The following is a 72,089-nucleotide window of genomic DNA, read 5'->3' on the forward strand; positions in this document are numbered from 1 at the left end:
AACTCATAAAATTCCGTAAGATATTCCTAAATTTAATGGAAATCCGGGTGAAGACCCGTCGAATCATGTGATGACCTTTCATCTGTGGTGTTCATCTAACACTCTAAATGATGATTCGATTAGGCTTCGCCTTTTTCAGCGAACGTTAACTGGTCCGGCAGCAAAATGGTATATCAAATTTCCTAGAGCTTCGTTTGATAACTTTAGTACCCTAGCCACAACCTTTTTAACCCATTTTCAGCCACCCATAAGGTACAAAACAGGAACAGAGCTTCTTACCAATTTCAAGCATAAGACGGCCACTCACATATCCGATCATATTCATGAGTGGTAACGTCGTTGTAGAATGGTAAAAACATATGTTCCTGATCATCTGTTGGCTGAGTGGTTTATTAAGTCATTGTTACCTTCTATTACAGAAGATGTGGCAAAGGGAGGAGTCATCACTGAAGAGAAAGTCATTGCTCGTGCGCAATATTTAGATTTGATCTATACTCAGTCTCGCACGCTCTACAATAAAATCCCTGATGCTCCTAGACCGGAATTTTCAGTTTCTCCCTCTCCTAAATCAAACAAAGACTCTCATGTCGTGGACGGCGTGATAGGAACGACCAGCACGAAAACCGTAAAGGCTAAGTCGGAGAAGGCCCGTATGGTTTCAGGTCAAAATGCAAATGAAGAACTTCTCGCCTCGGAAGTAAATGCCATATCGACTGACAAAGGCAAAGAAACCAAGCAACTAGGAGGCAAGAAGAAAAAGAAAGGGAAGAAGAAGAAACAGGAGGAGTCATCCCGTGAAAGGTCTTCTCTAAACCCTTCTAGAGATAGGAAACCAAATCGTCCATGCCTTATATGTGATGAAGATCATTGGACAAGAGAGTGTCCATATAAAGCTGAGCTTAGAAAATTCTTCAAGAATTCAAAAACCTAGGTGGTATTGACTGATCTGTTTCCAAATCCAGGAACAAATCTGGTTGCAAGTGACAATGCTTCCCCGCCCCAAGTGCTAATGTTGTCGGTTTCGAAGCAGCAAAATGATGCTTTGATATCGACAAGGAATAAAGATTATGGGAATCCACAGCTGTCGGACAACAAGGCCAATGATCAACCTAGTAGTTTGACAACAACTTCGACCGAAGTTGTACCACCCATCATTCCTGAACTAACGATAAAGCCACCAAAGGGAGTAGTGCACAAATTGACATTTAATCCTCGTGCCAGAGCAGCACAACATTATAATATAGTGGAAGATCTAGCCCAATCGCCATCCGCTATGTCGACACTTGAGGTACTGCGAAATTTCCCCTCCCAAAAGTAGGCTTTATTATCAACGATAGGTGGGATTGACCCACCGGATTCCAATCTTGTGTCCTTTAATCACAAAGGATATGACCCTCAGTTACCAGCTCAACTAGCTTTCCTTATTCAAGTGAAAGCCCTCAACAAAACTGTTCATTGAACAATTATTGATGAGGGGGCTTCTACATGTATTATGTCGATGAGTTGCTGGAAAACTTTAGGATCTCCACCCTTGTGATCGTCAACGAAATTAAAAGCATTTGATGGACGAACATACACCCCATACGGGATTTTGAGTAACTTGCAAGTCGAACTAGGGGGAAAAATAGTAGAAATTGATATTGAAGTTATCAATGGAAACCTCGATTACAAAATCCTACTGGGAAGGCCATGGATTTATGCCATGGCCGCTGTTGTGTCAACATACTTCAAAAATATTTCATTTCCTTTCCAAGGAGGAATTACAATTGTTGACCAACAAACCTTCCTCCCCAACAGTTCACAAGTTACGGGAAGCATTCCAATGATCCACAGAAGCCCTCATTCGCTTCAAAATATTGGATTAGGCCTACTAAAAGACCCTACATTGATGGGGACTTTTGCTCTACCGCCTCCAAACAATCTGGCAGAAGTGGCCATAATGGGAACCTGCAATATGATATCTTCTAGATTCAGAAGATTCCTGAACATTTCGTGAGCATGGATCATCACCATTTTAGAAATATTGTAGCAATCAATTTTCTTGGCCTGGGGGGAAAACCCAAATCAACGCTCATCAAGCGTTTGGATAGATAGGTCTAAAGAATATGGCACCCCTTCAAATCCTTGGTCGCAAGTGCATTCTACAGACGAAGGAATTGTTCAGTCAATGATGATTGACGGGGCACCATGAGAAGATTACCACCATCGTTCCCATCTTCCGGATTACCACGAATATTATTCCAGCAACCTTAATCATCCTTCAGTTTTTGATTTTCTATCAAATACTGTAAATATGGTGGATTCTGAGGACAGTTCCTATCTTGTGTCAACCTCATTAAAAAATGAAACAACTCCCTTTCCAAATCGAGTCTTTGATTACGATCTCATAAAATCCAAGTCGAGTATTTCAAATATCTCAAAGGTAAACCTTCATTCCAACCACCGGAATGAATGCAATGAAGTTTGGGGACCATGCGCCTCGGTTTGCGTTATTATGTTGGGGGCATGCAAACTTATCACGAGCAGTGTTACCACAGGGTTCAAGCTCATTAAAAAATAAACCCACCACGAGCAGTGTTACCGCAGGGTTCAAGCTTGTTAAAGAATAAACTCGCCACGAGTAGTTTTTATGTGAAGTTCAAGCTCGTTAAAAATTAAACCTAAGCAATGAGCAAATTTTTTCCCCAGAGTTTAAGATCATTAAAAAATGAACCAATTTCCGGTAAATAACCATTGTAAATGCATTATCATCAGCTTTTGAGCCTTGGTCGTGTTCTCATCATCACCTCCACTCTGTTTTAGCTGATCATTCGCCTCCATTTGATTGTTTACCCCTTTTGAGGAACAGTTGCGAAGAGTGATTCTATTAGCCATCCTTGTGACACTGCCATGATTGGAAAATTCCAAACCTTACCTGGAATCAGTTGCTACCTGAAATTATCACTCGTTCCTCAAAAAACAAGTCTCCTTTAAGCTCTTTTCGTATGACTCATAAAAATATGAAAATATTGCCGAGAAGTTGGCCTCTCCAGCTCGTTAAAGCTACCGGGAGTGCTATCCCTCCTCTATATTTTAATCTTTTTGGACCTGAGGGATTATTACACAAAGAGATCGAGCGCTTGTTTTGTTCGTCTCGTTAAAATTATCAAAAATTCATCCCTTTCGTATTATTTTATACTTTTTCGGACTTAAGGGATTATATGACGAAAAAGGATCATTGGAGTTTCTTTTACATCCCTTTCAGACTCTCTAAAATTGAAAAGGACCGAGTTATCTTTGTCGTTAAACTCGTTAAAACTAATAGCGACAAACTTGTCCATATAGACAAGAACAAGTTTCACTGTTGCTAGGCTCGTTAAAACATAGCGACTGGTTTGCCCGAAGGGAAAATTATAGAACAAGCATATGTTATCCTCCTCAAGCTTGACAAAAATAAAGAGGTATTGGCCAGCAATGACTAGGGAAAAATTGGGAAGAAAACTTGAAGAAACTTTATTGGTAGCAAGTCGCTCTTGAACATGACACTTTCACTCCATATCCGAGTCGGGTTGGGTTATTCCATTCACCGGTCATATCACCATTGGTCCATCGCACCATCCATATTTGGGGTTAACGCTACCAATCCATGTCAGTGTCACCGATATGTTCAAGAGAAGTCGCTTAGAGAATTCACTTGTGTCTCATCCGCTGCAATACATTCACGCTCCATTCTTTCATGACCACCACCCTGAACCCTATATCATCAGATCATTTTCACCTCCAAAATCATTTACTACATTATGTGTCATAGATGTGGGATTCATTAAGGCCCTCCTACGACGGGTCGTTTCTTGTCGACATCAGCTCATTATCCAAGAAGTCGACTTAGGAACAACCCTTTTAGTACTTTGAAGCTTGCATGCCTCAATGGCAAGTTTCTCACTTTTGGCGACAAGTTTACATCAATGGCCTTCGACCGAAATATTTTGCGTTGTGTTCGATGCCAAGTCCCTTTTCACATGACGTGAATTGTACTGTAGTACCTTGAGGGTCATCATCATTATCGGTGATTCCTCTCGCGCTTGTTAACAGCTTACATCATTGGCTGGTAATCAGGTGATGTCTTTCCATGTTCAACTCCAGAACATCGTTCACATGGATCGACTTGTACTCCAAGTGAAGATTGGATGAGTTCGAAGACCCTGGATCTAGTTTCATCCATTTGGGCTGTGATCTATTCAGGAAAATAAAGACATCAAATGTACATCATTGCTGCACAGAAGATCATCCGAATCAAAGGATGATGACTCTATCAGAATCATCAGTCTACCACACAGATGGTTTTCTGTCTTATGTACATGAAAATGAATTTATAAAGCTGAGCATGTGAATGCCCGCCTCAGCTAGATCATGAGAAATATTATGAAGATAATGTATTGTATTGTATCTTATTACAGGTCGCCTTCCAGCTCGAAAAAACTTCAGATCCTCATGATAAAGCATTTCACCCGACATCAAAAGATTAACGACCTCATGCTTTAGGGGGCAACTTTTATAGACATTTTTGGGCACTGCAACCCCAATCATACATGTCCATAAACCAAGGGCTCCTAAGTCCCTAACAGTGTTGCTTCAAACCCTAAAGGAACAAGGTCAGCTAATTATATCATCTCCCAGAAGTTCTTCACAGAAAACTGCTCAGAAATAGTCAAAGCTGGACCATACAGACTGCCCAATGCAAAGGGTGCGATGCATCTCACCTGCTCAGTGAAAAGGGTGCGATGCATGCTGGAAAGCCCTTCTATAGGGTGCGATGGGCAAGAGTAGACAAATGGCAGAGACAGTTTGCAAGGTGGATCGTCATGGAATCTTCCAAAAACTTCTCCTGTGACACTTGCCTCTCTGAATTCGCCCAGGGATGAGTAAGAGATCATCAATCTCCAAGTGGAATCAAGAACTACCAGAGAGAGGACACTAATCAAAATCCCAGAAGCTGACTCACCCCCCACAATCATCTATATATGGATCCCTCATCCCAGAGATCCAGAGGCTGGAATTTTGTATCTTGTAAGGAAGTGATGTTGGTTTCTTGGTGGAATATCATAGTGTTGGGTGATCTAAGCTTTTCATGAGGTGAAGAAGGGTTTTCATGCTGGGAGGATGACGCTGGGTCAACACAATTGGTTGTAATCCTCTTTACTATTCTTGATATTAATAAAGCTATTCAAGTTTTCCTCCACATTCTTGTATGTTTGATGATATATGCATTTGTGTGGTCAATATATATCCGGTCCTATATTGTTTATGATTGTAGATCTATGTTCTTCGATAGTATTATGCTGCTTTGATTCCACAGGTGCTCTTTGAAGCTGGGTAGATGAAGAAAAATTGGCGAAGATCCATCAGAAAGGAGAGGAACCAAGCAAGGAACCAAGCGCAAGACTGAGGTTGGTGTCCTTTGTTCCCCTCTTATCTACTTCTCATAAAGGAAAGCGTAAGTAGTTTTAGTTTGTTTGTTTCTAAGATAGCTACCAGTCTTAGTGGGACTAGCAACTCCGAGTGGACACTAGATTTCCCGATAACAAGTACACAAGCACAAAGCATCACATCATCAACTTGATAATATTATCTCCCAAACAAGCACATTTCACATCATGTAATCAAAGAAATCAAGTTAAGGATGCCACAAAAATCAAGCATTTCAAGCCAAGACGACATCAACATCATCAACACTTTTTGTATCACTTGCAGATAAACATTTTTTAACTGAATTGTATGGGTGAATTCTTGGTTGTAATAGACACCCTAATTTGACTTTTTAAGGTGAATACATTAATTCAAGTAAGTCTTCAACTGAGTCATCAAGATTGAACTTGTCAATTGTCTCTTCGGTGCATTTTTGACAGTGTTCGACACCCTTCCTTTTTTAAAATCAGCACATTCAGTGAGTACATTCATGAAAGCACAAAGTGTCAGTAATCAAACAAGAAAGTTCAAGAAAGCCATTTAGCATGAAATCATCATCAAACAAGTGTGAATTCTAGTATTCTATTCTTCAAGTGAGCATCAAATCAAGCCAGTGTTTAACGCAAGTGCAATAAGCAATAAATCAAGGGAGTGTGTCATTCAAACAACCAAGCAAGTGAGCATGTCAAAATCAAGTGTGAAAGTTCAAAGCACAAAATTTACAAAAAACGAGCCAATGTGAAGTTGATTGAAGCATTCCCAAAGTGTCAGTGAAGCATTCAAGAAAAGTGATCTTCATCAAGTGAGCGTGAAATCAAGAGTTCAAGAAACCAAGTTATAAAACTCTAGCAAGTAAAGCATCAGCAATAAGCAACAGTACAAGCGAGCCTGAATTCAAAGTGAGCAAGATAACATGGAAACACACATTCAACTGTCCCAAATTCTTAAAAATTTGATTTTATCATCAGCTGGCAACATGGTGAACATCAGCCAAACAACTCTTGCTGATATTCAATTGCATCTTCAACATGCACATGAAATGATTGAGTTTCTTCAACTGGAGTTGCAAATTCAAAGAGATGAGTTACAATATAAGAGTGATGTTTCCAAGTCTTTCATTCGTACAGATGCAGATAAATATGTTAATTCCAAGTCATTGATCCAACCAACTTCAAGTATCGAAGTGGTCCCTACTCCAGTTCAACTTTCTTCCAAACCAATCATTAAGCCATGGGAAGAACTTCAAAGTAAAAAAAATCGATGAGGATTAGGATATGACAAAGATGAAAACAACTTGCATATCCACAATTATTCTAAGCTGATCATGTTCATCAATGCAGGATTTCTTGATAAAATAACATCAACAAGCCATAAGAAAGTTGCAAACATACAGACATGTGCGCAAATTGAAGTTGCAGTCAAACCAAAATGCCTTCATTGTCAAACAACGGTCATATAGAAGATCAGTGTCTTGATCTCCATCCTTGTCACCATTGTGGCAAGTCAAATCATTCCTCAACACAATGCAGCAAACAACAACAATCACACAGATTGAAGATCGCTTATTCATGGATTGGTCCCTAGGAATGGTCATCCACAGTTAGAAGATTGTATAAGTTTTACAATGGCATTCACTCACACATATTGCAGCCAATAGTAAAAATTAAGATGGTACTCTCATGTAGTTGAATGGGGAGTACACCAGTGAAACTCTCCTACACCTAAAATGGGGGAGTTCAAAAATCAAGTGAAAATAATTGTCTCTCCTTTCATCTAACAAAGGGGGGGAAATGTCGAGACAGTGGTTATCAGACTGAAAGTCTGGACAACATCAGCGAAGCAGCCAGTGGGCATTTGCATCAGCGAGTGAGCATCAACAAAATTAGCCAATGGGTGATCGACAACAAATTTAGCAACGAGCAGTTTTTCAAACACAGCAAAAGCAACAATGAGTTGTTTTTCAACGTCATTAGCCAGTGGGCATTCTTTATATTTTGTAAATGGACAATAGATGCTGATTGAAATCAAAGGACAGATGGATCCTTTTGTAGCTAGGCATGTGATGGAGTTTTCAAGTGACATTCAGAGATGAATCAGACATGTAGCTGACTCATGGTCTCTTCATATTGTAGTTTCTTCAACATCTAGTTTGAGCGGTTTTTCAAGCAAATGTCTTTTTGAGGATCAACTTGAGAACTTGGAAGAGGTTCCTTGTTCTTATTTTTTATTTATCCTTGGGGGGGAATGTTAGCCTCACTTTTATAATAAAAAAACTATAAATCCAAATATCATAATTAAATAAATCAAATCTTGAGAATTAGGAGTTAGTTCCTCAAACTAGGGAGTCTAGTTAGGATGAGAGATTCTCTCCAACTAGTTCTCCTAGATTAGTGTTTTATTGAGAAAATATCTCAACCATAGTGTCCAAGATAGATGTACTATCTTGAGACCAACTTCCTCACGTATTTATTTGTACTATTATCATTCTTTGTACATTGGATTGATTAATAATGACAATGTGAGGAATGTTGTAAGGCTAAGGCCTTTTCCACCATGTCTGGTTTCTATATTTCTGAGTGTTTATTTTATTGAGTTTATTTTATGTGGGTTAGTTTCCTTCAAAATGTTGCTATAATTAAGGAAACTTATGAAACCAAATGGATGTCTATGTGGAATAGGTGGGTGGCCACCAATATCCACCTAGATGATTCCTCTCCCATTAGGAAGCAGTGGTCCCCATTGTGTGCAGATCCTCCATGAGGTGAGGAAATTTTTGTTGAACCTGGTCCCTAGTGAACCATTTGCCCTAGTGATGGAATTGACATGCTTTGACAACTCAATATAGCTAGATCCTATGATGGCAAGTGTTATTGATCTGTGTGTCCATGATCCTATCAGTTGTGGCCTATTCGATGTAGCTTGGGTTGAGATCTGTTGGTGTTAGCTACTCAGCAACGTCGGATGTATCCAAAAATGGGGGAAATTATGGTCACAGTCGGTCCACATTAAATATTAGGTGCAAGCCATGGAACAGTTGAATGCTAATATCAAAAGCATTGTCCCATAAAACCTTGGTGATGGTGCACATCCCATATTGGAGTGGGTGAAGCTTGCGGTGGGGCCCAGTGAGGTGCTCCTTCTACAAATGTAACCAAACTTTATCCCCTACCTGGAACTTGTGTGGCATCTGATGTTGATCATGAAATTGCTTATACTTAGCATTGGCTTTGTACATAATTTCATCGACCTGTTGGAATATGTATTGAATACACATAATGAATTTGTTAGCTCTTCTAGCCTCGAACTAGTCATGAGCCAAATCTACCTGAGAAGATGCAAATGGTATGACCACATCAATGGGACACAGTGGCTGGAATCCCAACCCCATCTAAAAGGAGTTGTGCCTAGTTGAGCAATGGAGAGCTTAGCTATGTTGGACATAGGGGAGGCTTTCATCCCATTTGCATAGATTCTTCAAGTCGTACATGTGAAAAATGTGCATGATCATCCTATTAACAACCTCTATTTTGCCATCAGTTTGGAGGTGGAAGATCATGGACTTAGTGAGCTTGGTATCTAGCATTGACCAGAGGCTTAACGAAAATGTACTCAAGAACCTACTGTCCTGGTCTAAGATAATGGACAGTGGGATCCCAAAGTGTACCCACACTCCTTCAAGGAAGAGCTTAGTAGTGGATTCTACTGTGTTATTCTTCTTGGAGGCCACTAGAACGACCATCATAGAGAATCTCTTGACGACCATGAAAACACAATCATTTCCATGCTTAGTAGAAGGAAGGCTCAACATGTAATCCATGGAGATGGATTCCCAAGGCTGACTAGGAGTAGGAAAAAGGAGTATATAGGCCTTTCTTCTTGATTGTCAGTTTGTAAATGGCATAGGCAGTGCCACATATGATGTACCTCCAAAAATCTTGTTGAAGGTTCAGCCAATAAAAAATAGTTTTGCAGCACTACCATTGTTTTCTCTACTCTAAAATGTCTAGTGACCCAGCTGTAGTGCACCTATCAAATCATCTTGGCACACTCACTTGAAGGAACACTAAGGTGTCCCATGTGGCACAAAAATGTTCCCTAGATGTGAAAATATAGAACTTTCTTACCTTCCAGGAGCATCTGGTATGTGTTTCTAAATTATGGATCGCTCTTGTAACGATGTGGTCATCCCAAAGTCTCGTGTCCACATGAGTCGAGCACAGTGATCAGTGCCATAACCGATGGTTAGCTGAGATAGTCTGCAACATTATTGGTGCTTCCCTTCTTGTACTTGATGTTCAAATGGAACTATTGCATATGTGTGGACCATTTCTAATGGCGATCATTTTGCAACATTCCTTATGTCTATATCAACTGCAAGGTTCAGTGGTCTATGTGGGTGACCGTTTCCTTCCCCATAATGTAATGATTCCATTTTCGGTAGTTCTGCACAATGGAATACATCTCCTTTTCATATAAGGGATACTTTCAGACTGTTTCTAAAAATGTCTAACTTTGGTATGCCCCTGCCGAGTAAGAATTTCCATGATAGCATAGTCAGAGGCATTTGTCTCAATCTCAAATGGTTGTTGCAAGTATGGCAATGTGAGCACTGGTGTACAATAGAGCTGATGCTTCAACTCAAAAAATGTCTTATGTTGGGATACAGACCAAAATAAATTTTCTTTCGCTCCACCCTTGGTGACATGACTCAAAGGCTAAGTGATATGAGAGAAACCCAACATGAACCTGCGGTAGAAATTGGCAAGACCCAAAAATTTGCGTAGCTCTGTTAGAGTGTTTGGGGCTGGCCAATATTGAATAACTAGTATCTTGTCTGGGTCCATGTGCACACCCCACTCATCAATTATGTACCCCGGATATTGAACCTAGGTCATACCAAAAGTTCATTTCTCTAAATTAGCACACAACTTGTGTTGTCACAGGTTTGGAGGACCTGTCAAGTATGGTGTAGGTGCTCTTCCCAACTCTGGATGAATATCAAGATCTTTTCCAAATACACTATCATGAATGAGTTGGTGAAGGGCCATAAGATGTCATCCATCAGCCTCATGAAGGTTGCGGAGGCATTCGTCAACCCGAAAGGCATGACCAGCCATTCAAAAAGGCCCTCCTTGGATTTGAAGGCATTTTTCGACACATCGGAGGGTTCGACTGGCAGTTAGTGATAACTAGACCTTAAATCAATCTCGATGACATATTTGGCCCCCCTTGAGTTGTTTTAGAAGGTCATCAATGCATGGGATTGGATATCTATTCTGGGCAGTGATGTTATTCAATGCTCAATAATTAATACAAAGTCTCTAGGTGTCGTCTTCCTTTTGGACCAACATGATCGTGCTCCCACAAGGTGATGGACTTAGTGTAATGCACCCTTTCTGTAACAACTCTTGAATTTTTCTCTTATTTTCATCGTTCTCCATAACAGAGCATCGCTATATTAGTCCATTGTGTAGCATCACAACTGGGTTTAGATCATTAGAGTGCTTGACCTGATAGTGTATGGGGGGCCCTGTGGGTGAGGCAAAGATGTCCTTGTACTCCTCCACAAACTTGTCCATCTATTTTTGTTGTGTGGAGGAACCCTGTCTGGAGGTTGTGGATGTGGCCACAATATTATTCTTTCCCTAAGGAAGAATCATAAGGAAGAAAAATTTTGCAGTCTGGGAAATGATCTTATTGCATTGTTTCGCATAAATTAGAGAGATGGTGTTAGATGGCGCTACCTCCATTATCTTGTGTAAATTATTTCCCAAAGAATTAATAAGAGTGTGAGGCCTAGAATCATACACAACATGATGCTTACACAAGTATGGTTGGCCTAATCATACATCCCAAACTTCAAGAGGAGAAACATCACACAATACCTCATCTTTGAAGGGCTTGATGATGTAGGGAAGGAGGCATTGCTAGTTGACATGGAGATAATTTGCTTCCCTTTGTAATTCCCCTTTTCAGTTTATGACCCAGAGTCGAAATATGCATCTAATTTATAAGCCTTTAGCTCAGTCATCAGTGACTTCTTGACTCAACACTCACTTGTGTTGTGAGTGGGGCCCTTGTGGAACTCACACCATTTTCATATGTCCTTATTTGTCTTTGTGGTCTTGTTCTTTTCTTGCGACTTTAGTGGGTTGTCCTAGGTTGCCCCGCCTTGGCTTTTTCCTTTGTTTTGCGGTTTGGGGGCGCCTTTCTGTTGCTTTGGATTCATAGATCCAAAGTCTCGCTTATTCTCTTTAAATTTTTTCTCGATCTTGATAGTGTATTCATAGGTGGCCCCAAGTGAGAAGATTTCTAGGAACTCCATATTGTCTTGGATGTGCTTGTGTAGAAAACAATGATACTTGAGTACCACATTCCGCTCAACATCATTGATACCCAAATTCATGCGAAGGGTATGAAAAATATTTGTGAACTTCAGCATGTCTTGGTCCCTTCTCTATTGTACCATGGTCCAATTTATGTATTTATCTTCATAGCTCCCAACAAGGTAATATAGTTCCTTGATGGCATCTTAGAAAGAATTCCAAGTGGGTGGGGATGAAAACAATGAGTGTTCCCTCTCATCCTTCTGTTCGCAGTAGGTTTCCCACCAATCCTTGACGTGGGGGTTAGCTTTGAGGAGTTCAAAAGTAATCTTTTCCTAATTGGAAAGGCCATGAACTGAAAAATATCCTTCCAACATATTTAACCATCTATCTATGGTGTTTACATCTATCTGGCCTTCAAATATGGGAACATTAAAGTTGACTTGTACCTTAAAGGGAGTAGCACCTCTAGAGTGTCTCCTGGATGAATATGCATCGTCTGTGTGTAGTCGTCGAAGGATCTATGAAAATTTATCCATCATCACGTTCCTCTATCACTCAACGGATTCCTCGAGAATATTTTGAAAGAATCTTTTGCTCCCTCATATTTCTTTTCTTCTGCCATGGGAGCTAGTATGGGTTTGTGAAGCTAGTCTTGCAAAGGTTCAACTAGTTTGAGCCCTAACTCCTTATACCATGACCTTGTTAGGGAAATGCAAATAAAAATATAGAAAGAGAAGACCACTATCATACCACTAATCCAAACTTGTGCAAGAACACAACAGAATATAGATATAAACACAAACACAGATATGCAACATAAATAAATCTTCATTTCATTAATATTATAGAACTGAAAAATGCTTACAATGATAATGGAAATAAACTAGCTACAGCGATGATAGGTTATCTCTGAGAAGAGATGTGGCACCTACATGCCTCTAAACTACATTACAATGAGGCTCAAGGGTATTTTTATTATTGAAAAACAAAGGGAACCCTAAACAACCAAAACCCTAGCCCCGAGAGATGGAACACCAAGAGTATGTGGGCCCCATTAGGGTTAGTTCATCAACCAAATTTCTTGAGGTTGTAACTTGGACATATGATCTCTGTTTGGCATGTACGATGCCCCGTTGGAAAGATATCTATGAATACTACTTTCTTCTTGCCTCTCAGACCTTCACTCTCCTTTTCTCTTGCTTCCTAGATAAATATACAACTTCTTCTTGTGTGATCAAACTTGTGGATGAGTGTGTCTAAAATGAGGTCAAACTTCTCCTTTATATAGCCTTTCCAAGGGGTCGAATTCCCTTCTTTAGGTTGACTTGAGGCTTTTAAGGCTAACTTGTACTTTTGGATTTTCCATGACTTTCTAGACTCAAAAATAATTATTTTTAGGGTGAATGCATGAAGATGGTTTACACATTTGGGCCAAATGTGGTGATGAAATTTCAAGTCCTTCATCTTTTATTGAATTAAAGCCCTCAAAATTCATATAAGCATCGTGAATTTTGATTCAGACTAAAAGGAAAAATTGTTTATAACTATGTTGTTGCCCTAATGATAATTTTTGCAGAAATATTTAGTGTCGTATAATATGTAAATTTCCATTAAATGAAATGTTTATCATTGCAATTTTTCACACATATTAAGAGGTAGGCATGCGATCAGGTAGAATAACTTAGTATAGAATCTGTAAGTTTAATGTATATGTATATGTATATGTGTGTGTGTGTGTGTGTATATATATATATATATATATAAGTATGATCTACATGGAGCGAGCTAAGTTTTTCATATCAAAATTTACTTTTTTATGCAACATATATTTTTTATTATTTGTCAAAGTTGGTGAAGTAATATTTCAATTGCATTTTTCCAACAATTGTGTTCATGTAAGGTTTATTTCAACTATTTAAATAAATTGACAAATCAAGAGTACCCATTTGAAGAGGACTCATAAATGAAGATAATGGTATTTTTTGAAATGTTTCCATTGTGTATATTTTATGATATTGATTTTTTTTTAACCTCTTTAAAACTGTATAAAAAAAAAAATTAAGCATTATGTTTAAAAGAAATTAGATGAAAAATATCATATGAATTCAGAAATGTCAAAACTCATATGCCACTAGATAAAGGATTCCTTCATGAATCCAACATGATCAACTCCACCACCTAAGGACATATTTTTATTTAAGTCTGCTAGGGTACAAAATGGTGTTGCAGATAAATATGCAGAAGACGAACTAATTCTATGTTTTTTAGGCCCCCAACAACTCAATCGAGTGCTAAAATGCTCGATAGAGTGTTTAAAAATCAAATTTGAAATAGCCCGATCAATGTTCTAAGAAAACCTCAATTGAGCCCTTAACGTGGTTAAATAGAGCTTGATTGAGCTATCATAATTATCTTGAAAAAACAGGAAAAAAAATGAAGTCTCTCAATACTTGTCTTTAAGCTAATTATAAAATTTATTTATTCAACAAAAATAAATTTTATAAATATTAAAATATATTCCAAACTCTAATTTTCTTTAATTGTAAATCCAAATTTTATTTTATTTTACCAAGAAAATAATTATAATAATATATAAATAGCTTTCTATAAAATATTTTAACTTTTCTTTTTCAATTTTGAAATTCTTGAAAATGATAATTTGTTTATTATTTTAATTTTAAATATAACAAATTTTTATACTTAATCTTTTTATAATTTTTTTATGTAGAAATTTTCAATAAAAATAAATCAAATTATAATAAGTAAATTAAAAAAAACAACAAACTAAATTAAAATAAAATTTTTTAATATTATTATTTTAAAAATAATTTTATAAGCACATCTAAATCTAAATTACTCAAATTCAAATTAGTCAAATAATGTTTTAAAATTTATAATTTCCTTGTGTTTTTATTATTTTAAAAATATACATTGCAAACCTAAGTAAGAAGTAAAAATTTCTAATTCACACTTGTGCAAATTGGAGATAAAATTGAGTGCAATCACATTTTACAGGTTGAGAGAAATTTATAACCGTAGATACCATTACATCCATTACAACTATATTAATTATAACTTACAACTATTACAACTATGTCAATTATTATTACACTCTTTTCTTATCCTGAACAAGTGGATATTACTGATATATATATATATATATATATATATATATATATATATATATATATATATATATATATATATATATATATATATATGATGATTATGACATAGGAAATCATATTTATTAACTATTTAGTGAATTCATAAAATATACATTTCCAGCAACGTCAAATTCACATTTTTTAGTCACACTTATTCATATAAAAAATTACAGTATTTATTAAAATCAAATTGAAAAATTTTCTTATGTCTAATCAATTATTTATTTAAATTATAACATTGAAAATTTAAATCTTATTAAAAACTAATTTTTAAGTTACCAAATTATAAATATAAGAATATCACAATTTCAATTGTGAGTGGGATAGAATCATTTTTCAAATTTGTACACCAGAATGCTAGAAATGTAATGAGAAAGTAATCCACACCATTGTTAATTACCTATTCAAATGTAATTATTAATTAAATTTGTTTTTTTTAACTATCAAATGCTTACAATTTTAAAGTTTGCACATCATTATTTATATTTACATAAATCTTAAAATTTCTAGCTTTAAGGCTCAATCGAGCTCCAAACCTAGGGTTACACAAGAGCTCAATCGAGAGTTAGTTTTAGTGCTCGATCGAGTTATGTTTTTAGCACTCGAGGAACTCAATCAAGTGCTTAAAATGCTCGATCTAAAGATCCTTTTTTCATCTAAATGCTTCCACTTCTGCCAAAAAGTGTAACCCAACTCCATTCTTTGACCCTTTACAATTATATTTTGTCTTGAAGGGTCTTATAAACACAATGTTGACTCCTTTGACTAATGACAATAAATCCTAATAACTAACAAACCTTAGAAGCATGAAGAACATGATTTTACCTAGAAGACCATCAAGAAGGAGCATGAAACCCATGCTTTAATAATAATAACTTTTTCATTTCTTCTCTTGTTTGTTACATATGATACATATTGAAATGAGTACAACAACAATTATGAAGAATGAAACTAGTTACATTTTCAGCGCCTCCTCTTAACTAGGGAGGTGTTCATAATTATATGATCAGTGCACCATCCATTAGAGAAATTTTGAGGTGTAAAATGGGTCTCCTAAAGAATATTATAAAATAATAGTGGAAATAATAAAATAATATTAGATTACATTGTTGAATTTTAGAAGGAAAAAAGAAAAAACCATTTTTTCAACTCATATTTTCAACTTATTTCCCTACGATTTACTCAAATTTCAAGATGGAGCACTTGTTGGATGAAAAATTTAATTCATCATCCAAGGAGTACTCATGTTGCATGCTTTCAATGGAACTTGCCATATGAAAAATTAGAAATACATGAAAAACATGATTGCAATCATGTTTTTTCATGTATTTGTCATTTTTCATGTAGAAATGTCCATCAAATGTATGGAACATGGTACCCCTTGGATGAGGAATTGAATTATTCATCCAACAAGTGCTCCGACTCGAAATTTGAGTAAAACCATATGGAGATAAGTTGAAAATATGAGTTGAAAAAGGTTTTATTTATTTATTTTAATCTTTTTACTATTTTACTCAAAAAATGGTGAATCATCCCCCATGGTTGAAATCATCATCTTGAATCTTATTAGTTATAAATTTATTTTTGGTTGTACATTTTTTTTTGGCCCATTTTAGACCTAAAAATTTCTCTAATGATTCTCAAACTAATGACTTGTCCTAAGAAGATTTGGATTGATAAGTGAAATGTAAGAATCTTCATCATGACCAACACAATCTCTTAGGCCTAACTAGACAAGCTCTAATTTAATCAAGAGAATTATGTTGGGAGGTTTTATGTGTGGTATTGCACTGCCTCTATAAGGCACATGCCCCATCAAGATGTCCACAAGGAATGTCCTTTTAGGACTATTCTTATCTTGGATCTCCAATCCTAAGTCCTCAAAGAATATAAATCCTCTTCGACCACTCTTCTTCTGGATACCTGTCGCATCCTCAAATAGTGTCCATGCGTTTCCTTTATTAGATTCTTTATCCTAAAGTAAACCTATGTTTATCTAATCCTCTACCATTCTCTCTCCATCACCTGAAGAAGAGAATGCACATTTGATTTCCAACATCACTCTCTCTCAACCATAAAGGATGTCTTATTCTCCTTTTGGCTAGATAATAGATCCTTGCTCCTATTCAAGGAGACTCCTTTACTTCCTCTAAAAAAAAGAAGGAGATTCTAGACTTCCTTCTAATAGTGGAAGCCAACAACACAATTCTTATGGCTTGTCTTCATGAGAGTATCAACTGCTTGATATTCATAGCTACATGGATCCCTCTTTGCATCTCTTACCTCCTTTTGAGGTATCATGGAGCCACGTTCTCTCTCTCTTCAATCTTGTGACAGGATCCAGGGTGTATTTCTTACTCATCAATTTTCATCATAGATGAAGCCTTTGTATTTTGAGCCTTTCCAAACTTCAAGTTGATCATAGCTTTCTCATGAAAGTGATATCCTTTGACCTTTAGGTTATCTTCTCACACTGCTACCTATCCATCCAATATGGACACATCTTGTCTTTTTAATTTCTAGGTACCATATGTTGAATTTTGCAACATTCTTCATACAATTCCATTCATACAGTTGAACTTTCCTTAATTGTCATCATGTATTTTTGCAACATTCTTCTCAGTAGAAAGATATGTCAACCAGATAACCAACAATAATTAAAATCAAACTTACGTAATCATGATGACCTTCTCGTTCCATCAACATCCTCATGGTCCATCTCCATATGAATCTTCCTTCATGCACTGGAGTGCCCAAGGATCGAACTTGATTACCAAGTTACAACTTTTTCTTCTAGAGAATACTAGATGTTAATCATTATTATACACATTCTAGATAAATTCTTAATCTTTTATACATCCTTAAGTAAGTTGAACTCTTCCTTTTAAACATCATACAATCATACTAAACATGTTACAATATTCTACATGAATCTTATCCAAGAGTCACTTTCAATGTGCATTCCTATGCTTCTTATTCCATCACCTAGCTATATGCCTCATGTTGGGATGGGGTCCCCTAGGGTCAATTTTGGGGAAAAAGCCCAAGTTTTGTTGTATAAAGATGTAAAGTCTCCACAATTTATGGTCATGGAGCACGTAGATAATTAAAGAGTCATAAATGGTTTTCCCTTCTTCTATGTAACTTGAGTCGGCTATTGAAGGTCTACCCATGGTCCATTAACCATGGGATTGTATAAATAGGGGTGTCTTAGGATGTCAAAGAAAAGTAATGAAGTTTGGTCTATGGGAGAGGTCTAAAGAGTTAGCGAAGAAGAGTAGGAATAAAGGCTTCGAAGCTGTGTGCACATAGGCCTAGAGTAGAGTCGGCAGCTGAGTGTGTGGACCCCTGCAATTGAGTGCATAGGGAAGTCTTGAGTCTGTTAGCTGAACTGAATATTAATAAAGAAGATTGTTGCAGAAATACTCATGTTTATCTCATTACCTCTATTTATATGAATGTGCCTTATGTTATAATGTGTTTATGAAATAATGATGTGTTGATTCGTGAATTTACACAATTTATATTGTTATATGAACGTAATTGATGTTAATTGTTTTCGCGAAGATTATCTTATTTTATGTTGAATTTATCGAACTCTTAGGTCGATCTGGATAATTGCTGGGATAAGTGTAATCTTTGATGCTCGTAAGTAGATGATTAGTCTGTTTAAGGTCCGCTAAATACCGTCGCAAACCTTCGCATAGGTTTAGAGGGTGATTAAAGGGAGTTATATCGATAAGCCATAAAGGCTTATCGATCTCCATGAAGGAAAATTTAGGGCATAAAATGACATCACACTCATGTCTGGGTGCGGAAACTTGGTTCCAACATCCCCCCATACTGCTTCGGGTGAGACTTCAATCCGCACTTCGCGAATTGATGCTGAAAGATCTAGTAGTGTAGGGATTTGTTTGGCGCAAATAACTCTGAACTTGGGTCACGACCCACTAAGCCAAAAAATGGTTCCATTGCCGGGACCGGGATATGCATAAAGAGATGTGTGATGTCGCATCACTGGAATCCGACCAAGAAATAAATTGAGGAGTGGTTAGATAGAAAGATCCACGAATTCGTGGTGCAAGAAAATAGAAATCTGCACTTGACGAAGGAATAGTGGTTGGACAGATATCTGTAAATAGAAATACACGAGATCTTCTTTTGTACTTTCCCAATCAAGCTATACGAGTGGGTTGCTAAATTAGCAGACAACCAAGGAAGGTGGAGGCTTGACGGTCCAATTGTGTGGACCTCAGAGCTAGTACATATTTTGGAAGCTTATGAAGATAAGCTCATGCGTGCGGTCAATCACTGGCTTGATTGAGTCATAGGAGGATTTGTGGCAGAATTCACAGTCGATACCTCAGTTAGTTATAGCGAAGTAGAGCGACGCTTTTTCAAGGGACCACGAGGTAAGTATTTGAGGTCTTTGAATACTTGGATTAAACTGCTCTTGTGTGAAAAGTGGGTTATGCCGCTGCCTTGATGTTTGGATCTACGTGAAGTGGATGATCCTTTAGAAAGCCAGAGAGAACAGGTCCCGAATACAGCCCATTGATAGAACCTCCTTTGAGCAACGACGAGGGAGCAGTACAGGCCTCATTGTGAAGCATTGTACAATTGATAAGATAGGGTTTTATGTGAAAACCTCATCCACCCACACCACCTCCACCTTCACCTCCACAACATACACCTTTTCCCACACCCTCACCACCTCCGCCATTGTTCAACATGTCGAATACGATAAATTTTCTCGTTTTCAAGGGCTTGGGAAATGAGGACCTGGACCAGTTTTGGTTCATTGTGAAGGTTGTGTGGATAGCGTAGAATATTATAAATGATCATATGAAGAAAGTACAGTTGGTTACTACTCTACAATATCACGCATTGACATGGTACATTAAGTATTGCACTGATAATCCGTTGTTATCATTAGCAGACACTCAAACTGCTTTGAATAAGGAATTTGGTAGGCCTGAGTCCGAAACACAATCGGTAGTGGGATTCAATGAAATCGCAATGAGAATTGGCAATACACCCTAGGATTTGGATAAGAGACTAAAGTGTTGAATCCGCGAAGCCAATATGAATCTCACAGAGAGTTAGCACCGCGATTGGTTTATAGTGCACTCCTTCCTCACTTAAGGATTGCTTTGTCACAATAAAAGATAAGGACTTAGGCGGAAGCACTGGAGATGGAAATGAGATTACTTGAGACACCTATCTAGGATGCAACATTGGGAGTTCAACAGATTCATGCAGAGTTTCAAAAGCTCTTCTTAGAGTTCCAAAGCTTGAAGAAGCAAAAAGTGGCTCGGCCAGAAGTGCGTGAAGAATTTTGGTGCTTCAAGTGTCAAATATAGGGGCATGATAACGATCACTTCCCTGTTTTTGCAAATTATATGGTAGGAGGAGGGCCAATGCCCCTAAGGTAGGAAGCTCAAGCTGGACCAAGTACAGGGCCTATGCTTTGGTACGCTATCTGTCAAGTAGTAGGAAAAACATGAAATAGACAATTGCCACTTGCTCCAAAATTTTGTGCAAACGCCATAACAACTATTTTGCAATTTCTATAACTCAGTGGGCCATGGTGAATGTAACTGTCATAGATATGAATTGATGATGGAAAGAACACATGCGTGTCGAAGGAAAGCAAAAACTAGACCTCTAGATCAAGGCGCTAGGGAAGTGTGTGAAGGTTATCAAGGATGCAGACGAGGATGAGGATGAGGAGGACTTGAATACTATAATTGTAGAGTGCCAAGACACTACGCGTGGGAGTGTACAAGCTAGACATGCCCATCATGGTGGTTGTTGTAGCATCCATTGTCATTTAAATTTCATTTTCAATTTTATCACAAAAAAAAAAAAAAAAATATTATGTTATAACAAAATTAAAATAGAATGTGAAAGTCCAAAAGTAGTGATTTGCTTTATATTATTGATGAATTTCGAATATGATATAATTTGGGGCCCTGACCCATATGTTAAATATCGGGCGATATCCCAAGATTTAAGAAAGTGTGGGTTTGAGAAGCAAGTAAAGTGCTCTGTCGAGGAGCAACGAGCACGAGTTATAACTCAGGCTCAAGCCCTACAATTGACCATGATGTCAAGGCGTTTGATTGAGTTCTACAGCCTTAGATTTCTATAGGGGGTTCAAGCCTGATGAACATCCCTTACGGTCCCTACCCCCGCAGTGAGCCACCCCATCGCTCCACTCCATCTCATCTCCTCCACGTCATCTGCCACCCTCATTCATTACCGTCCACCTCATTCATCGTACCTCATCACATTATTCTTTTGTTCAGTACTAAGTAACCTTGCAGCCAGTTCAGCAAATCTGAGTCAGCAACCGTCTCGGCAACTATCATCAACGACTGTCACTAGAAAACTATCACCTACAGTCACCATGGCCCAACAAAAAGGTAGAGATCAGGATTTCCCTTTTGAATGGATGGAGGGATTAGCCAGAAGTGAGCGCAATTGGTTCATAGGAGACAAAGGAATATTGAGAACTATCTTCTATAGTGGAGGACGCAGGCTTTTTCTCAACTTCCTAAAGGATTGTAAAGAGACAGTGAGGGCGAAAGAATGGTGGAGATAAGTCACATCGTTGAAAATGGAAGATAGACAGCGTAGAAAGAATTAAAATGGCAAAGAATGAGAACCCTCGAATCAACAAGATCAATGGATAATAACGATGGAAGAGGAATGGTGGAGGAAACATCATAGTCGCCTAATGGAAGAAGATCCATGGTGATTGCATCGAAACATGCAAGCAAGTTACCTCATCTAGTGGACCCGAGAAAATCATTTAAAGGAGTTAAGGTTTCGAAGGATCGGATGGTTCGTTGAATGGGTGATCGGACGCATATCGTGTGCTAACAAGCGTGGACATTAATTCAAAAAGCAAATGCGATAAGGTTTTATACAATGGGCTTAAAACCTTGTTGAGTTTTGACCATCGAGACCATTCATTGATTGAATGATCGGATAGTAATCACGCTCAAATGTGCATGTGGGTTAACATTTCTGGAGGACCCGATATGTTATGAACTGGGGTTTATTTCCTTTTGGGTTCCGGCCATAAACATTTAAGGAAGGACTGATAGTGATTGGTCAGGTTTCTTTGTGATTCCACTAATTAGAACGCTTCCGATATATACGTGGTCCCATAACCCACAAGTCCACGCACAAAATAATGGCTGATAGGGCAGACCAAAGATGCATCAACAGGACCACCTACTCAAGCCACAGATTTGAACAATGGACAACAATCACCAATCATACGTTGATTTTTGTGACTTCTTATTATCTTATTTTCTTGAGAAGAATGAGGTGTCTTTTACCCTCCAATGCGTTGGGTGTGGAGCCTGATTATCTTCTATATTCAAAGGTATCGCCACATTGGACCCAAAATGGGGGCGGCAACGCTACCCGTAAAATATTCGCTGCAGGGGGGGTGGCTGCGACCTTTGGGAGCCCCCCCCTGGCGGGGGGTTTCGAGGGCAGTGCCCCCGAAGCTAAAAACAGCTGTAAAATTGCCTTGTAAAAGTATATTAATTTCTATTCAATCTAGGTCGTTCATTAGGCGGATGATCTGAAGGTAGAACTTATGTTTAGTTTAGGGTTTTTTGCCCTAGAAGGAAACCCCTCTCTTTGTATGAGGGCATTGTATTTGAGGCTGTGTGATAGATGTGTATTCTGTGAGCGGGAAATAGAGAGGTGAGACTGTGAGAGAAAACAAAGGATATTACAGCGGATTTGCTATAGGTTGTGTCTCTTCATTTTGCTCGATAATAGAAAGGAAGGACTGGCTATTTAGGGTGGACGTAGCCCAAACTGGGTGAACCACGTATATCTGTGTCTCTCTTATTTTATGCGCTTTCTGTGTTTATATTTCTGCAATATTTTATGTGTTCCATTGCTCCATAATATATAATTTTCTAACACAATGTAATATTCTGTAATGACTTTTACTTTAGACAGTTAGAGGGTAGTTAAGCAGTTTTTACAGTTTTGGTAGTTACCAACTGTCCCATGATGTATAAGAAGAGGAAAAATTATAGAAAAAAGGTCGAAATTTTGAAGACCCTGGAGACTATGCTATTGTATTTTTGATAAACGGATTATTAATGAAAGAATTAGGAGTTTTCCACATATTGTTGGGTATGATTTTGTAATTTCTCTGTTATGTGTCATCATGTGTCTTCCTTTCTTTAAGTATGCTAATGAAGTTGCAGGTCTTTTTTTACTTATGTGAATGAAGTTAAAATTCCTTAAAGGAGTGCTCCTATATTTAAAGTCCCTACATCTACATTTCTTCTAAGTTACGGGTAATAGTTTCTGTGAAAAACAACATATTTTCTCTAACTTCTCAAAGCATTCTTCACTCAGCATTTATATTCAACATCATATGGCATTCAGAGACTTTCATATTAGCTAACTATTAAGAGTTAAAATTCAGGTTCTTTAGGCCCTTCACTTGAGGATACATCATACAAATAAGTGACATGAATGATAAAAATTAATGTCTTAAGCACAATTTCTACACAACCAAGAAATTGGTTTCTTAAGGGACAACATTAATTGGTGTCATTGCTGAGGACAAAATCAAGAAAAATTTTCCCTGGGTTTTCAATATTTTCCTCGAGTTGTTCAGTGGGGAGGGAATATTTGTCTGTATTGAACAAAAAACAATAACTCTGGCTTCAAAGAGGCCTCATACTAGGTCAGATACCCCACAGGAAAAGGCTTAAGCCCCTTCAGACCCTGAGAGACTAATTTCCAAGAGGGTTGGAAGGCCAAAAAATGAATTTACACCAAGTCCTACACTGTTTGCATGTGGCAGAAATTCAACACATCTTTCATCCAAACACTCACCTTTTATTGACCAAGAGCTACCTTTTACATCCACTTCATTTCAAGAACCCAACTGTCAATAACATTCTTTAGAGTTTGTTTCTTTCTCAGCATTCAAACATATATCTGCTATAGTTGTTCAACCTGAACCTATAACTACATTGCCACCTTTTCATACTACATTTACTCCTCATACAGGTTTTACATATTATGGTACTCAAAGTTGAGTAAATTCAGGAGCAAACATGGCAGTGCATTCTTGTTGAATAGGTATGCACCTATTTAGTTGCCACAACGGTTGAATCCAATGCCTCAAGAATACTTAAAACTTCTTCCTCGTTTCGCAGGGGAGGATGAAGAAACAACAAAGAAGCATATAGCAGTGTTTTGTAATTTTGCAGAAAATTTCAATGTTGAATACCTGGATGTTTTTTTAAGACTTTTTGTGCAATCCTTGGATGGTGAAGTAAGAAAGTGGTTTAAAGGGCTTCCTAATAACTCTATTCCTACATGGGAAGAGATGGAGCACCAGTTCACCCACAGATGGGGAGAGAAACAAGACCATGGGTATTCACTTATAGAGTTTAATGCTATTAAAAAGAAATCTAATGAAAGTGTTGTTAAGTTCATCAGAAGGTTCAATAAACTTTACAATAGTCTTCTAGTGGAGATCAAGCCCCCTCCTACTGGTGCAAAAATAACTTTTGCATGGGCATTTGAATCAGATTTTAGGTTCACATTGAAGGAGAGAAGATCCACAACCCTTGATCAGATCCAAACTGATGCTTTAGAAATAGAAGAAAATCTGGTGGCTGCAGGTAAAGCACTAGAGGCATGACCTACTCAAGATAAGGGAAAGGCTAAAGTGGAATCCTCTCAAAGTCAAACATTAGAGGATATGAATAATGTGATTAAAAATTTGTCTAATAAATTGATTAAATTGGAATTGAAGAGTAAGAATTCTCTGAGGCAAATATAGCAAAACATAAACTTTAATCCTCAATATAGAAGACAACCTCTGCAAATTTTGCAGAAGGAGAGAAAAGACCAAGATCAGGTTCAAGCACCACTTTACTTAGAGGCAGATACTGATGAAGTACTAGAGCATTCCAAGGATCATGTTAGGTCCCTATACTACTAGTGTAACCCCTTATTGTTATTAGTACAACCCTCTTATTATATTGTTGTGCCCATGTAGTCCCCATATTGTTATTATTCTACCCCATAGAAGCCCACTATTGTTATTATTGTGCCCTTACATTATTATTATTATGTCGGCTCTGATTATATTATGACCCCTTAGACTCCTATATATAGAAAGGAAGTCTTGTCATTTGTATCATCTAAGAATTGTTCATTTGTGTAATATAAAGGAGGTTTCCCCCTCGAAGACGCTTATTTCTAAGGCTTTCATAAATCTTTTCTATCTTTTTGTGAGTTGGTTTCATACCATTTGGTATTAGAGCTTTGGATTCTAGGGTTTCGCTACTCCAAATAGGTCATCGTGGCATTTTCTCTATAAAACATTTTCTGCAATGCTTCATAAGCTAAAAAGAAATCATTTGAGCTGAAATTGCACTGAAGCTCGCGTCCAAATTTCAGAGCTTGTTGCACTATAGTTTCAAAGATATGATCTGAGGAAGTTAGGTTTTTTGTAGACTCTCGAATTACATTCTAAATAGGTGACTTAGGGAAAATCGTCATAACTTTTTTTCTGAGCATAAGATTGAAATTTTGTAAGAAGTTTCAGAAAGAGAACAACCTGTAGTTTTCTATATATTAGTTTCAGATACTAAGGTTGAAACAGTGACATGTGGAACTTTGTACAAGTTTTCTCTACTGAACTAGTCTATAATTAGGTCACCGTGGGAGATTTGGCATAAATCTTCCTTGGAGAATACAATCTTGATCAAAATTACGGAGTTAGAAAGAGGACTTAGAGGGCTATTGTAGGACACAATTTCAAAATTTGGATATCTGAAATTACCGAGTTACAGTCTTTTCAAGATCGAGCTCCTAAAATCAAGAAAAAACGAGATGAGGAAGTTTGATGGCAAGGATCGGTAAATTGGATACTACAAATGGAGAAATATTTTGATCTAAATGGTGTACCACTGTTACAAAAGGTATGTATTGCATCTACTTATTTAGAACTGAATCAATTTTTATGGTATAAAAGGCTTTGTTCTTGTAAACCACTTGTCACATGGTCAATTTTCATGGAGGAAATGATAGCACATTATGAGGATACAAAGAGCAACGCCTTCTTTAGCCAATTGATAAATCTCAAACAAAAGGGTTCAATGGCAGAGCACATTGAGGACTTTCAAAAATTGAATATAAGGGTAAATGATATTCCAGAGAAGCAAAGGATTGATGTCTTCATAGGGACTTTAAAGGATAACATTCAACATGAGGTTCATCTTTGGGAACCTGATTCATTAGAGAAGGCATTCAGGTTGGCAAGAAAAATTGAAAGCAAAATTATGGAAACAAGGAATCCCACCACTCACGACTATAATTATGGAAGTGTTTTTTCTCCTAGTCTTCCACAACCTACAAGGTTTACATGACAAAAATTGGAAGAAAAAAGAGAAAATGGGCTTTGTTACAATTGTGATATCAAATACACTAAAGGTCATAAGTGTGTTGAGAAGAAATTATTTTACATAGATTATGAAGAGGAGGAAGAAAAGGATCAAGAAACATCAAAAGAAGAGGATATACACCAGAAACCAACCCCAGAGAAAGAAGAAATGAATCTGACCATATCTTGTAAAGCATTGGAAAGAATTACCACTCCTCAAACTCTCAAGATAGAAGGACATAGCAAGAAGAAAAAGGTTCAAGAAGTGAGAGATCACATCGATAAAGAAGAAATGAATCCAACCATCTATTTTAATGCATTGGTCGGAATTACCAATCCTCAAACTATAAAGATAGAAGGACATATCAAGAAGAAAAATGTTCAAGAAGTGAAAGATCACATCGAGCATCAAGAAATGAATCCAACCATATCTTGTAATGAATTGGAAGAAATTACGACTCCTCAAACTCTCAAGATAGGAGGACATATTAAGAAGAAAAAGATTCAAGCAATGAAAGATCACATCGAGCATCAACAAGAAGTTCTCCAACTGTTAAAGGATAATGCCACTTTGGTGCAGAATCGAATGAAACAATGGGCAGATCAACATCGCAGTGAAAGACGTTTTGATGTAGGCGGTTGGGTATTTTTACGGCTACATCTCAAGCAAGCTACTTATGAGAAGGAAATGTTGGCAATACTACATGCACTTAAGAAACGACGACCTTACCTAATGGGAAGACACTTCAAGGTAAAAATGGATCATGATAGTCTTAAATACTTTTCAAAACAAATATTATCTTTATAAAAACAGAAAAAATGGGTCACAAATATGTTGGGTTATGACATTCAAATCATCTACCAAAAAGGGAAGCAAAATGTTGTTGAAGATGCACTCTCAAGAAAGGATGACGATGTGGAAGCATTGTTTTGTGCTATTTCTATTATCCAAACAGATTGGATAAATGAATTAAGCAATGAATGGAAGAAGGAAGAAGAAGTGTGGCCACTCATTCATAAGTTGCAAAAGATCCTAGTTCAAACAATATTTCCAGAACTTGACAGGGAAGGAAAAATCATATTGGAGCCTGGAGCAATCACAGAAACAAAAACCCAACAGCTACGAAATTGATCAATTTTGGAGTATCTCATCAGTGGAAGAACTTACTCGTTGAAGATTCCACATGAGAGGACAATAATTCTATACAGAAGCATCAAGAACTACTCAAGCGTTGAGGACAACACGTTTTGAAGGAGAGGGGCATGTTAGGTCCCTATACTACTAGTGTAACCCCTTATTGTTATTAGTACAAACCCCTTATTATATTTTTGTGCTCATGTAGTCCCCATATTGTTATTATTGTGCCCCATAGAAGCCCACTATTGTTATTTTTGTGCCCTTACATTATTATTGTTATGTCAACTCTAATTATATTATGACCCCTTAAACTCCTATATATAGAAAGGAGGTCCTTGATGAGCCCCAATTTTTGGTACAATTTGGGCTCATTTGGCCTACTTACCTTGCTCAACCATTCATCTTTTATCACTTATGCATTCATTTCTTAGTATATTTGTGTTATTTGTAGGAAGAAGGGTAGGCATTATATCTATGTGGCTAATACATGATGATTTCAGGTTTTTGGCATTAAAGAGAGCAAAAGACCACGCAGAAGGAGACAAGGAGACAGCAAAGGTGACATTGCAAGTTTATAGGGAGGTTGTCTACAGCCTTAAATAACCTCCCTCGTGATTTTCACCTTAACTCCGAGCTCCAACAGCTCTCCCCACCGAGCTTAGAGGCAGCCAACAGATTCTACAGGATCAGCAGTTTGACTTTCAGTTGGACAGCCAAGCTCCACGAATGGAGGAAGCCAGCTTGATCTTCATTGTGTATAAATATGAAGGCCGTAGCCTTTGATAGGAGCTTTTTGAACCTTTGAACTATTATTGTACTTTCTGAGCACGAGCTACAGCTCGGTGTTTGTTTTTGTAAGCCAGTTTTGGCATGACATTAGACTTTTGATTATGAATAAAGGCAAGCAGATTTGGATCTAATTCTAAGCTTTTAAGGGAGCTATAGGTCTCAGGTTAGGGCCCAACCTGAGAGCAATAGACCTCCTCTTCTTTGTATTGTTACTTGTTTCCTTGCAGCACTTTATTTCCTCTGTTTTGATATGCACTTAGAATTTACAGTCTGCTAATTTGATTTCTTGTATGTGATTGAGTAGGATTCATTTACAGTTCAAGTGCTTTCAGTTGTTGAGATTAGAGTAGGAGGATTGTAATTCATTAGAGCTCAAAAAAGGTTGATAGTGCACCAGCTGCCATCTCTGTCTAGAGATTGGGGGTGTGAGCTGTACCAACCACCAAAAACGCAGTCTTATGCTTTCATGCAAGCTGCCACACAGTCGTTGCAATCGTAGATCTTTCCATGCATTTTGCTCTAGAGCCATACTTCTTCATTCTAACTCCATGCACGACTTCTCTTCACGATTTACATTGTTGTTCATTGGTTAAATAGCACAGGTAGCACAGGTTAATGGATTCTCGTTTTTGGTGCAAGACATAAGCAATTTGTTTTATTTACACTGCTCAGTATCACTCCATTTCCTTCTTCTTCTTCTTACCCACGCCTAAAGCCACCTACTCGACCTCTGTTCAGTTCGTTTACCTTCCAACTCTTCCATTGCCCACGTAGCTCCATTTCCTTGACCTTTCGTTGCTCCCATCCTTCTATCCACCAACCACTTCGTGCACTCTTTCTCCATCTTATTTCTCTGCTCCTGAGCCATCACAAGCTCCATCTCCATCTTACATATCCACCCATACCGCTCCATCACCTCACCATCACCCAAAACTCCCACGGTAGAACATCCTGTAGGAGCTAGCAGACTTCCTGTAGAATTCCTGAGTTTCCTGTAGGATCCCCTGCAGACATCCTGTAGGAGCCTGCAAACTCGGTTGCCGAGCACCTGAACGTTATGGACTTCTGTGGACTGATGCTAAGGACCCCCTGGGACCTCTCCTAGCCCTCCTGACCTTTCCCAAGCTTTCTCTCCCTTTGCACCACCTCTGCACAGCCAAACCCTAATAAGAAACAAAATCATAATCACTCCATCCACTTAAGCAAAAATACAAAAACAATGTTCTTTTTAATGGAAGTAGTTTGAGTTCATGCATTTCACATCACTAGAAGTAATGGCATCATTTTTAGACATTGGCACTCTCACTATTGCATCATAGAGGTTAAACTAGTCAGATTAGGGTTTACTAGGGTTTCCATGTTTTGGTTAGCTTTCAGCTCATTTTTGCAAAGTAGATTACTTTCCGTTGAGATAGCCTTCGTCCATCATTTAGAAAGCTTCTTCTGAGAACATATAGAAGTTGGCTTGAGCCCTAGCGGACTTGTGCCAGCTGACCCAGTGACAGCTGCGACAAGAGCTAGTACTTGTGCATACAGCACCGTCGCTTCCAAGTTTGTACGAACTACCGGGTTGATAAAATTAGAGATAGGAAGCCCCAGGAGTTGTAGCATTATTGCTACAATACTGGAGCCCACCATATTTTTGGCGCCGTTGCCGGGGAAGCGTCAGAGTATTAGTAATTGTTGCTTTTCTTCTATTTTCTTACTCTTGCCTTCTGCTAAGTAGTTTATTTCATTTCCATTCTGCAAAAGTAGCATAGACATTTCCTGCTTTCATAGATTAGCATTTCCTGCTTTCATAGATTAGCATTTCCTGCTTTCATAGATTAGCATTTCCTGCTTTCATAGATTAGCATTTCCTGCTTTCATAGACTAGCATTTCCTGCTTTCATAGATTAGTGTTTCAATTCTGCAAGCGTAGCCTAGCATTTCCATTCCTGCAATTTCATTTGAGCAAAGTAAGATTAGTTCTTTCCTGCTTTCAGTTTAATTCTACATCTTTATAGTTAGTTGTAGATCAATCTGTTTCAGTTTTGCAGGTACCACAGAAAAAAGCAAAAGCAATAAAAAAAAAAAAAAGTCTTTTCCATTTCATGCCTCGTAGAAACCGAGATAAATCAGGCAAATTCCTACCCAACACCCCCACCACATCACTGAGTCACCCTTCTCTCTTCTTCAGTGACAGTGACCCAGAAGAACCTATAGGTGAATATCCCGAGATATACGAAGATCCTATAGTAGAAGAAGAATTAGAGACCACCCCATCTGAAGCTATGGCTGACAATAGAAGAGAAGATGAGAGAATAGAAGGTGCCTTCCCCATCCGAGAGACCAATGGAGAGATGAAAATGAAGAACATTAGCCCCTCCGCCTTACCTCACTTCCATGGACTGACTACTGAAGATCCTGATACCTTCCTGTTTGAGTTTGCTGTCCTTTGTAGAACCTATGACTATACTGAAGATGAGCAAAAGCTGAAACTCTTCCCTTCAACTCTTAAGGATGCAGCATTACGCTGGTTCATGGGCTTACCTGGGAATAGTATCACCACTTGGGCTCAGATGCAGCAAGCTTTCAATACCAAGTACAGGGATTACTGTAGGTCTAAGGAAACCAAGGGAGAAATCTTTCGGATGACCATGGGAAATGATGAGTCCTTAGAGGATTATGAGGAGAGGTTCCAACTTAGCTATAAGCGGGCCAGGTGCACACTTGACCCTGAATCCCTCAAGTTGGTCCTGCTCCGAGGAGTCCCTGAAGACCTCTTAGATACCCTTCACATGTTAGCTGGGGGAGACATTTACCAACTGCCTTATGAGGACATCAAGACTATGTTTAGAAACCACTCCAGGGCAGCTCGGAAACGAGGTAGAGGAAACCTCCTCTCAACTAGTGTCCCTTTCTCCAAACATGAGCTTGCAAATCAATTAGAAGATCTTAAGAGTGAGGTGAGACAGACCATTGCCATGTAGCTGGACACATTCAGGATCCAGCAGAAGAAAGAAGAAGTAGAGAGAGCCTTGGCTGTCTTCTACCCTAGGTGCACAAGGAGACACCCTAAGAACGAATTCCCATTGCATTCGGTTGAAGTGTGTTTCGTTTGTGAGGAGGACCATCCCACAAACCAATGTCCAACCTTACCTGGATTTAAAGCCATGTACCAAGGGACAGAAGCTCCCACTGAACCTCTCTATTACCTCAACCAAAGGAGGCCACAAGGACCTAGAACTTACTAGCAGGGGATGCAAGGGGCACCTCAAGCTTATTACAACCCCAACCAATCGACTCCTATGCCTTCCTGGGGTCCCCCTGCTCATCCTTCCTGGTCTATGCCTCCTCCATGGTCTTATCCACCTCAGTACCCTACTCAACCTACTTCTCATTCATATCATTCACATGCCCAGCCACAGCCTCAGTGGAATGCACCTCAGTCGGGGTGGAGGCCCCAATACAACACACTGTCCATACACTCCTCCTGCCATTTTGCCTCCACCACCTGTTCAACCTCAACCATTACCTCCTGCTCCTCCAAGGCAACCCCAAATACCTGCTCAACCAAACCCGAACCCCAACAATAGACAGGCCCAGCAGGTATACGCTGGGGAAACATCATGCCCTACCTATGCTGTGGAGATCCAGGAGATCAATCTTCGATCTGGCAAGACTCTTCCAGATCGCCAACCTCCTCCCCCAGAGGATGAGGAAGATAAACAGGAAAGTGAACCAAAGGCTATTCCACCCTTTCCTGAGAGACTAACAGCCACCACACAACCCAACCCAGAGGAGGATGAGCTTCTGGGTGAGCTCAAGCAGTTGTGTGTAAAAATACCACTTCTCCAAGCCATCAAGGATGTGCCAATATACAACAAACTGGTTAAGGAAAAGTGTTTCAAACACCCAGGCAGGCGGAAGAAAGATGCTTCAACCATCAATGTCATAGGAAAACTGTCTGACCTTATGTTAGGACAAGTCATCTGCCCAAAGTACCTAGATCCTGGAAGTCCTGTAGTAGATGTCCACATCAATGGCACCATCATAACGCACACCTTGATTGATCTGGGGGCTGCCATTAATGTGATGACCAGGGATACCATGCTCAAACTCAATCTTCAGGGTTCCTTGAGGAAGACCTCGACAGTACTGCAATTAGCAGATCACTCCACAGTGACTCCCGAAGGGATTGTGGATGATGTCTTGGTCTCTATCGACTCTTGGGAATACCCTGCAGATTTCTTGGTTCTGCAACCCAAGGAAAAGCTTACTGGATATCCTCTCATTTTGGGAAGGCCTTGGTTAGCCACTGCAGATGCTTACATAAGTTGCCGTGCAGGAAATATGACCATCAAAAATGGTCCTATGTCCAAGCAGCTAGTCCTATACCCTCCTGCCCAACCCTCCTTAGATCATGACTTACCACTCTGGTTGGAGGAAGGAGAGGAAGACGAGGTGTACTCAGCACCTCTGTGCACCCTAGATACCACTAGAAGAGACCCCCCAACCGAGGATGACTTGATTGAGACCCTGATCCAGAATCCACCTTCCAGTGCACTATCCTTAGAGAAATTGGTGGAGGATGCCCAAGCCAGAACCCCAGCGGATCTTTGTACGACCAACCCTGTCACTTCCAGAGTCAAGAATGTGGAGTTCTGCCCTGAGAGAACGTTAAAGATCAGCTCCTCCCTATCTTCTTCCCAAGAAAAGGAGCTGTGTAACCTGTTGGCCAGTCACCTAGATGCTTTTGCTTGGAGCTATAAGGAGATGAAAGGAGTCCATCCCTCGGTCTGTACCCATCACATATACATCAAAGAGGGTTGTAAACCGGTTAGGCAACCTCAGAGGAGAATGAATCCAGCCCTTAATTACATTGTCAAGGAAGAACTGCAAAAACTGTTGGATGCCGGATTCATTTACCCCATCTCAGATAGTGAATGGGTGTCCCCTCTGGTGTTGGTTCCCAAGAAGAATGGGAAGTGGAGAATCCGTGTGGACTATCGAGAACTGAACAAAGCTACCAAGAAAGACCATTTCCCTCTACCTTTCATAGATCAAGTGTTGGATGGACTGGCAGGAAAGAAGTTCTTCTCTTTCCTGGATGGGTTTAGCGGGTACAACCAGATTCAAATTAGCCCGGAAGACCAAGATAAGACCACCTTCACTTGCCCTTGGGGTACCTTTGCCTACCGAGTTCTTCCCTTTGGGCTATGCAATGCTCCTGCTACCTTCCAGAGAGCTGTCTTAAGCATCTTCTCGGAGCTGGTCCATGATGCAGTGGAAATCTATATGGATGACTTTACTCCTTATGGGGCCAACTTCCAGGAAGCATTGTCTAATCTGGGAAAAGTCCTAACCAAATGCATTGAGATGAACCTGTCCCTTAGTCCTGAAAAATGTGAATTCCTGATGACTGAAGGGACCATGTTAGGCCATACCATTTCTTGCCAGGGGTTACAGGTGGATCCTAACAAAATTGCTCTCATCAAGAAGGTTCCACCTCCTCAAAAGGTAAGGGATGTTCGGAGTTTCTTGGGATTAGCAAGATATTACCGGAGATTTATTAAAGACTTCAGCAAGCTAGCCTCGCCATTGTTTGGCCTGTTGGCAAAAGATGTGGAGTTTAAATTGACTGACGATTGTCAGAGGGCTTTGAATGAATTGAAGGACAAGTTGGTATCAGCCCCAATCCTGAGAGGTCCAAACTGGGCCCTACCTTTCCACATCCACACTGATGCCTCGAACAAAGCCATAGGTGTAGCTTTAGGACAAGTTGAGCAAAAACTTCCATATGCCATTTACTTTGTTAGTAAAAACTTGTCCAAAGCTGAGCTGAATTACACTGTAACCGAGAAGGAATTCTTGGCTGTGGTCCATGCACTGAACAAGTTCCGACACTATATCACTGGCTATCAAACATTTGTACATACAGACCATGTTGTAATTAGATATTTAATGAATAAACCAAATGTGAATGCTCGTATTATTAGATGGTTACTTTTGTTGCAGCAGTTTGATTTGACCATTGTTGACAAACCAGGTAAAGAAAATGTTGTTGCTGACATTTTATCTAGATTGGATTTGTCTGCAGATGAGGATGGAACGGTGGATGACCAGATGCCTGAGGAACATCTGTTTGCTATCTCAGCACTCTCTCCATGGTTTGCTGATATAACAAACTACCTTGTTTCAGCACAGTTCCCTCCACACCTATCTTCAAGAGAGAAGAGCAGAATCATCAGAAAAAGTGCCTCATTTACTTGGATCGGGGGCAATCTGTTCAAGCTTGGCCCCGATCAGATCTTAAGGCGTTGTGTAAGGGAGGAGGAAGTCTTTGATATCCTCCTCACCTGTCATGATGGGCCTTGTGGAGGACATTTTGCAGCAAAGAGAACTGCCTTCAAGATCCTGCAGGAAGGCTACTATTGGCCCACACTTCATCAAGATGTCAGAAGATATGTCAGCCAGTGTGACCAATGCCAAAGAATGGGGAAACCGACCCAAAGGGATGAGATGCCTCTCCAACCTCAGGTGACTCTTGAGCCATTTGAGAAGTGGGGTATGGACTTTGTGGGCCCAATCAACCCTCCTTCGAGGCAAAGGTCTTACATCATTGTGTGCACTGACTACCTGACAAAGTGGGCAGAGACCAAAGCAATCAAAGCAGCAACAGAAGAAAAGGTGGCCGAGTTCCTAAGAGAAAACATCTTCTATAAGTTTGGCTATCCAAGAGAGCTGGTCACCGATCAAGGGAGCCAGTTCACCTCCAACCTGGTTGAAGATCTACTAGCTCATCACAAGATCAAGCATAGGACTTCCACCCCCTATCACCCTCAAGCAAATGGGCAGGTGGAAGTCACCAATAGAGCATTAGAAGGGATCTTGACTAAGGTGGTGAGCAGCAGCAGAAAGGGCTGGGCAGATCGCCTGGTTGAAGCCACATGGGCTTACAACACCACTTGGAAGACCACCACCAGCTTCACACCTTATGAGCTGGTCTATGGGAAGAAAGCTTTGCTGTCCATTGAGTTTGAATACAACACTTTGAGGATGGCAGCTCAGCTGGACCTAGATCTCACCCATGCACAACAAGAAAGGTTATTGCAACTGAATGGACTGGATGAGCACCGAATGCAGGCCCTCCTTCACTCAGAAGTGGTTCAACTTCAGAGAAAGGTGTGGCATGACCAACATCTCCATGACAAGCAATTCCAGCCTGGAGATTGGGCTTTGTTGTATGACTCCAGATACAAAGATTTCAAAGGAAAGCTGAGAACCAGATGGCTAGGGCCATATTCAGTGGAAAAATGTCATGACAATGGATCTGTTCTTATTCGGACCATTGATGAGGAAGCCATCCCCATGCTTGTCAATGGGCATAGATTGAAGATCTACAGGAAGCCTCTCTCAAGACAAGAGTTCATCAATACTATGGAGAAATCAGTGTTAGTCATAGAGAAGGGTTCTGCCTCTTCTTTGGGCATACCCTGAAGAATCTAAATAAATAAATAAATAATAAAGATCCTTGGGTGAAAACCTCTCTGAGGCGCCCAAGGGAGGTGGTAGGGGTGAAAACCTCATTTGAGGCGCCCCTATTGTCTTTCAAAAAAAAAAAAAAAAGATTGGAAAAGATCCTTGAGTGAAAACCTCTTTGAGGCACTTAAGGCAGATGGCAAGGGTGAAAACCTCAATGAGGCGCCCCTGTTATCTTTCAAAAAAAAAAAAGAGAAGAAAAAAAAAAAAAAAAAAAAAAAAAAAAAAAAAACAAAAGCAAAAAACAAGGTCAGCAGATTCATTATGTAAAGTTGCATGCAGGTGTTCTATGGAGGAGAGGAAGCCTCTCAACTCAAAGCCAAGGGTCCTTATCATGCAGTCAGGACACCTCACCAGCACCTCCTCCAAGAATACTCATTTTCTCCAAGGTATGTGCAACTTTATTACAGCTTGAGTCTTCTACAGGAAGACACAGATTTTCTACAGGAAGATGCAGATTTTTTACAGGAAGATGCAGACTCTCTACAGGAAACGCAACCTTTCTACAGGAAGCTCTGTATTTCTACAGGAAACTTCCTGTAGAAGCTCAGAACGGCCCATAATTCATTTCATGAGGAGATCTAACGGCTAAGGATCGGTTTGGACGCATGCAAGCCACTGTTGTCACCCTTGCACATTGATGTTATCTTGTTCCACCATCCTTGTCGACATGCAACGAAGTTACCTGCACCAGCAAAGCAGATCGATGAGTTCTCAAGAAAAAGCACATTTTAAATGAAAAAACGCTGGAGATCTCACACCATATTCATTCCAGTCATCAAGAAGCTCCGGGAGCGTGATCATGAGGCCAGATCCTTCGTCGTGCAGCATGCACCCAAGGAGGAAGAACTGTTACAAGACATCCCGCGGGAGTCCTGTAACAGTTAAGCCTGCTAGAGTGGATACCATTCACAGCGCAGGCCATATGCAATGAAACATGGGCGCATGCAACCAAAGCATCCAATCCATCGTCGGCAACCTGTAAACATGGACATCCGGGCCTGTGTAAGTTCGCCAGCAGCAGGTAAATCCACTCATCAGCGTCCACAAAACCGAAACATCGTGTGCAGCCGCGCAGGTAAGTGTCTCGACCCTTCCTTCCCTCAGATTGCATGAATTTTACTTTGATTTGATTGCAAAGTGTAAAGGTGAATGGGTTGAGCAGCCGTATGGCCATTTGGCCGGCCACGTCGGCCAGTTAATGGTCTAGTTGGATGTTTGGGTGGCGGCCATGAAAAAATGGGCAGCACGCACGTGAGAGCAATCCCGTCGGAAAAAAAAAACGAGTTTAACAAAGGAGGCGGCGGCAGATCTGCGGGAATTGATGCGGCAGCAAGTGAACGCGCAGTTGAATGATGGGATGACGTCGCCCAACGGTCCGGCGGGGACAGCTCACCCCCGCGCCAGGAATTCCGCCGATTCAAAATCTAATCGGCTAGATTGCACTCATGCATTTATCAACCACCGTTTTGAACTCGAGTGGCTATCCTGATCTTTCTGCAGTTCGATACACCGAGCCTTTGGCTATCAGAACGATTGTGAAGCACACCCAAGGCGCAGACCGACTGCAGTCTTTCCCGAAAATCGCGCGCTGGATTCTACAGGAACACTGTCATTCTACAGGATGCTGTCATCCTACAGGAACGCAGTTTCTACAGAAAGGCGGGTGCCTCACGTAAAAAGGTGGCAAATTAAAAAGGTAACCCTGAACTCTTCATGCACTGATTATTAAAGGTGGCAGAATGGTCGTCCACAGTCTGGTCATAGAAAAATGGTGAAATTGTTGTCTGCTATGCCTATACTGTCATTCTACAGGATGTCAGGGTAATTAAACTGTGTTAAGTTCCTCAAGGATTAGTTTTGTGGATTATGTGCATGACATTCTACGCTCTGTCTCAGTAAACCAAATTCCTTCCACAATCACCACCTCTGGTTAAGGAAATTGTTTTATCATGCCGGGTGGGTTTATTAGACGAGAACCCACTGATTCAACCAAGTTAATGGAAAACCAGGAGATGGTGGAGCTCTTCACACGGGTTCAATGGATATCTTTTTGTGACAAATTGCAGGGTTACGACGATGAAGTGGCTGAAGAATTTTTGCAGGCTCTGAGGCCGAAATCCAAGACACTGGCCACAGTGAACTTCAGGGGTCTAAGCCTCAAGCTCACCCCGCAATATATCAGTCGAATTATTGAACTTCCAATGGGTTTTCCATGGGATAAGGAAGAAAGGAAGTTGAGCCAGCAGGCCAAGAAGGAATTCTTTCCACCTGAGGAGGAATTCTCGGATGACAAAAATGGGGTGCGTAGAACTAGTTTGCTGCCACCATGGAATGAAGTTAGCCTGCAAATCATGAAGTATATAACCTGTGAAGGTCGTTTTAGCATCGTGTACGCGTATCACTTTCGGTTGCTCACTGAATTGAGGCACTAGGTTGATCTTCCTGTAGAACAGAAACTGAGCATTTCTTATTTCCTGCTACAGTCTCTAATTGAGTGTGCCACAAAGCTAAAAGAAGGCATACCAGATCAGGTAGCCCACCATGGGTTGATCAAACTTCTTGTGGAGGATGCGCTCCATTCATATAAGGTTCCCCTCTCATGGGAATCATTCAGGAATTTGAAAAGAGATGGAGACATAAGGATGTTGATTGAAGAAACGGGTTCCTCCAGCAGTGAGGAAAAAGAATCAGTGGCCGAGGGAAAGAAGGAAACAGGCCAGAAGACCCCGACCACAGTGCAGAAGAAAGAACAAAAGAAGAAGCATGAGGAAAAGGATGACAAAGAAAAAGGTGACACACCCATCTTGTCAGCAAGAGAAAAGAGGTTGCAGAGCAGAATGGACAAAGCTGAGGTGGTCCACATCAGCCCAAGTACCTCATCAGCACCTGCAACCAAACCAAAAAGCAAAACCCATGCAGCAAAGCAAGCAAAGGTGGTGACACCTGTGTCTACAGGAAAGCAGAAACAGGCTTCTACAGGAATCCCGAAAACAGAGAAAGGGTCTTCTACAGGAAGCCCGAAAATCATTGAAAAAGGGGCTTCTACAGGAAGCCCGAAAATTACCAAAACAGGGGCTTCTACAGGAAGCCCAAAATTGGCTAAAACAGGGTCTTCTACAGGAAGCCCAAAATTGGTAAAGAAAGGGTCTTCTACCGAAGGCCCGAAAGTGGGTAAAGCAGGGTCTTCTCCAGGAAGCCCGAAATCAGAAAGAAAGGGGCCCTCTACAGGGAGCCCTGAGAAAGCAAAACGCAAGAAAGATAAGGCTGACATTCTCGAAAAGGAGGCAGCAGCTGCGCTGGCCACCCTCAGTACACCTCCAAAGCCAAAGGAGAAGAGAGAGAGGGAGGTCCCTCTACCTTTTGAAGCTAGGAGGAGTAAGAGAATAAAGACGGGCAAGCCGCAGCCTCCACCCAGCAGCCAAACCATTTCAGAGGGTGTCCCTACTTCACCCAGTGAAAGATCCCCCTCTAAAACTTCGGCCACCCCCGAGAGGGGAAGCCCAAAAATAACTTCCTGGACGCGAAGGATAGGCCAACCGGCTTCCGAAGCCCGGCTCAAGGAAACAGGAAAGAGGGAAGAAGCGCCACCCTCGTCACCGCCAGGGGCAGAAGAGGCAGGACCACCAAGAACAGGAAAGGAAGAGCATGTGCATGGCCCTAGTTCTCGGCCGAGGACAAGGAGCTGGAGCAAGGTTGCTCAAGGATGAGCAAATATTTTAGCTGGGGGGTGATGATGAGCCCCAATTTTTGGTACAATTTGGGCTCATTTGGCCTACTTACCTTGCTCAACCATTCATCTTTTATCACTTATGCATTCATTTCTTAGTATATTTGTGTTATTTGTAGGAAGAAGGGCAGGCATTATATCTATGTGGCTAATACATGATGATTTCAGGTTTTTGGCATTAAAGAGAGCAAAAGACCACGCAGAAGGAGACAAGGAGACAGCAAAGGTGGCATTGCAAGTTTATAGGGAGGTTGTCTACAGCCTTAAATAACCTCCCTCGTGATTTTCACCTTAACTCCGAGCTCCAACAGCTCTCCCCACCGAGCTTAGAGGCAGCCAACAGATTCTACAGGATCAGCAGTTTGACTTTCAGTTGGACAGCCAAGCTCCACGAATGGAGGAAGCCAGCTTGATCTTCATTGTGTATAAATATGAAGGTCGTAGCCTTTGATAGGAGCTTTTTGAACCTTTGAACTATTATTGTACTTTCTGAGCACGAGCTACAGCTCGGTGTTTGTTTTTGTAAGCCAGTTTTGGCATGACATTAGACTTTTGATTATGAATAAAGGCAAGCAGATTTGGATCTAATTCTGAGCTTTTAAGGGAGCTATAGCTCTCAGGTTAGGGCCCAACCTGAGAGCAATAGACCTCCTCTTCGTTGTATTGTTACTTGTTTCCTTGCAGCACTTTATTTCCTCTGTTTTGATATGCACTTAGAATTTACAGTCTGCTGATTTGATTTCTTGTATGTGATTGAGTAGGATTCATTTACAGTTCAAGTGCTTTCAGTTGCTGAGATTAGAGTAGGAGGATTGTAATTCATTAGAGCTCAAAAAAGGTTGATAGTGCACCAGCTGCCATCTCTGTCTAGAGATTGGGGGTGTGGGCTGTACCAACCACCAAAAACGCAGTCTTATGCTTTCATGCAAGCTGCCACACAGTCGTTGCAATCGTAGATCTTTCCATGCATTTTGCTCTAGAGCCATACTTCTTCATTCTAACTCCATGCACGACTTCTCTTCATGATTTACATTGCTGTTCATTGGTTAAATAGCACAGGTAGCACAGATTAATGGATTCTCGTTTTTGGTGCAAGACATAAGCAATTTGTTTTATTTACACTGCTCAGTATCACTCCATTTCCTTCTTCTTCTTCTTACCCACGCCTAAAGCCACCTACTCGACCTCTGTTCAGTTCGTTTACCTTCCAACTCTTCCATTGCCCACGTAGCTCCATTTCCTTGACCTTTCGTTGCTCCCATCCTTCTATCCACCAACCACTTCGTGCACTCTTTCTCCATCTTATTTCTCTACTCCTGAGCCATCACAAGCTCCATCTCCATCTTACATATCCACCCATACCGCTCCATCACCTCACCATCACCCAAAACTCCCACGGTAGAACATCTTGTAGGAGCTAGCAGACTTCCTGTAGAATTCCTGAGTTTCCTGTAGGATCCCCTGCAGACATCCTGTAGGAGCCTGCAAACTCGGTTGCCGAGCACCTGAACGTTGTGGACTTCTGTGGACTGATGCTAAGGACCCCCTGGGACCTCTCCTAGCCCTCCTGACCTTTCCCAAGCTTTCTCTCCCTTCGCACCACCTCTGCACAGCCAAACCCTAATAAGAAACAAAATCATAATCACTCCATCCACTTAAGCAAAAATACAAAAACAATGTTCTTTTTAATGGAAGTAGTTTGAGTTCATGCATTTCACATCACTATAAGTAATGGCATCATTTTAGACATTGGCACTCTCACTATTGCATCATAGAGGTTAAACTAGTCAGATTAGGGTTTACTAGGGTTTCCATGTTTTGGTTAGCTTTCAGCTCATTTTTGCAAAGTAGATTACTTTCCGTTGAGATAGCCTTCGTCCATCATTTAGAAAGCTTCTTCTGAGAACATATAGAAGTTGGCTTGAGCCCTAGTGGACTTGTGCCAGTTGACCAAGTGACAACTGCGACAAGAGCTAGTACTTGTGCATACATCACCGTCGCTTCCAAGTTTGTACAAACTACCGGGTTGATAAAATTAGAGATAGGAAGCCCCAGGAGTTGTAGCATTATTGCTACAATACTGGAGCCCACCAGTCCTGTCATTTGTATCATCTAAGAATTGTTCAATTGTGTAATGTAAAGGAGGTTTCCCCCTCAAAGAGGTTTATTTATAAGGTGTTCATCTATATTTTCTATGCAACCAGTCCGATCGAAATTGAGTTGGTTTCATAACAAATCATGATGATCATATTTACACACTGTATGCAGGAGATGAAGATGAACTAGTTGTTGAGGGAGAAGAATATACTGAAATAGATGCCATTTATTATGAGAATGAAATTGATGAATATTGGAAGCAATTTACTGATTTTATGCAGGTAGAATTACATAAGAAATATGACTTGAGATCAAGAAAAAGATCTAGAATTCAAGAAAATGAAGGTGATCAACAAGTTTTGGCTCCCCTACAAAATACGACTCCACAAGAACCACAGCCTGCAAAACAATTAAATAAAGGAAAAAAACAACAAAATACAAATAGAAAAACTCAAATACTTCAAGGTGAGTCTTCTCAAGATAAAAGTGATAAAATTCCTTTAGAAAAAAATGTTTCCATTCCACAAGATATTTCAATGATGAAGAAAAGTGAAGATGAAAATGAAAGGAATACTAAGCAGGTTCATGTAATTAGTCTCACTAAAGAGTTAGAAAATATGAGAATTCAGGTGCCCCTCATAGAGTTGGTTAAAACACTAGTTTACCAAAGAGAAATTGTTGAGTTTATCAACCTGTCTCAAAATGTGAATATAAATGACACTGTGAATCTACAAGAAGATAAACCAGTAGTGGTTTTTGGTCCACATGTGGAGGAGGTAGATACTTCAACACCTCCTTTCTACATTTCTTTATTGATTCATGATTTCCTCTTGCATAATTATATGTTTGATTCATGAGCTTCACATATGCCACTATCAGTAATGAAACAACTGAATGTACAAGTTACTAAACCTTACAGAGACCTGTATTCTTTTGCCTCAAATAAAGTCAAGTGTCTAGGGGTCATTAAAGACATGGTGGTGTCATTAACCCAGATCCCAGCTAGAAGCTTGGTAATGGATGTAGTGGTATCAGATATCCCTGCTAGGTTTGGAATGTTGCTATCTAGGTCATGGGGGGCTAAATTGGGCGGTGTTCTGAAATTGGATTTTACTTATGCTATCATACCAATTTTTGGTGGAGAAGAAAGAAGGATGTACAAAGAAACAAGATTTTTTAAAACAATCACAAAGAAAAGAGCAATTAATTCACCTGTGTATAGCCAAGAAAAAGATGACTTTCCTTACTTCATGTTGCATGACAATACAGAGTTGGCTCAAGATAACTAGAGGAAGCTTAATTAAGCCTATGTAAACACAGAGCTGCAAATAGAAGGGGTGTGGAAGTGCTTCCTTGATGGAGCCTATTATAAAGAAGGAACAGGTTCTATTTTCCTTTTAATTACTCCTGGAGGTAATATGATCCCATTTTCTTTTAAATTGGAGTTCAATGCAACTAATAATGTGGCAAAATATGAATCCTTGATCATTTCCCTTCAAACAACAAAACAAATGGGAGTCCAATCAATTTATTTTTTTGGAGATTCAGAGCTGATTATAAAGAAAATAAAGAACCATTGTCAAACAAAACACCCTAGGCTCAGGCCATATAGAAATGAAGTGGGAGATTTAGTTGAGAATTTATTTGAGGCTTTTAACATATAGTTCATTCCAAGAGATGAGAACAGATTAGTAGACTACTTGGCTGTGGCTGATAGTACTTTTACGCCTCCTATAAATCCAAAGCTAAGATATGAGGTTGAAATGAGGCATAGGCCTCCTGTTCCAGATAATATAAAACACTGGCAGGTTTTTGAAGATGATCAGCAGATTAAGGAATTCTCGACTATGATTGAATATTTTCAAGGCACCAAGATTGATCAAGATGGAGATGAGACAACAGAAGGTGTAGAAGTAAGTGGTTTTAAAAATTCCATAGTTAATCAAAAAATTGTTCAATTGAAAGATAATATTTTGCCAAGGGGGCTTGTCCCTCTTGAAAGACTTTTTAACTCCAATGATATAGCTGTTAGTTCAGAAAAAATTCCACGGGATGAGCAGATTCAAGATCACAGTATTGGAACCCAGAACGAGCCCAAGTTAGTCAAATTATTTAATGGAGTTCCACTTAATTATAAGGAAAGATATATTGAGCTTTTCAGGGAGTATACTGATGTTTTCTCTTGGTCCTATGAGTATCTCAAGACATATGACGTAAGCATTATTCAACACAAAATCCCCTTGAAACAAGGGATGAAACCATTTAAGCAGAAACTTAGGCAGATTAATCCTTTGCTTTTACCATTGATTGAGAAAGAAGTTAAGAAACTTCTTGATGCCAAGATAATAGTTCCACTCTGATACTCTGATTGGGTGGCTAATTTAGTACCTGTAAGGAAGAAAAATGGAGAAATAAGGTTATGTGTGGATTTTAGAAATCTGATCACGGCTTCCTTGAAAGATAATTATCCATTACAAAAAATGGATCATGTGCTGCAAAAGGTAACTAGATCATTCAGAATTTCAATGCTAGATGGGTTCTCTGGGTATAACAAAGTAGTTGTTGATAAAGAAGATTAGAAAAAGACTGCATTCACAACTCCTTGGGGAACCTTTATGTATGCTCGAATGCCTTTTGGGTTGATGAATCTAGGTGCAACATTTCATAGGGCTATGGACATTGCATTTGTGCGTGATAAATTTGTAGTAATATACTTGGATGCCATCACTGTTTTCTCTAAGTCAGATGAAGAGTATCGGGACCATCTTAAAAATACCTTTTAGAAATGTAGAAAATTTAGGCTTTCTTTGAATCCTACGAAGTCTATTTTTGCTCTAGAAGAAGGTAAACTGCTGGGGCATATTTTTTCTAGAGACAGAGTGAGGATAGATCCAGCAAGGGTGCAAGCTGTATAGAAAATACCCCTGCCCAGGAGTAAGAAAGACATTCAAAAATTTCTGGGAAAAATAAATTTTCTTAGGAAGTTTGTGTCCAATTATGCTGAAATTGTAAAAGAAATTACCAATATGTTGAAGAAGGAAAATAAAGTACATTGGACCAAGGAAGCTAGAGAGTCATTCTACAAGATCAAAGAATCATTACAAGTAGCTCCAGTTTTAATTAGCCCTGATTATCAAAAGCCCTTTCAAATTTTTTCATTTGCATCAGTTAATTCAACAGTTGTTGTTTTGTTACAGAAAAATGATGAAGGAAAAGAGTATACAGTTGCTTTCTTTAGCAAGATTCTCAAAGATGTTGAACTCAAGTACAATATCCTTGAAAAATAGGTATATTCTTTGGTAAAATCCCTAAAGGTCTTCAGGACTTATGTGTTGCAGTCAGATAATTGCGTACATGCCAAACACTGCAGTAAAGGATGTGTTAGTCCAGAGTGATGTGGAAGGCAAAAGAGGAAAATGGATAGCCAAGATCCAAGAGTATAATCTGGACATAAAGCCCACAAAGTTGCTCAAAGGGTAGGGACTCGCAAATATGTTGACAAAGTGAAAGTTTCAGGCATTGGGAATCAACTTTCTAACACCTGTAAATGAGGAAATAATTGAAGAAGGTGAAGAAAAATCAAACCCAAGTATGACAATCCGATATAAATTTTTATGTTCATAATGGGACAAGCACATAGTTCATTATATATGTTTTCTCTCTTGTCCCCAATCATTGGATAGAACAAGATATAGAGCATTAAAAATCAAAGCACAACCATATGTGATTACAGAGGGAATATTGTATTGGAAGAATCCTCTGGGAATTTTATTGTTATGTTTAACAAAAGATGAATCTACAGAGACCATTAAAGATTATCATGAGAAGTTTTGTTGTGGACATTATAGTTGGAAAGCTACTGCTGACAAAATCCTCCAGGAATGATTTTATCGGCCCACCCTATGTGGTGATATATATAAGCTTTTTAGAATTTGTCAGAAGTGTCAGATTTTTGCTAAGAAGAATAGGTTAGCTACCTTGACATTGATCCCAATCTTCATAGAAGAACCATTCAGACAATGGGGACTAGACTTTGTTGGAGAAATTAACCCACATTCAAGTGAACAACACAAATGAGTTCTCACAGCTACTAATTAATTATTTCACCAAGTGGGTAGAAGCTATACCTACCAAAAAGGCAAATGACCAGGTGGTGATGAAATTTTTAGAAGAAAACATTTTCAACAGATTTGGATGCCTTGTCAAAATCATAACTGACAATGCTCAAGTGTTCAGTTCAATTAAGTTTGTTGCTTTTTGTCAGAAGTATAATGTCAATTTGTCTCATTCAACAGCTTATCATCCCCAGGGAAATGGATTCGTTGAATCCACTAATAAAACATTGATGAAAACTCTTAAGAAAACTATTGAAAAGAATCAGAAAGATTGGGATTTGAAATTAAAGTTTGCATTATGGGTTGTTTGAGTGGCTACAAAAAGGTCTATAGGCAAATCACCTATTGAGTTGGTGTATGGAACTCAATCTATGTTCCTTAGTCAACTTGTGAAGCCTATAATTGCAATGATTCAAGAGGCAAAAGAAGAGCCCAATACTCTAATAAGAAGGATGCATAAGGTAGTGGAGTTGAGTGAAAGTAGGGATAAGGTAAGAGATAATTTGATTGTGTATCAATCAAAAATGAAAGGGATTTTTTACAGAAAAGCCAAAGAAATTGATTTTAAAGTTGGAGACCTGGTATTAAGCTGGGATACTAGAAGAGAAGATAAGGGAAAACATGGGAAGATTGATCCTCTCTGGTATGGCCCATTCAGGATCATAGAAGCAAGGGAAAATAATACATTCCTCCTGGAGAATCTTGATGGCGAAACTTTACAATTGCTTGTAAATAGGAAGTATCTCAAACATTATTTCCAATCTGAAGCACAAGCATATTGTCATTATAGATACTAGAGTGAATTCATTGTAAAAATTCCATAGAATTTAAATTAGTTAAGCAATATACGACTCCATGCCCGAGGTGAAGGCATTGATTTGTGGTTCTTAGTGCTTTTGTGGCAAAAGAACTATCCCCAGGTGGAGCCAAATGTTGTAGCATCCATTGCCATTTAAATTTCATTTTCAATTTTATCGCAAAAAATAAAATAAAAAATCAAATATTATGTTCTAAAAAAATTAAAAGAGAATGTGAAAGTTCGAAAGTAGTGATTTGTTTTATATTATTGATGGCTTTCAAATCTGATATAAGGTGGGGCCCTGACCCATATGTTAGAGATCGGGTGGTATCTCAAGATTTAAGAAAGCATGGGTTCGAGAAGTGAGTAAAGTTCTCTATAGGGGAGAAACGAGCACGAGTTATAACTCAAGCTCAACCCATGCAGTTCACCATGACATCGAGGCATTTGACCGAGATATACAGCCTAAGATTACTGCGAGGATTCAAGCCTAATGAACATCCCTTACACTCCCTACCCCCGCAGTAGGCCATCCCATCACTCCATTCCATCTCATCTCCTCCACATCATCTGCCACCCTCATTCATTACCATCCACCTCATTCACCGTACCTCGTTGCATTAGTCTTTTGTTCATTACGAAGCAACCTTGCAGCCAGTTCAGCAAATCTGTTAGGGTCCCACCCTAACCCCCTTATTTATGTCATGGGATCACGTCATAGTCAAGAGTCAATAAAGCCCATATTAATATTTGTAAGTGGTTAACCCGCAATTAACGACGGGACCACAGTCAGTTGCAAATGGGCGATAGTATTAGATAGATGGTAAATGGGCGGTAGTATTAGATAGATGGTATTAATAAAACCCACGGTATTGGCCCGTGGTATTGCATGTATGAGTCATATATAAAGGATAGAGACTCCCTGCGAGGAGTATCATGTCTTGTTTTTGTAATCGAGCTCTGCTCTATTGGAGGTTGCCCCCTCGAAGAGGCCTGTGAACATTTCTCTCTGAATAATAAAATCATTGCTATTCTGTGTTCTGGGTATCTTTTCTTCGCATATTCTGTGTTCTGGGTATCTTTTCTTCGCATATTCTATGTTTGGGTATTACTTTGCAGGTTAAGAGCATAACAAGTGGTACCAGAGCACTTTCCCGGGCTCGGTGGGATCTCCAAATTTTAGCAAAAAAATTTTTCGCTAGAGACGTGTTCCGGCGTCTTTAAACCACGGGATCTGTCGTTAAGCGCATAAACCTGCGGATTTGGAGAGGCATGCACGCAAGAAATACAAGAGGTGGTCACGTCTATTGGACTCCCTTGTAACCCCTGTGGGTACCCCTTCGAGTAGTAGCGCATTAGACAGAACCGCGCACGGACTGTCTTGCACATACCCTCTGGGTATATAGGAAGCCCCCTAGCTCCCTTGAAACCTTGCCATAGATAAACCTTCGGCCGTCTTGTGGCTACAGTACACCTAGAACAGCACTCGGAGAGATTACTCGCCCGAATGATAGGGTAGTTGGGTTGTACGGCTAAGGGTACGGTCGATCCTCCTTAGTTAGAGCCCTGAAACATTGGGCCGAGTACTACTGTCAGTCCCTTATGTATATTGCGATCTGTAGCACCTGACACTCCTCAAGACCATAGTTCCCTTTCTATCGGGGGATCACACATCATCTATTCTAGATCAGCAAGTGCAGCAGCAGCAGACATCAGTCCCACAGCTCCATCAGATCAGCAGCAGCAGTTGTTCCACCATTCAGATCTCTCAGATCCACCAAATCGGAGTAGTTGTGAAGGGTTCCTGTACCTGGATATAATTCTCGCAGGACTTTTGGCGGCATTGACATTTTGAGGATTTGGAGACTGCAGTATTGATCAGGAAGGAGTAAAACTCCGTTAGGAGTTTTCCAAAAAAAAAAAAAAAAGAGAGTCTGAGATCTTCCGGGGCGCTTATTGGTGACCTAGCCCATCAGAATCAGGACGACAAGCTGAGCAAGGTGGTACCATTCAATTTCTTAGTAAAAAAATTTTGGCGGTCCCAATTTTTCATCAGGTTGGTGTATGGTAGAAACTCACGCTCAAGCAATGGCCAATGAAAGGATGGACAAAATTGAAGACCAGGTGAACTCCATCCAATTTTCGGTGAACGAAATACAACATGATATTAAAGGAATAAGTATCCAGATACAGAACGCACTGAAGGGCAAGGAGCCAGCCCACGAGGAGGCGAATAATGGTCATGAATACCATGAGGGTGAGTCTAGCCACTCTCCCCACGTCCGGCACACCCACCCACCACCCAGTCAGCGACCTCCCAAGTTGGATATGCATAAATTTGACGGTTCTCACACGTCTGCATGGCTAGCACAAATGGAGCAGTATTTCCAATTGAATCATATCATAGATGAGGGGACTAAGCTTATGGTGGGAACCATGTACTTGGACAATGAACGATGGCAATGGAAGGAATGGCATCAGCGTTGCAATGGACATTTTCAGAATTGGGCCCAATTTGCCAAAGCTCTTCGAAATCGCTTTGAACAGGAAGACTCTTTTTTGGGGCGTCTCACTAAGCTCCGACAGACGAGTATAGTGGAGGAATATATTACTGCTTTTGAAGCCTTAGCCTTCTGCACTAAGGGTCTCACAGATGATTTCTACATGGAATGCTTTATCAGCGGTCTAAAAGAAGCCATCAAAGCTTAGGTTCTACTCCACCACCCTCCCACATGGACAGAGGCTTGCCAGGTAGCTCGTAAGGTGGAACGTGCATTGACAGCCCAATCCAGCCGCCCCAACTTCCCCATTAAAGGTCGTCCCTCACATGCTCCCAACACGACTCAAACACTTAAGATTCAAAAGGTGTCACCTGCGGAAATGGCCGAAAGAAGGAAGCAAGGACTATGTTACTACTGTGATGAAAAATATTCCCCGGGTCATAAATGCAAAGAGCCCAAGTTTTTTCAAATAGATGCCACTGACTACAGCTCCACTGAGGAAGATCCACCACTTGAGGAATCGGAGGCGATCGAAGAAGATAACCAAAAGGAGATTGTATCTGATGAACCAATTATTTCGCTAAATGCATTGGTAGGAATTTCTTCCCCTCAAACTCTCAAAATCAGGGGTTTTCTTAAACATCACCCAGTGGTAGTCTTGATTGATAGTGGAAGTACCCATAATTTCATCCATCAAAAGATCGCTGAAGCAGCACATTGTTTTGTCCGGGCAGTTTCTAACTTCCAAGTCCAGATTGCAGATGGGGGCACAATGAAATGTGAAGGTCACTGTGAAAATGTCAAACTTCAAATGGGAGATTATCAATTGAAAACCCACATGTTTGCAATACACATGGGGGGTTGCGACATTGTCCTAGGCGCGGAATGGCTCCGCACTCTTGGGCCAATCACAATGGATTTCCAGGAGTTATATATGAGTTTTAAGTAGAACAACTCCACACATACCCTCTGTGGACTACAGGCGGGAGCCCCCTCTATCATCAGCTCGCATAGGATGGAAAAATTGTTAAAAAAGGGCCATCATGGAGTGGTAGCTCAATTTAATGCCATCCAAGTAGTCGACACCATGTCTCTGCCAATTCATCCTGAGATGCAACAGATTTTAAATAAACATCGGACGGTCTTTGACAAGCCTCATGAGCTTCCACCCTCGCGAGGGGAACATGATCATAGCATCACATTGGTTCTAGGGGCCCAACCCCCAAATGTGCGGCCATACAGATATCCATTCACCCAAAAGAATGAAATAGAAAAAATCATCAAGGAATTGTTGGAAGCAGGTGTCATTCGTCCCAGCATTAGTCCTTATTCATCCCCAGTGGTCATGGTCCTCAAGAAAGATGGGGAGTGGCGGATGTGTCCCGACTTCAGGGCCCTCAATAAGTTGACAGTCAAAGATAAATTTCCCATCCCGGTGGTTGACGATTTGCTGGACGAACTCAATGGGGCTCAATTCTTCACTAAGTTGGATCTTCGCTCAAGCTACCACCAAATTCGCATGAAGGAAGTCAACATTCCCAAGACGGATTTCAGAACTCATGAAGGCCATTATGAATTCCTGGTCATGCCATTTGGTCTCTGTAATGCCCCCTCTACTTTTCAGAGCCTTATGAATCACCTCCTCAAACCATATCTCAGAAAATTTGTCCTTGTCTTCTTCGATGACATCCTCATCTATAGTGGCACTTGGGCGGCACATCTTTAGCATGTAGATCTACTCTTGCAACTGCTCCGCACGCATAAATTATTTGTCAAGATGTCTAAGTGTTCGTTTGGCATGGAAGAAGTTGAGTATTTGGGCCACATTGTGGGGCGTGAAGGTGGACCCCAAAAAGATCCAGGCAATGCAAGAATGGCCTCAACCTAAGACCTTGAAAAGCTTGAGAGGATTTTTGGGTCTCACAGGCTATTATCGTAAATTTGTCCGCAACTATGGCCGCATAGCGAAGCCCCTAACTCAACTCCTAAAGAAAAATTCCTTCTTCTCGAACGAGGAAGCACAACAGGCATTTACCGCTCTCAAAACCGCCATGTGTTCCACTCCCGTCTTAGCACTACTTGACTTCACCAAATCCTTTGTCATTGAATGTGATGCTTCGGGTACAGGTATTGGAGCGGTCTTAATGCAGGAAGGGCGACCATTGGCCTTCACCAGCCAACAACTAAGTGGGAGGAATCTGGGCCAATCTACCCACGAGAAGGAAATGATGGCCATCTTACATGCAGTCGAGACCTGGCGACCTTACTTGTTGGGGCGACGTTTCCAAATCCACACAGATCATCACAGTCTTAAATATCTTTTGGAGCAACGCCTATCTTCCCCACAACAAAATAAATGGTTAGCCAAAATGCTAGGATATGATTATGAGATCATTTACAAGAAAGGGAAAGACAACAGTGTAGCAGATGCATTGTCGCTCCAATTTGAGGAGGAAAGTACTCTGCTCGCAATTTCCCTCCCCATTCCAGACTGGATTGAAGAGGCTCGCAGGGAATGGTTTTCACATCCCGGGCTCTCCCAACTCATTTCTCAATTGTAGGTAGATCCTAATTCCAGCAAGGGCTACTCATGGCAGAATGATATTCTTCGCTACAAGGACAGAGTTGTAATATCACCAACATCCACCCTCAAAAGTCGCATTTTGGCAGAATTGCACTCATCTCCCATTGCAAGACATTCGGACTTTTAGAAGACGTATGCTCGCACCAGAAGATCATTTTTTTGGACCAGCATGAAACAGGACATCCTTACTTTCGTAGCAGAATGTGACGTCTGTCAACGCCACAAAGGGGAAACTGTCAACACACAAGGCACATTACAACCATTGCCCATTCCGACGTCAATTTGGACGGAGGTCTCCATGGATTTCATTACAGGTCTTCCAAAGTCTGGGAACAAGTCAGTCATCATGGTGGTTGTGGACCGACTGTCGAAGTATGCTTATTTCTGTGCCCTACCCCAACCGTTTACACCAACTTTGGTTGCTCAAACTTTCATGGATCAGATCTTCAAATTGCATGGCATGCCCACTTCTATTGTGTCTGACCGCAACCCGATCTTCACCGGTAATTTTTGGCAGGAACTCTTCAGAATACAAGGCACTCAACTCAAACTCAGTACTTCATATCATCCGCAAACAGATGGTCAAACCGAAGCCGTCAACAAATGTCTAGAAACCTACCTTAGGTGTTTCACTTCAGAAAAGCAACACCTTTGGGTACAGTGGTTACCTCTGGTTGAATGGTGGTATAACACCAACTATCATGCCACCACCAAAATGACTCCCTATGAAGCAGGCTATGGTCAACTTCTGCCTTCCCCTACTTCTTATCTCACGGGGTGCTCCAAAGTACAAGCCGTGGATCAACTCCTACACCACCGCGCAACCATGCTCGCCCATCTGCGCGAGAATCTTCATCAAGCTCAGAACCATATGAAGCAACAGGCCGACCAACATCGCTCAGAGCGCCAATTTCAAGAAGGGGATCAGGTCTTTTTGAGGCTACAACCATATAAGCAAACATCACTCAAAGACAAGGGTTGTCAAAAGCTCTCTCCAAAATTCTACGGACCATACCAAGTACTTCAACGCATTGGAGAAGTGGCTTACACGTTGGCTTTGCCACCTACAGCAAAAATCCACCCAGTTTTCCATGTATCGTGCCTCAAGAAAATGATTGGGAACAATTTCCGAGTTCAAACCAGTCTACCTGAATTGGACGAAGAAGGGTCAATCTGGCTTCAACTTGAATAGGTTCTAGACACACGAGACAAGCACCTGTTCGGCCGCATGATTAAGGAGGTCCTCGTCAAATGGAAAGACACCTCTCCGGAAGATCCAACTTGGGAACCAGCCACTATTCTTCAGCAGTTTCCACAGCTTCAGCCTTGAGGACAAGGCTAGTCTTAAGGGGGAGGGCATGTTAGGGTCCCACCCTAACCCCCTTATTTATGTCATGGGATCACGTCATAGTCAAGAGTCAATAAAGCCCATATTAATATTTGTAAGTGGTTAACCCGCAATTAATGACGGGACCGCAGTTAGTTGCAAATGGGCGGTAGTATTAGATAGATGGTATTAATAAAACCCACGGTATTGGCCCGTGGTATTGCATGTATGAGTCATATATAAAGGATAGAGACTCCCTGCGAGGAGTATCGTGTCTTGTTTTTGTAATCGAGCTCTGCTCTATTGGAGGTTGCCCCCTCGAAGAGGCCTGTGAACATTTCTCTCTGAATAATAAAATCATTGCTATTCTGTGTTCTGGGTATCTTTTCTTCGCATATTCTGTGTTTGGGTATTACTTTGCAGGTTAAGAGCATAACAAAATCCGAGCCAGCAATGATCCCAGCAACTGTCATCAGTGAATATCACCAACAAACTATCACCTACAGTCACCATGGCCAAACAAGAAGGTAGAGATTGGGATTTACCTTTTGAATGGACGGAGGGATCAGCCAGAAGTGAGTGCAATTGGTTCATAGGAGACAGAGGAAGATTGACAACTATCTTCTATAGTGGAGGACACAAGATTTTTCTCAACTTCCTAAAGGATTGTAAAGAGACAATGAGGTCAAAAGAACGATGGAGATTAAGTCGCATCGTTGAAAATGGAAGATAGACAGCATAGAAATAATTAAAATGGAAAAGAATGAGAATTGTCGGATCGGCAAGATCAACAGATAATAATGATGGAAGAGGAATGGCAAAGGAAACATCATAGTCGTCTAATGGAAGAAGATCCACAGTGATCGCGTGGAAACTTGCAAGCAAGTTACCTCAACTAGCAGACCGGAGAAAATCATTTAAAGGATTTTAAGGTTCCGAAGAATCAGATTGTCTATTGAATGGGTGATCGAATGTGTATCACGTGCTAACAAGCGTGGATTTTAATTCAAAAAATAGACGCGATAAGGTTTTATACAATGGGCTTAAAAAATCGTTGAGTTTTGACCATCGAGACCGTTCGTTGATTGAATGATTGGATGGTAATCACGCTTAAATTTGCTCATGGGTTAACATTTCTGGCAGACCCGATATGTTATGAACTGGAGTTTATTTCCTTTTGGGTTCCGTCCATAAACATTTAAGGAAGAACCGACGGTGATTGGTCAGGTTTCTTTGTGATTCTGCTAATTATAAAGCTTCCAATATATACGTAGGCCCATAACCCACAGGTCCACGTACAAAATAATGGATGATAGGGCAGACCAAAGATGCATTAGCAGGACCACCTACTCAAGCCATAGATTCAAATAGTGAACAACAATCACCAATCATAATATGATTTCTGTCACTTCTTATTATCTTATTTTATTGAGAAGAATGAGGTGTCTTTTACCCTCTAATGTAATATACTGTAATGACTTTTACTTTAGACAATTAGAAGGTAGTTAAGGAGTTTTGACAGTTTTGGTAGTTACCAAGTATCCCATGATGTATAAGAAGAGGCAAAATTATAGAAAAAAGGTTGGAATTTTGAAGACCTTGGAGACTATGTTATTGTATTTTTGATAAACTAATGATTAATGAAAGAATCAGAAGTTTTACACATATTTTTGGGTATGATTTTGTAATTTCTCTATTATGTGTCATTGTGTGTCTTCCTTTATTTAAGTATGCTAATGAAGCTGCAGGTCTTTGTTTACTTATGTGAATGAAGTTAAAATTCCTTAAAAGAGTGTTCCTATATTTAAAGTCCCTACTTCTATATTTCTTCTAAGTTACAGGTAATAGTTTCTGTGAAAAACAACATATTGTCTCTAACTTCTCAAAGAATTCTTCACTCAACATTTATATTCAGCATCATATGGCATTCTGAGACTTTCATATCAGCCAACTATTAAGGATTAAAATTCAGGTCCTTCAGGCCCTTCACTTGAGGATACATCACAAAAATAAGTGACATGAATCATAAAAATTAATGTCTTAAGCAAAATTTCTACACAACCAAGAAATTGGTTTCTTAAGGGAAAAAAATTGTATTGTACTCAGTTTGACCATGTGATAGAATAATTCCCTATATTGATAGCTAAAATGAAAGAGAAGAAGGCGCAGCCTCAGTGGCCTACCCAAAACCTGCAGATGATGAGGGCAGAGCCTCACAAAGAGGATCTCAATGTCAATATCGTGCTGCGAAGTGGTATGACGACTCATGACAATAAGGGAAAACAGCCTGAAGAAGGTGGATGGGTCTGCAAGGCTCTAGAAAAATAAGTTGGGTTTGATCTGGAGCACACAAAGGAAACATTCATGGAAGCAAAGAAAAGCTTCGTTGAAGCCTCTACCTCAGGAAGTCAGGATAGGCTATCTGAAGAAGTTGACCCCTCCATGCTTACTACTTTCTTTGAGACTTGCATGAAACTATTACACGATAGCAGGGATATGAAAGGATTACAGGAGTTGATAAACAAATGTGCTGGTAGGGATAATGCTTCTAATGGGCACCACGTGGTCAGAAAGATCAGCAGACATAAGACGAGAACAGGACGTGAGATGAGGCTCACCGCGCAAATAGGAGAATACAAGATGGATCAAGTTATTCTGGATCTGGGGTTGGATGCAAATGTTTTTCCTAAATAGACTTGGGAAAAGATGGGGAGATCTGCGCTGCAGTGGTCTCTGATTCAATCAAGAATGGAAAATCAACAAAAGATTATCCCTATGGGGATATTGCATGGAGTAATTATAGATATAGAAGGTGCGAGCACGTTGGCTAACTTTGAAGTAATAGAGATTATTGATGACAACCATCCATATCCTGAACTCCTTGGAATTGATTGTGCCATTGACATGAATGGGGTCATCAATTTGATGAAACAGACAATGTCGTTTGAAAGTAAAACACTTTGCACGGTAGTACCATTGGACCCTATAGAAGGACCATGCTATAATGAACCAGTCCGTGACTATGAGGAAAGCGATGATGATTTGGAACAAATCTATAAGATAACAGTGTGAGAACAAGATTGGGTTAATCTGATAGTTGATGGATGAATTGCATGGGACCATGAAAGCTCCTGTACATCAGATTCGGACGAAGAATTGGAGCACTGCCAAAATGGGTGACACAAAGTATCTACATTGCGATGTAATATGATGAGTAAACCATTGTGTTGTGTATCATCCAAGGTAAGACGTTTTCCTTATTATGATGGTCTAATTAATGTAGATAAATTTATGGATGCATTTGAAAGGGAAGTGCCTGAGAAGCATCACTTCCAAGTGCTAGATTTGGCACTGGGTGCTACGCTTGCACGATGGTGGGGTATGCATAAAGACAATTTTGAAGAATGGAATGACTATAGGAAGATCATGAGGATGCAATTTGGTCACCCCAAGGTACGTTTGACTGAGAAGTATGATCAAAGAAATGATTCGTGCGATCATTTGGCAAAGTGGACTAAGGTTTATGGAATGAAGCCACAACCAGAGTGGGTGCATATTTTCTATCACACTTTGGACATCATCCTTATGAACTAATATTTGGAAATAAAGCTTTGCCACGAAACCACAAAATGGGATATCTTAAGAGAGGGGTTCGTGAGGATGTTCAACTTTGAAGGCGGATTCGAAAGTATTGATGAAGCGCTACATGAGGTTAAGGCAGCAATATTTAGAATTCCACAATATCCCTTGGAATTGATTCAACCAATTTGGAGCACCCAGCTACGCCATGCACTGGAATGCTATAATATGACTACTAAAGAAGAGGATGAGGATCCAAGGAATATTAACATCCCCGAAACAAAAGGCCACCACAAAGTAGAGGGACCACAGATAGAGAACCCTGACATCACTACACCATTGAAAACTAAGCAGGTAAACATTGGTACAGAAGCCGAACTGAATTTTGTGGAGATTGAAGATTACTGAGATGATGCTATAGTCGATAAAGTCACTAAGTTGCTCCACTAATATTTGGATTTATTTCCCACAAAATTTTCAGACTTAAAAGGCATCCTAGGCGATTTGGGAGTGATGAAAATAACTTTGAAACTGGACGTGAAGCCTGTTAAGAAGAACCCATATCACCTTAATCCCAAATACAAGGAAAAGGTCCACTTGGAATTGGAAAAGATGCTTACAATAGGTATTATTGAATCAGTGGAGGAATCTAATTGGGTGAGTCCAATGGTCATCCAGGAATAGAAGAAGAAGGATGAAATAAGTATTTTCCTAGATCTCAGGAAGCTCAATGATGCTTTTGTTCATGATCCTTTTCCAACTTCGTTCACAGATCAAGTACTGGATAATGTTGGCAGGCAGGAGGCCTATTCATTCGTTGATGGGTTCTCTGGATACCATCACATAAAGATCATGCCAGAATACAAGAGTAAGACCACCTTCATGACAGAATGGGGATGTTTCCAGTATATAGTGATTCCTTCGGACTTAAGAATGCAACAACAATCTTCTCACGTGTGGTCATCGCAATGTTCAAGGAGTTAATTCACAAGTTCTTGGAGGTATATTTTGATGACTGGATAGTGTTTTGGCTAGTCAAGCACCATGTATATAGTCTGCGCTTAATGTTGGATACATGTCAAAGGTATCAGATTGTGCCAAACCTGAAGAAATGCTTGTTTTATGTCTGTTTTAAGATCTTGCTGGGTCATGTGGTATGTACACAAGGACTCATTGTGGACCCTACTAAGATCATGGTAATAATTAATTTGGAGGTGCCAAGAAGTGTTGAACAGTTGCGCGCAACACTAGGCCACACTGAGTATTATCAAAAGCTCATCAAAGTTTATGTTCAAATTACCACGCCTATGGAAAAGCTACTAAACAAGGACGCTACATTCTGTCGAGATGAAGAATGTCAGTGCAGCCTAGATGTATTGAAGGAGGAAATGGTCACCGTTTCGATCCTAGTCTTCCTGGATTGGAAGAAGGAGTTCCATTTGCATTTAGATGCCTCATGTATGGCACTAGGAGCAGTGCTGACATAGGCTAGAGAGGGAGAACTGGATCACCCTATAGCGTTTGCGAGCAGAAAGTTGTCTAAGGTAGAAAAGAATTATTTGACAATAGAGCGCGAAGGCTTGGCTATGGTGTACGTGCTCCAAAAGTTCGGACATTACTTGCTAGGTGGACATTTTAAGATGTAAACACACCATTCTGCATTGAAATATTTAGTCAATAAGCCTGTTTTTTGGGGGAAAATATGAAAATATCTGCTGCTTTTTAGGAGCATTATTTTGAGGTGATTTTGAAGCTAGGAAGGTTGAATGCAGGGCCAAACCATCTGTCGTGCATTGAAACATGAGAGGAGCTTACAAATTTGGATGAAGGGTTGCCTGATGTGTAGCTCTTCATGGTGCGTGTAGTGGATAATTACTTTGCGGACATTATCCACTTTCTGACCACGGGGATGGCTCCAAAGGGATACACCAGTCAACAGAAGAAAGAATTGGTGGTGCGCGCGACAAAATTTTCTGTAATTGCAAGCCATTTATATAAAATGGGATCAAAAAAAATACTTCGACATTATGTGCCTAACTTTAAAAAAAATAGTATCCTCACTAAAGCTCATGGAGGAGCTGTAGGAGGGCATTATGCAGGAAAATAAACAATGCAAAATATTTTTCACGTTGAGTTGTGGTGGCCAACGTTACATAAGGATTCTAAAGCATATTATAGAGCATGTGACACATGTCAGAGGATGGCCAAGCCATCGCGAAGAGATGAGCTACCTTTAAATCCACAGGTGTCATTCCAACCAATTGAGAGTGGGAAATTGATTTTGTAGGACCGATTCAGCCTCCAGGAACAACAATAGGTGTGTGATATATCATCACTCCAATCGAATATTTGACCAGATGAGCAGAGGCACAGCCTATGAAAGACTGTACAGGGGAAACAACAATGAAATTTCTACTGGAATATGTGTTAACGAGGTTTGGTTTCCTGAAGGTTTTGATGAGTGACCACGGTATGCATTTTCACAATGAAATGATCAGTGCACTGACAGAGGAGTTCAAGGTTTACCATCAGAAGAGTACTTCATACAATCCTCGAGCCAATGGAATGGTTGAGGGTTTTAATAAGATATTATACAATGCACTGAAGAAGGTTTGCAAAACACATCGGAATGATTGGGACGTGTGTGTACCAGCAGTGTTATGGGCCTATAGAACTACTTGTAAAAAGCTTACTGGTCATACACCTTTTCAGTTGGTCTATGGTGTAGAAGTTGTAATGCCTATGGAATTCATTGTGCCTAGTCTACGCATAGCAGCTTTCACAGGAATAATAGACTATGGAGCCTTAGAATAAAGGCTCGTGCATCTAACAGAGCTCGAGGAAGATAGGTTTTTGGCTGGATTCCATTAGCAGGTTCAAAAGGGACGTGAAAAATCTTCGCACAATCGGCACATCAAACTACGCACCTTCAAGGTAAATGATTTGGTTTTATTATATGATAGTAATTTTGATAAGTTTCCAGGAAAATTTCAGATGCACTCGTTGGGGCCATATGTTATCAAAGAGATTACAGATGGTGGAGCAGCTCAGCTCGTGAAGTTGAATGGAGACCCATTTCTAGGAAGGGTAAATGGAATTCGATTCAAGCCATACACCGAGGATCCGACCCAATGAATACATGATGATAGCACAGTCTTAGCACTCCAGGTAATTGCAAGGAGGCGAGGGACTATAAACTACACTACCTGGTTGATAGAGATATGTGACAAGGGGTCTGCACGAAAACGAATGCTCTCACAGTACCGAAAGAAGCACAAAGGGAGTTGCGCTATAGGGGGAGAGACCGCTCAGCGCAGCTAGAAAGTAACCATACAGTCACTGTTCATGATTGGACTGCCAGAAGATGGTTAAGAGGAGCGAGGGGACAACATTTAAGCTAAATGATTTGGTTTTATTATATGATAGTAATTTTGATAAGTTTCCAGGAAAATTTTAGATGCACTCATTGGGGCCATATGTTATCAAAGAGATTACAGATGGTGGAGCAGCTCAGCTCATGAAGTTGAATGGAGACCCATTTCTAGGAAGGGTAAATGGAATTCGATTCAAGCCATACACCGAGGATCCGACCCAATGAATACATGATGATAGCACAGTCTTAGCACTCCAGGTAGTTGCAAGGAGGAGTGGGACTATAAACTACACTACCTGGTTGATAGAGATATGTGACAAGGGGTCTGCACGAAAACGAATGCTCTCACAGTACCGAAAGAAGCACAAAGGGAGTTGCGCTATAGGGGGAGAGACCGCTCAGCGCAGCTAGAAAGTAACCATACAGTCACTGTTCATGATTGGACTGCCAGAATATGGTTAAGAGGAGTGAGGGGACAACATTTAAGGCATTTAAGGCTGAATTTAAGAGTGAAATATTTGGAACTTTGCTGCCAATTCAGCATTTATGAATGGAATTTGGGGGGAATGGTCAAATTTGAATTCGAACTCGCCTATAAAATACGCGTGGCCATCCAGCGAAAAACACTTTGCATTCTTAGAATTTAAGTGTTCAGCTGTCGATTGTTTATGAAGTCATGTTTACATCGATTTGGTCGCTAGTTCTGTATTTGAAGAGTTACTCGAGGAAACCCAGAAGTTTATTCTCAACGCGATGTCTGGACTGGGAGAGACTGCTAGTACTAGAGGAGTTGTCACCTCTAAAGGCACTACTCCAGAGGTGATGAGCATGGAGACTCCAGCTGCAGTACCTATGGTTTCGAGATCGCCTAGGTCGAAGCTGACGCTGGTGAGGGAAGTCCCCAAACCTAATAAGGACAAGCAGAAGAAGCTCATGTCGATGCGCGATTCACCAAGGAAGCATGCTGCCACCCTGGCTTAGAAGAAAGACAAACTGAGCGTGAAAGAGAAGGGGAAAGTGGTGGACTTGGAGGCTGAAGAGGGCATGGAGGTCATAGACACCGAGGGGGTGGATCCAATATCCAAGTTGCTGAATTACATCCCTTTGCGCAGGGGGAAAGTGAAGGTCCCATAGGACCTAGATGTAGGAAAATTCATCCTAAATACACCCCTGCTATCGGAGAACATCACTTTTGAAGGTTCACACTTGGTGCAGATTCCCCATCTCAACCTGGAATACTGGGATCTGGCGGACCACGAGAGGTTCCCCCACTTGGAAACAGAAAATAACATGAAGGGGGTGTTCTACAAGGAAGTAGGTGTCACCATGCTAGATGCAGTGGAGTGGATTTGTGGAGTGAATCAGTCGGGGTTGCTAAACTTGTTATGTGTGCCCCACTACGACCGCTCCAACATCAATCTGATTGTGATCAATAAGTTTCTAACCCTGGTGCATGATGGTTGTTTATGGTTGAGCATGCCAATATCCATCATTCATATGCTAATCCATCAGATCACGTTGTTGCCACACTCAGGGTTGAATCCAACGAATGAGTTTGGCAGAAAGACGAGCGAGTGTGACCTCGCAGCGAAACTGAAGGATAAATTCAAGGTTGGTAAGAGGTCATGTAGGTACTCTATAAACTTAATCACCAACCCCGTGGTGAAGATTTCCACTTAGATCCTTACAGGAAAAGTTATGATAAAATGCCACATGGATGAGGTTCCAACGCTAATGGTTTCTTTGGCTGCCCAGTGCGCGGAGGGGATACAATTCAATTGGGTGCACTACCTTTGTAGTGAGTTCCTCATGAACTATCGAGAGGCATATGATGAGAGAAAAACATTCCAATATTCATGGTTGTTTCTCTCCAATGTGCTCATCACTTGGGATCTACTAGAGGACAATCAGTTTCCTCCTGTGGATAAGGATTTGTCGGAGGTTGCATAGTTTGCCTCCCTATGGGAAAAAAAGGACATCGTGTGCATCACAAAGACCAAAGTCTTCTCGATGCTGATGGAGGTGAGCATTCGCATGGCCATCAACCAGAAGCCATGGTTGTCTCAACCGTGTTTGAGCAGCTATTAGGATACGCAGAGTTTAAAGCTGACTTCCACTGCGTATACATCCAGGCACAGAAGGATACATAGCAAAAATGGTTTGACTTACCTTACCTCACTACAGATGACACTATTAGCCCCAAGAACTAGCAAATCCACAGAGAAGAAGAAGAAGGAAGTGGCCAAGCAGAAGGTTCAACAGTTGTCTCAGAAGCAGAAAAAAGAGGTCGAGGAGAAGGCTTGAGTGGAAGCGGAGCGGGTTGCAAAGCAACAGGCCGAACAAGAGGAGTGTGGATATGAGTGCAACGAAAAGTTTCCTTTGCCCAAAATAGAAGAGGAGGAGCAGTCAGAGAAGGGCAATGGTGGTTAGGAGGAGCAGAGCACTCCCTTCCAGGTCAAAAGATACAAAGAACAGGGAAAGGAAGGGTCACGAAAGAAATCGAAAGCAACCAAGCTTTCACTGGACCTAATTACTCTAATAGATGGAGACCTTAATGAGATAGGCGACAAGGTGCAAGATACTACAGAAGAACTGTTGCAGCCATTTGAGCAACATCAACAGCAGGCGCTAAAAACCCTTCAAAAGGATCTGCACAAGCTACAGATTAAGATGAATAGGATCCAGGTAGGAGCAGGGAAGATCAGCACTGCATCAACAAGTTTGGCACCGAGGACCACTCAGGGGGCAGAGATGGTTCGAGCATTGGAGCTCTAGGCATTTTCTTTGCCATATGTCTCTTTGAGCGCAAAGGCAATTGCTGACAAGTCCATAGTGAGTTCTTTGAAGAACATCGACCTCAACCTAGCCGCACTCCCCAATGAGTACCTATACACACTACAGGCAGGGATGATAGCGTAGTGCAGAGCTCAGGAGCAGTGCGTGCTCAACATCATCAGTATAGAGTGAAAAAAAAACAAATGTTCGGTAATAATTCAAAGGCATTGGTGGCACAAAATAAAATTCAGGCGCAGAATTCCCAACTTGCAGCCGTGGTGGCAAAAGCTTGTCGAACAATCGTTAAACTGCATATACTAAAGGAAGAAATGTTTGAGGAAAAGATCAGAAAGCTAGTTACAGGGGTGCATGATACCAAGATGAAAGTGGCCAGAGTTTAGTTTGAGCTGAACCTGAAGATAACTTAATTGGAGTTGAAGCCATAGCCTTCAACTCTGCCAGAGGTCAGGGAACAGTGTGGAACCACTGTGAAGGATGGAGTCCTGATAGTGGATGTCATGATGGTAGACTGCAACACTCTTTTTGAGTAGGCAATGGAGGTAGTCATGGCTCTGCAGCAAGATCCCACCCTGCATCTCTTGACTACAAAAGTGTGCGAGTTCCAGACATAGTATGATGAAGTAAGGGCAATGGCGCACACCGTTTCTACCGCACAATGCCTTGCTAAGCTGCAGGAGGTGAAGCAGCTGCTCACACAGGTGGAAGAAGCACATAAGAAAGAGGTAGTCCACAAGTCAAGATTGGGGCCTTAGTTGAATGAGTCCTACATCGTCTCCACCAACATTCAGGATAAATTGGTGAACTTGCATAGTACGCAACAAAAAATCCAGCAGGACAGTGCAGGACCAGCCATAGAGCAGCTGGTGGAACAAATCAAATAAGCAGCCACACAGAGCGCAGTTGAGGTAACAGTGAAGTGAGTGGAGATGGGGGATCTTCAAAGTAAGATCTCTACACTAGTAGAGTGAATAGAGGGTGAATCACAATCTTTGTGTTGGGGGCTTGTTGGTATGGGGTCCTTTAGGGTCAATTTTGGGGAAAAAGCCCAAGTTTTTTTGTATAAAGATGTAAAGTCTCCACAGGTTGTGGTCGCAGAGCACATAGATAATTAAAGAGTCATAAAGGCTTCCCCTTATTCTATGTAAGTTGAGTTGCCTTTTGAAGATCTACCCATGGTCTGTAGACCATGGGATTGTATAAATAAGTGTGTCTCAGGATGTCGAAGAAAAGTAATGAATTTTGTTCGATGGGAGTTAGCGAAGAAGAGTAGGAAGAAAGCCTCCACAATTGTGTGCGTAGAGGCCCAGAGTAGAGTCCGCAATTGAGTGTGCAAGAAAGTCTTGAGTCTATAAGTTGAACTGAATATTAATAAAGAATATTGTTCCAGAAATACTCGTGTTTATCTCTTTACTTCTGTTTATATGAATGTGCCTTATGTTATAATGGGTTTATGAAATAATGATACGTTGATGCGCGACCTTACACAATTTATATTGTTATATGAACGCAACTATTGTTAACTGTTTTTGTGAAGATTATCTTATTGTATGTTGAAGTTATTGAACACTTAGGCTGATTGGATAATTATTGGGATAACTATAATATTTTATGCACGTAAGTAGCTGATTATTCTATTCAAGGTCCGCGAAAGACCGTCATAAACCTTCGCGGAGGTTTAGAGGCTGACTAAATGGATTTATATCGATAAGCCATAAAATCTTATCAATCTGTGTGAAGGTAGCTTTAGGGAATAAAACAACATCACGCTCATTTATGGGTGCAGAAACTTGGTTCCAGCATCCCCCCATACTGCTTCAGGTGAGACTTCAATCCACCCTCAGTGGATTGATGCCGAAAGGGCCAGTAGTGTAGGGATTTGTTTGCCACAACCAACTCTGAACCTAGGTCAGGACCCACTAAGCCATCACCTCATAATTAGACAACATCCTGACCCATTTCATTCCTTCATCCCTTTAACAATAGTATTTTTACATTACATGGAATGTATACTAACTTTATCATAGTGCGTCTCCCATTAACCTTCCAAAATGATGGTTCTTCCAGGATCATACTAATCCAGTTAAGCAAGATGAATACCTCTAGCATAATGTTAAATAGTGCCTAGATGAACAATATGTAAAATGGTCTATCTATCTACTTTTAAAGACTAGATCACTTCAACAAGGAAACTTAACCAAGTAGACTCTACATATGCTACTACCACATGCTTCTCTATATGATGTTATGAAAAATGAAGCTTTTCTAAAATAAACAATAATGAATATTATCTTAACAAAAGACCAATTTCACCAATAATATGATAAAAGAGATGCCTCCTTTAATAGTAAATATCCTTGACATCTTCTTTCTTCGGCTTCTTCTCAAGTTCTCCTATGACCTCAACTGCATGAGCTTTTCTTCTTTCCTTTCTCTTGTTATTCTATTTATTTTGGCAGTCATTTTTAAAGTTTCAAAACTAATTGCACTTAAAACGTTGAACATTGGACATATCTTTCTTCTTGTACTTCCCAAACTTTAATTTCTTTAGCTTCTTGGATTTAGTTAGAAATGCTTGAGACTACTCATCTGATCCAATGTCATATTTTACCTTGATCCTTGATTCTTCCAAAATGAATTGTCCTAAAAACTCATAAAAGGGAGTTGAATCCTTCTTGGAGTAGATTCATGTGGCAAAGCTACTCCATTCTAGTGGTAATTCATTTAGTACACAGATGGTAATTTCTGAATCAAAGATTGTTTCTCCAAGCCCTTGCAAATGATCTCTCAATTGAGAGATTCTCATTAGAAAGTATGCTATGTCTTCATCCTTTGAATTCTTCATCTTATATTGCTTATTCCGCAAAGAGATATTTTGTCCTGATGTACTCACAAAGTACAAGTTTACTAGCTTATCGTACATAGCCTTGGAAGTTTTCAAATTTGCAACAAATGGTACAAAGAGGATCCTTGATGGGTTCAACTATGATCCTTTGAGCACTTAATTCCCCCTTATTGTACTTTTTTAGTTCTTGAGTCTTGTCTTTTCTAGGTTCAGTAATTTCACCAGTAATACACTCATTACCTCATGTTCTGTAAGTGTTAGGTCAATCATTTTATTTCCATGCTAGTTAATTTGATGCTCCAACAAGTTTGTTTCTCTCCTTATAGAAAGAACCCATATGACCTTTGGATTCAAAGATCATGTAATAATATGATACTTACTTGACAATCAAGGTTCTTCTTGATGATGTTTCCAACCTTCTTGATGCCTTCAAATATCCTTGAAAGATGTTTCCTAGAATTTATCCAACAACATATTCAAAGGGTGATGAATAATAACAAGATCCTTTGATACTTCCTTTAAATAGGTTTACCAACGAGTATTCAACTATATCTTTTCAAGAGAAAATGCTTCTTGAAGTCTTTGTATTTAGGCTTTCCTTGATAGTTTCCTTTCTCCTCCCCCTTGATAAGTAATTCCTTCTAGTACCCGTTCAGTTTCCTTCGTTGTTCACCTTAACTCTAATACCATGCTGGAAAATGTGAAGTGGCAGCTATTAATTATTATTTTTCTAACCTTAATATTTTCTTGTGAAGCTTGTTAATATTATTTATGTTCTTTAGTTAGTTATTTTAATCAAACAAATATCAATAATGAAACAAAAGCAATAGTGGACATAGAAATTAGGCTCTAAACCAAGGCAAAAACTCTCCAAGGGGAAAACCCATAAAACTCTTTGCTTCTTATAGAATCTCTTCAAATGAGAGACAATGATCCAAACCTTAGACAAAGTCCTCCTCCATGTAAAAATTCATCCTCTCAACAATTCCTTCCTTTATCTTGCACCAACCAGCGTCAAACTACACCTTTTTCCTGCTAGCCACAACCCTGCAACTTTACTACAACTTTGACACTATAATTTTGGCCTTGCAACTTCTTTGGAAACCCTAATCCAACCTCTTCCTGAGACCTTCCCAGAGAAATATAGCTCCTCCTAAGTTAAACAAGCTCTAGAAAGAGTATTCTTCCTTCCAACTACAGGAAACTACACTTCGTCCTACTACGATTCAGACCTGCAACTTTGGCCTCTTTCTACAACACCAGAAACCTAGAGTTGTTGGCATTATGACACAGGTTTGGCATAGGTTTGGCTCGATGACATAAGTGTTGTCCTTGATGGAAACTCCCTCAAATGGCAGATCACAGTTCAGGCTCTTAGAATGGAAGAAAATAAGATACCCGCAGGTTCGTTTTCACAAAGCCGCGGACATATGCAGGTGCACCGATCAAAAAGTGCCTACATATACGCAAGTGTATCGACCAAAAGGTGCGGACGTCCAGTACATGCATTTTCATGCAGAGAAAAGTGCGCACATGTAGGAAATCTTACGGATGGTCCATGGTATTTAATCCGACATTTTTGAACCTATGGTTTTGGTCTGTGGTTTTGTAACTAAAGTATTGAACCCAGGTATTGGGTCCCTAGTATTGGATCTATATGGTTTTGGACCATGGTTTGAGTAAGGCCTAGACTATAAAAAGGAAAGGAGATCATTTGGCTATAGCAGACTATTATGTTGAATGTCTTGAGAAGAGCAAGATCTGAAATACTAGTGATCAGTTGGTGAGTTATAGCTGGACCTGAATCAAGGAGGAACCTAAGCATTACAAGATGGTTAAGATCTACTAATGGGTCGAGATCTCTTTGACGCATGATCAGATTTATAAATCTGATAATCTAGGTATAATTGAAGTCTGATTAAGAAAAAGGATAAAGTAACTATACCCGCAGGTCTGACACAGTGGAAGTGCATATAACCGCAGGTTCGAAACAGCCAAGGTGTGGATATACGCAGGTTGGACACAGCGCAGGCACGTATTCCGCAGGATCGACATAGCAAAGCTGCGGATACCTGCAGGATCGACACAGCAGAGGTGTGGATACCCAGAGGTTCGACACAACAGAGGCAGGGATACCCATAGGTTCTCTTTGACATATTTGCGTGTGTACACAAGTTTCTATTGGTGAAGTAGAGGACTTTTCTTGAAATATGTTTTAGCTGCTTCAGTTTATTACTGCAGTGTTCTGATTTCTGAATTGTTGTCTGGTTACTGGTACTGTTTTCTGAGAAGCTGTTGAGTTAGTATTTGTACAAGGAAGTTGGTTTATTGCAGAGCTATTTGATGTTTGATTGATACTCATGGATCCAGTCTGAAAAATTATGAAACGTGGTCCCTAGAAGAAAAAGTCTTATGTAGATCAACACCTACGTACTAGTACCTCAACTAGTACAAGAGCTAAGGGGGTTGTAGCTCCCTTACAGGAGATTCTGGGGAATGAGAGAAGGTTGTTTCCTTCTGCAGGTTGAAGCCTGCGTGCTGGTATAAGACTGCACTAGTACAGAATCATTGTAAAAAGAAGTTTCTAATTGAAACAAGATAGAGACATATTGTAGCAGGTGATTTTCACCCACATTGGGTTTCCACCTTATATCTTGTGTTCTTTTGTGTGACTGTTTGCTCTACTTTTCTGTTCCTACTTACTGTTATATGGTTTTGACACATAGATTAATGATCAACATCTGAAGAATAAATTAAATTATAAGTCTGGAAGGTATACGCAAGTTTCATTAGTCAGATCTGCAAATATTTGTATAAATTGAAAGAGAATTTGATAGTACTGATTCACCCCCCCCCCTCTCAGTATTATTTTCAACAATTGGTATCAGAGCGGGTCCTTCAGAAGAAGCTTGATCACTTGAAGGAAGATCTATCATCATGAGCAACTACGAAAAAGAAGCATCTATCAGGTCATCGATTTTTGATGGGAGAAACTTTGTCTATTGGAAGGTAAGAATCACTGCCTATCTTCAATATCTTGGTACAGAAGTTTGGGATATTGTGGAAATAGGATATACATTTCCATCAGCAACTCCTACAGATGCAGCTAGTAAGAAGCAGTATGAAACAAATGCAAAAGCTGTCAATACTCTATTAGGAAGTCTATCTCAATCAAAATTCGTCAAGGTTATGCAGCTCAAAAGCGCAAATGAAATATGGGACAAGATCATTCTAAGATATGAAGGAGATGAACAGGTAAAACGAGCAAAATTACAAACTCTTAGAATTCAATATGAAAGTCTCAGAATGCATAATGATGAAAGTGTGGCTAGCTATTTCCTACGTATAGATGAGATCGTAAATTGTATGAAAAACTTGGATGAAGAAATAAAATAAGTTGTTTTGGTTGAAAAGGTTCTAAGATCTTTGTCTCCTAAGTTTGATTCAAAAGTTTCTGCCATAAAAGAAAAGCAGAATCTACAGAGCCTTACCATGTCACAGCTGCACGAAATTCTAACTGCTTACGAAATGAGAAAAGGAGGACCATCAGATAGGAGAGAATCTGCATTAAAGGCTTCAGGAAAAGGAGATTACTATGAGTCAGGACATATGTCAGAAGAAGAGGAAGAATCAAATTTTATCAAGAACCTTCAACAGGGAACTAGAAGATTCAGAGGTAAGCTACCTTTCAAATGCTTTGCTTGTGGAAGAGTCGGCCATTATGCTACAAAATGTCCACACAAAGATAAACTAGACAAAGGTAAGGAACCTGTTAGATGGAACAGAAAACAGAATGTAAATAAGAAAAGCTATTACACGCATGAAGACAATGATGGATTGTCAAATAGTGATGAAGATGAACAAGGTAATGATGATATACTTTTGATGGTGTTTGAAGAGGATGATTTCTTGGATGCTATAAATGAAGAAGGTCTTTTTGAAGAAATTTCTAAACTTAAAGTTTGTTTAGAGGAAAAGAATATGATTATAGATACTCTAACATTCCAACTTGCTGAAAAAGATAAACACAATGAAGAGTTAGAATGTGAAATTGTGGGACTTAGAAAAGAAATTGAGAAAAAAAAAGCCCTTAATCTCAGATTTGCTAAAGGATTTGAAACTCTAGATGATATTATCAAAGTTCTGCGTTCTCCTCTAATCAAGACAGGTCTTTGATATTCCGAGGAAGCATCCCACGCTCAGAAGCAAGTGCAGAAGCCATCCACCTCCAAAAGTTATCTTGATACAGCAAGGAGAAGTGAACAAGTTGACAATCGACAGCAAAAGCATAATACATATCACCAGGCAAATCAGGGACAATTTGCTTCAAGAATGATCAAAGATTATCAAGTAAATTGGGGGCAATCTACTTCAAGGATGAACAGAAGCCTCAACTGACCACAGGTAAATCATTCTCAATTTGGCTCAAGAATGGATGGAAACTACAATCATGTGGTTGGTAGGTTTGATAATCGTAGGAATTTCTTCAATGGCCAGTGTTTCTCTTGTCATAGCTTTGGTCATAAATCTGCTCAATGTGTTGCCTACAAGACCATCATGACTAGGGAAGCTCAAAAACAAAGGAGTATGACAGGAATCATGAAAAGAACCTACAATAACTTCTCTGCTCTTGAAAATGAAATAGAATGTTCTATATGTAACAACTTCGGCCATGAAGATTCTGAATGCAGGAGCAAGTTTCAGCAAACAACTCAGAAGGAGCAAGCTTCATTGAGTTCCAAAACATGGAAAAAGAAAGAAACACAACCGGAAAGATGTGGGATAGCCTTATATGCGTAAGGACAGGAAAATCAATGGTACATCAACAGTGGATGCTCGAAACATATGATAGGTGATAAAGAAAAAATCCAGTCATATAGTGCCTTAGAAAAGGAAAAGAAGGTCTCATTTGGAAATGACACCCCTGCATTCATAAAAGGTAAAGGCTCTGTTTGTTTGAAATAAAAGGTCAAGGCTGGAAATGCTATGTATGTAGATGCCTTAAAGCATAATATATTGAGTGTCAGTCAGATGTGTGATCAAGGAACTGAGGTAATATTTTGATCAAATGGATGTATTGTTTGTGAGCTTGATACAGGAAAAACAGTGATCAAAGGCATAAGAACTCCAAATAACTTATACGTACTCAAGGGAGGAAAACAACAATGTTATTTAGGCAAGAATGATGAACACTGGCTATGGTACAGAAGACTGGGGCATCTAAGCTTCTCACATATAAGGAAAGCATGCAAATATCACGCAGTTCGTGATCTACTGGACATCAGAATTCGAGACAATACAATATGAAAATAATGTCAATTTGGTAAGCAAACTAGAACTAATTTCCCTGAGAAGGAAGGATCAACTAGCAGGCCACTTGAACTTGTCCATACTGATGTATGTGGTCCATCTAGGAAAATATCACCTCGAGGAGAAGAATATTTTATATTATTCATTGATGACTTTTCTAGGATGTGTTGGATAGGACTTATGAAGCATAAAGATGAAGCTTTCGAAAAATTCAAATCATTCAAAGCCTTGGTGGAGAACGAATCAGATCGCAGAATCAAATGCCTCAGGTCTGATCAAAGAGGAGAATTTACCTCAAATGAATTTTTTTATTTTTGTGAAGAACATGGAATAAGAAGGGAATTCTCTACTGCTAGGACTCCTCAGCAAAATGGAGTAGTGGAAAGGATGAACAGAACGGTTCAACAAATGGCTCATGCTATGCTTGATGAATCTGGAACTCCCGCAACCTTCTGGGGTGAATCCACATTTGCTACAGTTACTATTCTCAACAAGAAAAATGTCCGGGTAAATAGCACTCAGACTCCTCATGAACTTTGGTATGGTAAGACTCCCACTGTAAAATACTTCAAAAATTTTGGAAGCAAATGCTACATCAAGAAGACTGATGAAAATCTTGGCAAATTTGAACCTAGAGCAGATGAAGGCATTCTCCTTGGTTATTCTCCCCACAACAAAGCTTACAAATGTTACAATAAAAGACTTGGTAAAATTGTTGAAAGTATTGATGTAGTGGTTGATGAAGAAGGAAACACTCCTAGGTAGGTAAAATTTGAATATTTCGAAGATGGCGAAGACTATCTGTCGACATCAAATTAGATTCATGACGAAGAAGAAACCCATGAGGCACCAGAAGAACAGACAAGGATAGAAGAAAAGACTCCATCCAAATACGTTCAGAAGAATCATCCAGAATCTCAAATTTTGGGGCAGAAAGAGGCAGGTGTACAAACAAGAAGAACCATTTCAGAAGCTTCAAGCTATCTAGCATTGCTCTCCTCCACTGAACCATAGAATGTAAGAGAGGCTTGCAAAGATGAATGCTGGGTCAAGGCCATGGAGGAAGAACTTGAGGAGATTGAAAAAAATAACACTTGGGAGTTGGTTCCTAGACCAAAAGAAAAGAATGTCATAGGGACAAAATGGATTTTCAAAAATAAGCTGAATGAAAATGGGGATGTGGTTAGAAACA

The sequence above is a fragment of the Pinus tabuliformis genome, chromosome 6, assembly GCF_031772625.1.
Source record: "Pinus tabuliformis cultivar Carrire ecotype Pingquan chromosome 6, CPIR1, whole genome shotgun sequence".
In the NCBI taxonomy this organism is placed as follows: Eukaryota; Viridiplantae; Streptophyta; class Pinopsida; order Pinales; family Pinaceae; genus Pinus; species Pinus tabuliformis.